The sequence below is a fragment of the Apium graveolens genome, chromosome 9 (assembly GCF_009905375.1).
Source record: "Apium graveolens cultivar Ventura chromosome 9, ASM990537v1, whole genome shotgun sequence".
NCBI classification, from domain to species: Eukaryota; Viridiplantae; Streptophyta; class Magnoliopsida; order Apiales; family Apiaceae; genus Apium; species Apium graveolens.
Genome location: NC_133655.1, coordinates 163464709 through 163536797, shown reverse-complemented (window position 1 = coordinate 163536797; position 72089 = coordinate 163464709). Strand labels below are relative to the sequence as shown.

Genomic DNA, 72089 nt, shown 5'->3' with positions numbered 1-72089 from the left:
GCCGAAGGCATCTCCAAATACATGAATATTCAATCAGAAACTTAAGGTCAAAACATGAAAACAGAATATCGAGATTTAATACCACGAACCAAAATCTCTTACATATAATCCCCCTGTGGCCATGGGGCAGGGTAATAGAAACCATTGTAATTGGGAAAGCCAGCAGTATACCATGAATCAGCTCCCGGTATCCTTGGATATTTCTTTTGCATCCCAGACCGAACATCTCCCCAAAAATATTCTTTTGAAGGAGGCACATAAGCTTCAGGTTTATGATCCTTAAACGTGTCACGTATTTTGTAATGATCTGCACCAATATCTTCTACCTCATCATCGTTCCAAAAAAATTCTTTTTCTTTTTTACCGCGCCTTTCCTTTCTTTTATTGTAATCTTTAAACATGTCACGTTTTTCGCCACAATCTACATCAATATCTTCTGAATCATCGTGGTCAGAACAGTCATCATCTTTTTCGCCACATTCTTCCTCCTTGCATTGATCATGATCTTCCCACCTTTCTTTTTTATAGTAGACGAGATCAGCATTCACATATATTTTCTGAAACAATGTTATGAGTTCCACAATAATTATGTTGCCCTTAATTGTCATGGACTTTTTCTCCAGATCCGCATCAACCTCCACAATACCTAAACACCATCGAAATATTAAACCGCACAAAGGGGCTATCAGTAAAACTAAATCTTTTATCTCATCGTGATCTTTAGATAAAGTGACAAACAATAAAGTATAACAACTTACCGGGGCATTCAAGTAAACGTTTTTTGTTTTTATCAATGCAAGGCACGCAACAGAGTTCATTCACTTGGAAAACAAAAACCTGCAGCAAACATAGAACACAATATGGGGAATATATTATAATCAATGAGGAAGAAGTAAAGGAAGAAAAAATAATCAAGAATTGCACTTAAAGAAATTGATAAATACCGAATCAATAAGATGCTTCGACATAGTTATTCTTGTGATCAAGCACAAAATAATGAGGGGGGAATATATATATTGTGTACGTGTGAATTAAGAATAGGGTTATCTTGTATGGTATTACTTGGAGTAACGGGTTACTGGCAATTAAAACTATTGCACAGTTTTTGTAATTTGATATCTTTTCTTTAAATGTAAATAGAGTATATTTTATTGAAATATAAAAGAAACAAATGGTATTTCAAATCTTTATTACATGTACACATCGGAAGATTATCAATTTTGTTTGCCGGGCAGTAATTTATTACAAAATTTACAGCTATTTGGTCCCAAAATATTTCCAAAATTTTTGTGGGCATCAATGATTGACAGATGTATTGGTATCTGCAGCTGTACCATTTGGTTTAGACTTTAGACAGCTGTTGGCTGTAAATTTAAGCTAATAATAAAAATTTTGAAAGGAGAAAATTAGCGGTAAATTTTGATTTTGATACCAAATTGTCAAACAAAAGGGGTGTTTGGATCATGGTTAACGAGATTGATTAACGAAAATCGAAATTTCAATCTCATATTTTTAGTGTTTGAATTCGGAATTTGATAGTTATTGGTTGAGAATGGAAACGTCATTCCCATTAGATATGGTTAAATTCTTTATCCTTGGATTACCATTTCATATCCATTTCCATTAACCCACATTTCCATATCCCTTCTCATTCCCGAATCTCATTGCCATCACCGATCCAAACGCCCCCATAATTATTTTTCTTCGCCTAACAATAATCAATTCAGCTCATATTGCACTCCTTCATTGAAGATTCCATCATTTGGGACGGCATTTTCTTTGTTCGTATTACTCAATGTAGCAGTTTTACGCCTTCCGGCCCCTTCTCCCTTTCTGCATTTCAACAGGGTGAATACGAGTTGGATCGGTCGTTTTAGAGGTAATAAAACGATCCAACCCACTTAATTCGATTTTTAAAAAACTAACCCGTTAACCGAAAAATATATGTCCAACCTAATTCTACCATTTATATGTCAAGTTGGGTTGGATCGGGTTGAGTTGGTTCAAAACTCGTACAAAATTATTTGTATATTTATTAGCAGCCGAAAATTTAAACAATTTTTTAGTTGAACCAGTACTCTATAAAAGATAGATATTAACGCTCCATTATCAATATCAAACAGTGCAAGCCAAAAATACGATTATAAGGATGCATTTACTGCTCTTCTCCGACTATCATGAACAAAAGTATCATAAGTTACTATACTTTAATATCATAAACTAATTAGAAAACTGAACTCCACAACAATTTCAGCAAAATACATGCAAGTATTGACATAATATTTTTATGGGCTGGGCTGACCTTTCAGGGGACTAAGCTATAATAATACCAAATTTGGACTGAACTTACCATAATCAGGTTGGGTTTAATTTAAAACGAACCCATTAATAGTTCGGTTTCGAATGACTCGGCTTGTTCGGCCTAAATAAGGGGTAGGTTACGATAATGATTGGTGAAGATGTACATGAAGGTTTACGATGATCGGTACGACGGAGGATTACGACGACGGTACCACGACGATCGCTATAGTAGAAGACGACGATGACAGACAAGTATTGATAAGGAGTCTATAAAAGATGATCTTAGGTCAAGGGAGGAGGCATGAAACGATCAAGAAATGAAGAATGACCCGGGTTCCGGGGAAGTGTCCCTGGACCCTCATAGGTCGCCCCGTGCTATATGGCCGCACAGGGTGGCCGCTCCGCATCACAAGTAAGGTGACAAGGAAGTATTAGCGAGGAGGTTGCTCCCACAACTAAACTGGGAAGTGAATAAAATATTAAGAATCATACAAGGAAGGATGAGGAGCCTCCGGAGGACCTCTCCATGCTTAGCGCACGCCCTAGGCATGGAAGATGACTCCAGAGAGCTCCAACCCTTCACAGCGCGTGCCCCGTGAAGGAGAAGGGCCCTCCGGGAGCCCTTCGTCGCGGAAACATGTCGACGGAGTCGTTCTGTAGTCTTGCGGGTTATCCTCGTAGGGGAACGGTCGTAAATATATAGTGTATGTTTGGAAGCCCTGTCTCCGTATTTGACGAGTTGTCCTCGATGGGAGACTTTTGGGTTATCTCGCATTTTGCACTTCTACGCTTGGGATCACTTGTCATGTAGTCTGGTTAGGGCTGTAATTCGGGCCGAGTTTCGAGCCGGGCGTAATTCGAGTCGAGATTAGTCGAGTCAAGCCGAGCTGGCTTGTTTAACTAAACGAGTCTAAAACCCTGCTCGAACTCGACTCGTTTAAATTCACGAGTCGAGTCGAACCGGCTCGTTTAGCTAAACGAGTCAGTTTTAACGAGTCAGGCGAGCCAGCTCGTTTAATTTTACACTTAATCGAGCCTAAACCTCTAGCTGAACTTGGCTCGTTTACTTTAACGAGTCGACCCGAGCTGGCGCGAGTAATTAAACGAGTCGGAACCTCTGCCCGAACTCGACTCGTTTAACTAAAGGAGCCGAGTCGAGCCTTCACCCGAATCGAATTACAGCCTTAACTTTGGTGGGTTATTCTCATCGGGGGCAAGGATACACTTTGGCATTTACGGTAAGTCATGGTTATACCGGTAGTTATGATCGACAGAAGTAGCGGTAGCGGATCGCGATATCCTTCAGCCAGGGAGTTTCCTTGTCCATGAAGTCCCGAAGTCATAACTGGGCCTTGGGCCTTTGTGAATAGGTCACATCGTGGGGCACTCTTAAAGTAAATCAATGTTCGAGTTATAATAGGAATATGGTTCGAAAACTCCTTTTGGGCCACAGAGTGAGAAGCCAAGTTCATCTAGGTTTCTTGTTCCCCAAGAACTATGTCTGACTTGACCCTCTATAAAAGGAGGTACGTAGGAACATTGCGAGTGCATGTGTTTGAGAGCTTTGAGAAGGCAAACATAAACTCTACCAATCTTAGCCGTTTCTTAAGTACAAATCAAAACGTTGGGTGAATTCTCCGATCATCGACCACCATAACTGATCTTGATTCCGTGCGCGAACCTCAAATCTTTGTTTACCAAATTTCTCCGTTAACACGTACGTGCAATGGGTAGAATGAGAGAGATAGAGGGAGAGAAGGAGAAAATTAGAAATAATAGAAGGAAGTAAATTTAACAATTGAAAGAATGATTAGGAGTGTGTTTGGTATTGCTGTTGTTGACAGTAACAACATCTTTTCGGTGTAAACTAGTTAAAAAACTGTTTCGTAAAATTTAAAGTTCCTTTTCGGAAAAGTGCCTTTGACCTAAAAGCTGATGTTAGAGAAAGTAATTACCCTCACACTTTTAGAAAAAACTGCTTTGCAGCTATTGCTGGAAGCAGATTCTGATTTTACCATCAAACCTTACTGAAAACATTATTATTTTAACTTTTTTGGATCAAAACATATACTTATCAAAAAAAGTACCAAATTTTTAGAACAACACTTTTTTCAGCAGCATATTTTCTAACAGTACGACAATTTCTTGACAACAATTCCAAATAGAGCCTAAAGGGGGTGTATTGAACTGGGATTTTAATACATCATATATAATTCATGAATTTTAATGGATTATATCTGATTTTGATTTTACGCGGATTTTAAATAAAATATCGTAGAGTTGATGAAGAGTCTTTAGGATTTAAACACAATCCTTCAAAATCTCATGAATTATGGTGGGATTTCAAAAACCATAAAATACATTGAACAATCCCACAAAATCCATCATTTTATATACGAAATCCAAAAAAATCCGTCGGCATGTGAATACCATCAAAATTTAATGAATTTTAAATAATCTAAGTTGAATATCTTAAATTTTTTAAATATAATTTAAAATCCTGATTGAATACCACCAGATTTTGTAACATAATTTAAAAGCATAGTTGAATATCATAAAATTCTGATACAGTTTTTAAAATCTCAGTTCAATACACCTATATTTCATAAATGAAAAAAAAATCTTTAAAATCACAGTTCAATACACCCCTGGAGGGAAACTATTGATGCCTAATTACAAGAAGGGGATACGTTAGCTACGGAGGCAAGTCCTCTATTCTTCAGCCTCATTCTTTCGATTTCGCTCATTTCTTTCAAGTTTTTATATATCCCTTTGCTTTTGATCAATTTATATTTACTCGAATTTTTCTATATCCTGCTAATTGCTAAATGATTAATTTTGCTTTTACAATTAATTTATCCTATATCCTTCTAATTGCTCAGTGATTTTATAGTCTTGTTTTATCAATGATGTCAAAAGATGGAAAACCCCCTATAATACGTCAAGGAATATATGGATGCATGTCGAAAATCTGATGGAACTAGAGCGTATCACTTTAGTAAAATGAAGGATTTTGTTTAATTAATCTACCATTTGTCACATATGTTGGTTATGTCGTACACTTATTACCTTGACTGATAATATGTCATGTTTGTTACTCTAACTCTATGGACTTGTTGAGCTTGTTGTATACTTGCTTTCCGAGTCTGAACATGGCTTGGCCGCTAGAACAGTTGGGAAACGGAAGGAAACGATCGGTCAGAGAGTCCATCGATAGTTGTTATTTTTATTAGTACTAAAAGTGGGACATGTAGAATGATAAGTTAGCATTAGAGGGTGCTCTTCTGTATAATTTTTTGTGTCATGCAATTAGAAGGAATAAATGATTTTTGCTGGTATAATGACAACTCTAATATTTTGATTAGTTACTTTTATGTAAGAAAAAAACATGGAATTTTGATAAAGACATTAGACATGATATGTGACGGTTTGAAATTTTAGTTTATTTTAGCTTTTATCTAGTATTGTGAAGTGAGGTTGTTACAGTATAGATATAGTACTAGCACATAAAAACCCGTGCAAGGCACGGGTCATGTTCAAGTTTAACTTATAAACTCCTGGGATGTTACATTGTTTGCGATGTTAATAACTTTTCAACTTTTGCCAATTTATTTATGATTTGTGCCAATTTTGTTATATATTTGCTTGGTTATCGATATGAACAATTTATCATGAAGAATATTTTAAGCGAAGTTACCTCAAATATCAAGTGTATGTTAAATGTCCCAATTATTTTGTATTTAACTTTATTGTTGCACGATGTTAGTGTTACTGAATATAATGTTTTATTAAAACTATATACCGAGTTCTCCTATTTTTCATTAGTAGTTGCGAGTTGCCAGTTGCAGCTCTTTAGGTATAACAATATAAATTTACATACCTATTTGAGTACAAATTGGAACTAAATCATAAATCGGGATGTCGATTTAGCATTATAAATTTGGATGTTGATTTAGTATATATTACTAATAATTCTACTGCCTCCATTGTAGAATTAAATATTTAAACTAAGTACATTGGGCTGTAAAAAATATGAAACATATTATTTTTGGTAACTGATTCACCATCCCAAAAAGAATATAGTGTTTAAAGTATTTCCTAACAAAAAGTTCAGGGTAGCTCTCCACCTTCACCTCTACAAAAAAATCATAATATTAGCTCGATGGAGATGCATAAAAGAATTTCAAAAGAGGAAGATATTGTGTTGCATTTAGTACTCTAGCGTGACATTCTAGCATACATTTAGGAGCAAACCAATTCCAAGAAAATGAAAACTAAATGAATAACACAACTTGCAACTTTTGCCTACTTATCACATTTTTTCTTGTATATTTCGCTTTTCAGTTTGGAAGTTTTAGTAAATCAAGTTGATTTCTTTTTCAGTAATTGAACTTGTTTTTTGAATTGAATCTAAACAGTGGGTAGTAAATAAGCGACAAAAGCAATTAATACAAGCTAACATTCTAGCTAGCTTATGTTCATATACTTAAAGGCCTTGAAAATTCTCAACTCTTTATTTTCCAAGTGCAATTAAACTCTCCAACTAATTAAATCATTTAATTAATGCATTTAAATAAACATTATATATGTTAGATATATTTGATAATTTCATGTCTAATATGATTTGTGTTTAGTTTTTAGATCTTACTTATACAGGAAAAATCAGTACTTAACTGGAAATCAGCACTTATACTGAAGACAGAACTTAAGTTATCAGTACTTAAGGTTCAGGAGATATTTATCAGGAGATAATATCAGGACTTAAGGAGACTTTCAGATAAGGAAGGCGACTGATTGAAAGGAAAGAAGATCAAGACAAACGCAAGAAGAGATATGCATGAAGAAGGAATTCTATGAAGAATAGAATACTTGGAAGAAAAGATAACTAATTGATATATTTTAGGAAGCAGAATTATATTCCATATCAATTAGCGATTATCTTGTAACTGTGTAGTATATAAACACAGACATAGGGTTTACACTATAAGTGTTATCATTATCGAGAATAATATTCATTGTAACCCTAGCAGCTCTCGTGATATTTTGTTCATCACTGAGAGAGGACAGTTCCACATTGTAACAGAGTTTAATAAAGTTTGTTTTCTGTTACTTATGTTCTTTGAATTCGATTTGATTGTGCTATACACTGTATTCAACCCCCCTTCTACAGTGTATGTGACCTAATAAGTGGTATCAGAGCTGATCTGTTAACACACAAACAATTTAAGATCCAAAAACAATCATGTCTGAAGCAGAAACTCTAACCAAGCCCACCAAAACCGAAGAACCGCCAAAGACTCAAATCTATAGTCGATATGAGACCATTAGAGTTCCCATACTGAAACCATCTGAATATCCCATATGGAAGGTGAGGATGACTATGTTTCTGGAAGCTACAGATCCAGAATATCTTGACAGAATCAATGAAGGACCTCACAAGCCAACCAAACTCGCTGTTGCAGTTACAGGTGAAGCAGCAAAGTCTGTACCAAAAGAGAAGAGTGATTACACTGCTGAAGATATCACATCAATTGCTAAGGATGCTAAGGTACGACACTTGCTGCATAGTGCCATTGATAATTGAATGTCAAACAGGGTAATTAACTGTAAGACTGCAAAGGAGATATGGGATGCCTTGGAGACAAGATGTCAGGGAACTGATTCGATTAAGAAGAACAGGTAGACTATACTCACTCAAGAGTATGAACACTTTGACTCAAAGCCTAATGAGTCATTGACTGATTTATGTGACAGATTTGTCAAACTCTTGAATGATTTATCACTAGTTGATAAGGAGTATGATCTTGAAGATTCAAACCTTAAATTCCTATTAGCTCTTCCTGAAAGTTAGGATTTGAAGGCCACAATTATAAGAGACAACTATAATCTTAAAGAAACAACTCTTGATGAAATTTATGGGATGCTCAAGACTCATGAACTTGAGATGGAACAAAGAAGCAAGAGGAAAGGAGGAAAGTCAAGGACAGTTGCTCTTAAGGCTGAGGAAATATCCCCCAAAGCAGCTACCTCAAGGAAATGCAAGGGAAAAGCGCTCATCACAAAGTTTTATACTGAGTCATCAAGTTCTGATAGTGATGATGACTCAGAACCTGAAAGCTTGCCTGAGATGGATGCTGATGAAGAGATGATGAAGCTGTGTGCTCTTATGGTGAAAGGAATCATAAGGATTGCATACAGAAAGCTCAGGAAGGGAAAGAATTTTTCCAGGAAAGGTGCAAGTTCTGATAAGAAGAGTTTCAGAAAATCTGAAGGCAAAGGAGAAGTCTGACATAGGAGATTACATAAATGTTAAATGCTACAACTGTGGTGAGAAAGGCCACATATCTCCTGATTGCAAGAAAGTGAAGAGTGACAAAGGCAAGGCTCTTGTCACAAAGAAGAAAAGCGGGACAGACACTTCAGATTCTGAAAGTGAGGAGAACTATGTCTTGATGGAAAATGCTGATAGCAGTTCTGATACTGCTGAGTTAAAGGTACCTCAAACTACTTACGCCTTTCATACTGATGATATTAATGAGTTGAGAAGATATCTTAAAACCATGTTCATTATTTATAGAGATCAAACTTTAACATGTGAAAGATTAACTTCTGAAAATCTTGCTTGTAAAAAGAGGAATGATTATTTAGAAAAGGAGTTAGTCATGTTCCATCAAACTCAGAAAGATAGAGATGATGCTTTCTATGTTAGGGATGAAGTACTTAAAATGAATGAATCTCTAAAAACTGAGTTAGAAAATGAAAGAGAGATTATCAGGACTTGGACTAACTCTGGTAGAATAACTCTGAATTTGTTAAGTAGTGGAAACTGGAAAGAGGGCTTAGGTTATGGAGATGATAAGGATGATAAAGGAACTGTAGAAATTAAGCCTATAGTTGTTAAACAAAAGCCAAAGGTAAAACCTGTTAAGTTTGTAGATGTAAAGTCTGGTACTGAGAAATCAGAAGTTAAAGAGGAATTAACTTCTGATAAACTATAACAGGAAAAGCCAACTGAAGTTAACATAGGCTTAATGACCAAGAAGCAGCTTAAACATAAGCTGAAAGATGTTAAGAATGTAAACAAGGTAAAGTCACCTAGGAAAAATAGGAATGGAAAGGAAGGTGTGAATAAAAGCAATAATTATAAGCCTGTTCCTAATGCTCCTAGAAAAATATGTCATAACTGTGGAAGTTCTAACCATCTGGCTTCTTTCTGCAGGAAGAATAAGAACATAAACTCCTTACCTTCAAAGTCAGGAGTTAAGAGTCAGTCTATTAGATATAGGTCACAAAATCCTTATTTTCATTGTGGTAGTTTATGGCATTCCATTTATACTTGTAAGGAATATCATAGTTTGTACTATGATTATTATCAAATAAAACCTTCTTTAAAGAAAGTTAGCATTGTTCCTTCTAGTGTAAGTACTGATACAAAGTCTAATAGTGTAAATGCTGATAAGAAAAATGTTAACATAAACTCTGATGCTAAATCCACTGCAAAGGTTAACAAACTTAATAAGGCCAAAGGATCCAAGCAAGTCTGGGTCTTTAAAACTAATCATTAGTGGTCTTTGTGATTGCAGGGCAACATGAAAAATATCCTAGTTCTGGATAGTGGATGCTCAGGACATATGATTGGAAATAAAGCCCTGCTATCAGACTTTGTGGAGAAAGCTGGCCCAAGTGTTTCTTATGGAGATGGAAACATTGGAAAAACACTGGGATATGGCAATATCAATCTTGGGAATGTCATCATTAAAGAAGTAGCTCTAGTCTCAGGACTTAAACACAATCTGCTTAGTGTTAGTCAAATCTGTGACAGAGGTTATCATATGGATTTCTTTGAAGAACACTGTGAAGTTGTGAGCAAATCTACAGGCAAAGTTGTTCTTAAAGGATACAGGCATGGTAACATTTATGAAGCCAAGCTTTCAACAAGTACTGATGGTTCTGCAATCTGTCTGGTTAGTAGAGCATCAATTGAAGAAAACTGAAATTGGCACAAGAAACTCTCTCATTTAAATTTCAACAATATAAATGAACTAGTCAAGAAAGATCTTGTGAGAGGACTGCCAAAATTAGTATTTGCTCATGATGGCCTTTGTGATTCATGTCAGAAGGCAAAACAAAGAAAATCTTCATTCAAGAGCAAGACTGAATCATCAATTCTTGAGCCTTATCACCTACTACATGTTGATCTATTTGGTCCAGTGAATGTCATGTCTATTACAAAGAAGAAATATGCTATGTTCATAGTGGATGAGTTCACCAGATACACATGGGTGTATTTCTTGCACACAAAAAGTGAAACTGCATCTATCTTAATTGATCATGACAAGCAACTGGATAAATTGGTCAAAGATTCTGTGAAGATCATAAGAAGTGATAATGACACTGAGTTCAAGAATTTGATCGTGAAAGAGTTCTACAAAAACCATGGAATCAAGCAGGAATTTTCTGCTCCTGGAACTCCACAGCAAAATAGAGTTGTTGAAAGAAAGAATAGAACTCTTATTGAAGCTGCATGAACTATGCTTGATGAAGCAAAGCTACCAACCTATTTTTGGGCTGAAGCTGTGCAGAATGCTTGTTTTACTCAGAATGCAACACTCATTAACAAGCATGGAAAGACACCATATGAGATGGTGTAGAAAAAGAAGCCAAATCTGAAGTATTTTCATGTATTTGGATGCAAGTGTTTTGTTCTTAAGACTCATCCTGAACAACTATCCAAATTTGATTTAAAAGCTGATGAAGGAATTTTTGTTGGATATCCACTTTCCACAAAAGCCTTCAGAGTCTACAATTTAGGAACAAGGGTTGTCATGGAATCTATCAATGTCTCATTTGATGATAAGAAGATTACTGGACTTGAAGATTTCAATGATCATGATCAGCTGAGATTTGAAAATGAAGACTTAAATTATGATACTGTAAATCCTAACAGTCTAAATCCTGATACTGCAAACTCTGATGGATTAAACTCTGATGTTATTGAAACTGTGGTGACTATGCCAAAAGAAGATGCACCTGTGCAGGGGGGCATACTGAAGATACAACCACATCTCAAGAAGCATCAGAACATACAACTGGCTCTTCAAATTCTGATTTATCAAGTTCTGATGAGCAAAGTTCTGATAATTCTGAAAACTCAAATTCTGAAGGATAATTTGAAATTAAGTTATTGGATGATTAAGTGAGACTTAATAATATAATAATTAGAATTTTGAATTTAATAATAATAATAACTCTAAAATTCAGTTTAGGGTTGGAAGCCCATTAGCTCTTGCCTATATAATATCTTTTTCTAATAGAATTAGGGTTACACGTTTTATTTGATAAAACATAAACCCTAGCAGCTTGAAGAGAGATAGAGAGAGCAAGAAGGAGGCCTCAAGAATGTGCTAGTACACACCCATCCTTTGGGCGATTATTCGTGTGGATACCTTCAAGGCGTAGATCATTCCAGCGATGGGCTACGTGGTGATAATTCAAGACCTCCATCTTTCCATTAACGTAAAGCTTCTTAAGGTAAACATACTGAACTATGAATTAAATATTGTTTTTCATATGGATCTTGCGGAGGGTTTCAATTTTAAGATTTAAATTTACATTTTTCATTGCATTTATGTGCTAAAAACCCTTCAATTTTAACCATCTTACTTGCCCTATGTAATCATGATAGATAACTTGCGCATTAAGCCATTATGTTGTCAAATTCTATAGACATATAGGGTCTCAATATAATTGGTGTCTATTTAGCTTCTATCTCTTTTGTGGATATCTAGTAGTATGTTATTCGTGCAATGGAAGTTGGCGTTTAGCAGTTTCGTGTTATCTGATTAGTATCATCACCATTGCATGCTAAGTTTAAGAACAATAAGGCTATTGAATGAAGTATTTAATGAAGTTAGAATCCCATATTTGTGTCATATAATATTCCCATCTCTTTAATCTCTTAGTTTATGTTAGTTACTCGTAGTTATAAACAAACCCAAATTGTTATCGTCTTAGCATTGAATAATAGCCATATCATCGGTGCATAAGTGCATAAATCACAAAGTTAACCTAAACCAGTCCCTGTGGGAACGAACTAGAAATAATTCTATATTACTTGTGATCGCGTATACTTGTGTCAATATTAGCGTGTGTTTAGCCCTAACACTGTGGTTCAATCTCAACAAAGCATGGATTCTAGACTTTCTTCTTTGGAAGATAAGGTATCTTCTATAGATGACAAACTGGATGCTATATTTCTCTTCTTTCAAATACTGATGCCAAAAAGGGGAGAAGATAGTTGCTACAAAATGTACACCAAATTTTATTCAGATAAAGGATAAAGATACCGATGATGATGGTGATAAAAATCCAGTTACAAATGTTCAAATTGCTTCTACTGCTCAACAACCTCAACATTCTAAAAAGTCTGTTTCTTCATGACAAGGGAAGTCTACTGGTGCTCATGAAGCTAAGCACAAGACTACTGATGATGCTCATGAGACTGGTGATGTTACAATCTCTAACTTAGCAGATGCTAAAGGGTTATTCTTTCCCTACAGACACAAGAAAATAGGTGAAGAGATTATTCTGTACTACAAAGAAAAAATATTTGAGCAAAAGAATGCTAGGAGTGCTCTTGGAATGATAACTGAAGAATATCCTGATCTAACAACTAAAGAAGCAGTTATGCAACAGAATGAGTTAATGGCTCAAATTCAAGCTGAAGTCAACACTTCTAAAGGAAGAGGAAGAAGAGGTGGAAGGTCTACAAGAGCTAGAGGAAGAGGAGGAAGAGGAAGGACTTCTGAACCAAGTCAAATTGTTGCAATTGATTCTGCATTTCTGAATGTCCTATCCAGAGAAGGTTATGTTCCTGTAAGAGGACATGAATTAGCAGAAAAAGTTCAGAAGACTGAAGAATTCATTGTTCAAAGGAAGAAAAGATCAGCCATTGACATTGATCAAGCTGATATAACAAATCAGAATGTAACTCTTGAAGCAGACACAAATCCTGAGGATAACGCAGATCCTGATGCTATGAATCTGATAGCTGATTAGACACTGATGAAAAGGTAATCAAAGTATTGAATGAGTCAGTTATTACTATAGTAGTTACTTCTCATAACTCAGAGGTTGATGAACAAGAAAGGATTGACAGAAGGAAAGCTGATCATGCATGCAATGACTATGTGCAGAGAATTCTAAATTCAAAGAGAGAGCTATGGCATAAAGCAAAAGGGAAGATTTGTGATTTACCTACAAGTTATGCTCCTCTCAGAAAGCAGGATAGAAGATGGAAAGATGTTTATTCATTCAGTTATCCTAAAGGGTTCAAGCATATTGAATATGTGTCAGCAGGACTAAGAGATCCTATTTCAGAATAGGAAGATGTTGACAAGTCCATCAAGAAACCTTCTTGGGTGGAACACAATGAAAGGCTAAAGCTTATCAAAACTCGAACCAGAGGAGGTATTGGTCATTCTGGGATGGAGGTTCTGAGGTCTGATTTACTGGATACAAATATTCTGACTGACAATCTTGGTGAAAGAGTTACTCCTTCACATCTTGAAAAAGTTAAAGTTGTGAAGATTGTATAGAGGAAGATAAATGATAATGATGTCATAAAGGAGATTCTGTACTTTTTAAGAGATGGCAAAGTAAAAGGGTTTTACCTTGCAGCAACTCTTGATGAAGACTGTGACAGAGTTGAAAAACATTCACTATCTTCTTAGAGTTGAGTACATTGTCACCAGAAATTGGTCTTCTATGATACTTGAAGTTATCAAAAGAAGAGTCATGACCAAAGATGATAAATACAATGGTGATTATGTTCCTATGTACATAACTTATACTGGTCAAGAAATACAGTTGCAAAAGGGAGATGCAGTTCTAAAAGTTTTTCTCAACAATCCTCAGTTATCCTTCAGTCCTGATCATGAAGATGTTAGTTTAAGCTTTATGCTTATTGGTGATTTTGAAATAAATAAAATCTCAATTTTTAAACTGAGATCATTCGTCTATCAGCTTGGAGAAGATACTGAAAAGAAGAGAGAGTTAAAGAAAAAGCTTGTTAAAATCCTACAAGACAAGGAGGAAGAAAGTTTGAACAACTTTCTAGAAACAACTGTCAGTTATCTTAGGATACTGAAGTAAGGTTTACTCCTTGTACATTTTGTAATTGGTTTTGGCATAACTGAGAATGGAATTTGTGTTTCATTTCATAAAGCATAAATTGGGGAAGATTGTTACATGCTGATTCTCAATGATCAAAAGAAGCTCAGGATCTGACTGCGTTTTAGATGTCATCAGTATTTGATGTGTTGTCAGGATTTGAAACATCATCAGTATTTACATATCATCAGCATCTGGAGGCGGTCAACTAAGAAGATTGATTCCATTCCTTAGTTTGAGGAATAGATATTTATTACATTCTGAGTCATAGGACTTTATCTACTCAGTTAAAGATATATATCATTTTCAGTTAGTATTTGATAATGCATATCTTAGATTGATTTGTAGCAGCTATGTAATATATAAACACAGTTTAGGTCATCACATAGTGAATGAACTTGAGCATTGTACGACCTAGAAGTTCTTAAGAACATCAGTATTTCTTGATAGAGTTTGTAATAGTTTTTATCAGAAATATAAAGAACTGTTATATTTTAATACTTGTTTGAAACATTTTTACAATTATATCCAACCCTCCTTAATCAGTTGTATTATTACTCGGTAACAGGACGCACCTGGGACCTTTAGTTGCGCCTAGGGCGCGCCCTGAGCATTCCTCCGGGAAGGTAGTATGCTTTGAATCTTCCAACTCCATCAAGATATGCTCCGTATCACCCTGAAATTCCCTGTCTTTTGTTGAATTGCTACCAAAACACTCTTCCATTGTGAACACATCATGTCCTACCTCCATATCTTCCGTTTCGATACTTTCCCGATTCACTTCTTCCCGGTTGCGTAGTGCATTGACTCCTTCGCTTTGATCATCATCACTCTTCTTCTGAATCTGATGATGGAATTATCATAGCATTCCTTAGAATCCTCTTGTTGCAACCGTACGCACCCAGTCCCGTAAGGTGTAGAGAACTTTATGCACAAGTGGTGGACAGAGGTGATTACTTGCATCTCTTTTAAGAAGGGCCGTTCATGAAGAATATTATACGAGGACTCCTGATCTATTACCAAAAATTGGATATCTTGAGTAGCTGTTAAAGGCTCTTCTTCGATAATTATCGGAAGGTCGATGGTTCCTTTTACTTTCACTGCCTCTCCGCAAAATCTGTAAATGTAGCTGTTAGGTCTCAATATGTTTGTAGAAGGGGGGTTGAATACAAACAATACTGTTTAATCGAATAAAATGCGGAATAAAAAAGTGAAACAAAATTCAAGTTAAATAAAACTATTATTAAACTTGAAAGGTGTTACAACAACGGTATCATTTACTAGGGATTAATCTCAAAGTAATTATTACAAATCTAGAATAAATTCAACATGAACTTTTTCTATTTTTGCAATAAAAAGATCAAATGCTAAAAGCGATTTGAGATTAAGTTCTAGGGATTTCGATCCGCTAGATAGTTACACAAGAACAAGAAAAGGATTTCTAGTGGATTCGATTTAACAATAAATACTAGAAATAAATGATCTGTGAATTTGCAATAAGTTCTCTGCAGGTTTCTTTTGTTCTGTGTTCTGTTGAATTTGATATTCAATACTCTGCTCTACTTTGAAAAACAGCTGCTCTGCTTTATATTGAATCCTATGATTTTAATTGGCAAGACAATCCATTTAGCTCAGCATGACAATCCTTTGAACTGGTAAGACTTTCGGTAGGACTATCAATTGAACTGATAGGACTTTCGGCAAGACAATCTAAATGCACTAGCATGACTTTCGGTATGACTATTGATTGTCATACCGATTGTCTTGCTAATACAAAAGATAGTCTTGCTGGATTAAAACATATTTTAATCAAATAATAATTCTGAATTAATTAATCAATTAATTCAATTAATCAATAAATTAATCTTTGTAGATTTAATTTATTCTCTTAATTAAATTATATGAATTAATTAATTAATAGAGAATTAATACTAATCTTGAGCAGCAACCATTCTTCTGAAAATCTTCTGAAAATCACTGTCAATTATGAATCAATTCCACCACTTCAATGTTGACACTCGATGTACTGTCTGGTTCATGAGTGACTAACTTCCGTGACGTTTCTTCATGCCTTGACCTTGATACTCTTGATTTTCTTCAGACTAAATCCTTGTAATTAATTGATACCCTGACGAGATCTCTGTCACTTGATTAAATCCACAATCTTGATTTATATCACTGAGGCTTGATCAATTTCTTGAGCTTCTTCCAGTGAATTAAGTCATCAAGTCTGTAGGAGAACAATGTTACTTAATCCTTTGACATATGTTACTCTGAGAGATCTCTCTGACGATAGGACCACTATTTACTTGTTACATCCTTATTTGAGTTGAGTTAAATCCTCGAATAAACAAATAGGCTATGACATATGCCTTTCAATCTCCCCCTATTTGTTTGTTAGACAATAACAACAAATACCTAGAGGATAACTCAACTAACAAATAAGAAAAAGATATAAACAGTAATGCAAAGTAAATAGCAGAAAAGTTCTGGATTATATTTAACATTTTCCAGATTCCAAAAGAAATTTACAAGTGAATACAAGATAGATGTTCCTCTAGTCTGAACATATAACTACATTAGTCTATCTTGATTCATAAAGCTCTAATTATATTACATTGAGTTTTGAGCTAAGTGAATTCAGTTGTCTTCCCTTTCGAATTCACCTTCTTCCAAATCTTCACCTTCTTCCAAATCTTGAAGCAACTCCTTGTCAAAGACACGATCCTTTTCTGAAGTGAAGTTTTCTGGCCTGACTGGTTGAACTCCAACTGTCTTTAGTTTATTCTTGAGTTGATTATACCTTTTAATATTCTTTTCACAATAAGCTTGAATCAGATCAGCTGCTTGAGTTTTCAACATGGATGAATATCCAGCAGTTCTTAAGTGATGTTCCATCCAGACAAGATGCTTAACTGAGTAGTCTTTAAGAGATTGTGAATCGAGCTGGCAGATTTGAAGACAGTCAGACTTAAAGAATCTTACCTGATGAGGATTGTTGACCACTTGAGGACTAGCCCTGCTGGAAAACTCTTTGAGCCTTTCTCGAAGAACTTCATTCAATTCTGAGCTTCTTTTAACTTTGTTGAGAAGAACCCAAATCTCTGACAAAGAACGATTCTCAAACAGATGAAGTGACACCTTGAAAGATCCTTCGGTCTGACAATATACAAATATGCTCATCTCATTTAGGGATCTATCAAATGAAGCTGTGATCCTTGAGACTTCAGTCTTTATAGCATTCATGTACATGTCATTGTTTGGATTAGAGATCTCCAGCTTGTCCAGAAGATGTAGAAACTGCCTATCATTGTTTATGCTCAGCTGAGGCATATCAAGTACTCTCCTAGCTTCATCCCATTTTTCACCAATCTTCAGTCTGACATCTCTTCTCCTTTCTTGAGCCTTAATGTCATGAAGACGTTGCTTTTGAAGAGTTTCTGTTCTTTGGATGTCTTTCCTCATGTCAATGATCTGGGATACCTTTTTGAGTTCAGCTTCTTTTCTTTTCAACTCTGACTGCTGCTGCTGAAACTCTTTCTCAAACAGAGGATCCACTGGAGCTTTCTCTTCCCATTCTCCAAAATCACTTTCCTCCTCAGCTTCAAAGAAACCATCTTTATCTCCCAAGACTGATTCAGTGGGAACGTCATAAATATCAAAGTCATCCTGTTCTCCACTATAGTAGATATCATCAGGCTTCCCTGTGTAATAACCCCAATTTTTGGAATTTTTGAAACCCTTATGAATAGTGATTTTGCTGATTATGCTGAATAAGAAAACTTTTCATACCACACTATGTAGGGGTTCTTTTATTGATCTTCTGAGATATTATTAGTACTCTATGTGGTATATAAGTGTATGTAAAGATCGTCAGAATCCAAATCCGAACACTTTGATTTTTCCCGAAAATCCACCAGATACCGAAAGAATTGAGTATAAGGAAACAGGATAAAAAGGATTTAAATTCAAGGATTATAAGAAAGGATCATAAAAGGAATATATGTATTGAGAAAGGCTAAGGGAACCTAGGTAATAAGATCCCGGGTATGATCCCTCAAACGATAAACGAAAACGAAAGTTAAGCGAACCGTATAACAGATCAGCGGTCATTAGCCAAGTAATTAGGAGCTAATCAAAGAGGTTAGTGAGGATGATGTCATCAAACCAATAAGAAGAGGACAAGCATGGGAAGATGACATAAGAATGATGACCTAAGCATGACCAAAAGGGAAGGAATTGTTGGTTGATTTTAAGCCATTCATTTTTTACCATGGTAAAAGGTAATTAACAAAACAACAAGGGAAAGCAACCAAACAAGAAGCATTTCTTCTCCCCCCTCATTCTTGCTCTCGGCTTTTCCATGGAAAACAAAGGAGAATTTTCAAAACTCAAGCTACACACCTTCTAAAATCAAGAGGTTTATTTCTTTAGCTTCCATAATTCATAACTTAGATGAGCCATAAGTTTCAGCTCAAGATTCCATGTTTAACATAGCTAATCAATTCATCAGAGTTCTTGGTGAATAGTATTTTCAAGAAACTAACTTTGTGTTTTCTTATGTTTTCTTCAAGATCCAAGCTTAGTAGAGATAGTTAGTGGTTATTTAAGGCTTCCTAAGTGATTCTCCACTCTCCAAGGAAGGTATAACCCCTCCAAACCCTAACTTTACTTTGAGTATTAGGTTTGGTTTTGTTTGTTATAGTTCATGAGAGCATGATTCTTGTATGTTTAGAGTTTGGTTGGAATTATAATGATTTTGGGTTATAAATCTTGGTTGTTGGTTGATGAACCTTAAGTATAGTTAGTAGCTCTTGTTTGAGATTGAATAAGATGGATAAAACATGAAGTAATGGACTGATTTAATAGGATTTGGATGAAGTTTGGTTGTATGGTTGATTTGTGGTTGAATGATGGTGGAATTGTGTTGATTGGTGGTGGTTTAATATTGAATTGATTGGGTAAAAATTTGGGAATTGCTAAGTTATAGCGTCGTAATGCCCAATTTTCCTTAGACTGTTTTTGTTCTTAACTTAAGGACCCGTGCACTCACTGTTATATTCTGACCCTTGCCATGTTTAGATAGTTCATGTTACGAGCTTTGTTTTGATATGTGGTTCGCTTGAATCCGATGTACGGTTTAGGAGAAACGACCGTTTTAAGTAACGGCGCTTCACGACCGAACCATTACCCCTCGCCTTACTTTGAAACCTTGGTTAAGGACCTTAAATGAATAATTGGGTTATGAAACAATTATGTAAAGTGGGTTAGACAGTTGGTAGGGTACTCGCAAAAGAATCGCCTTAAAACGCTTAATGGTTAATTTATTAAAAATGGTGGAGCCAAGGGTACTCGAGCGACCTAAGTGAATCGTTCAGCGCGAAAGCGAATGTTAGGGTCTAATTGGTTAAAGTATAGATTCATAAGCGACTTTGGTTTAATTCCAACTTATATGATGTTTATAGTTTACCAGACTCGTCCCAGGCCTTTTATCACCCCCAGTCGCTCAGGCAAGTTTTCTACCCGTTATACTGTTGTTGTGATGTAAATATATGTATATGCATTATCTTGTGATAAGTGCATGATTATTATTAGCAAAGTCTTGCGATATATTGGAGCATGTGATATGATATTTATATTCATGCCTGTCTCGTAATCTTGATATCTAATTGTTGATTCAAATGCTTATAAGTTGCATAATACCTATGCTAGAGATAAACAGTAGTTGCGATACCCTTAGTATAGGGGACCCAAAGGTGAATATTTTCTAAACCGGGAGTCGATGTTCCCGAGTATATTATATATGTATATATTTATATATATATATAGAGATATAATTTTCAAAACTATTAATCGAATAAGGTTTATTCGATAACATTATTTTTATTAATGAATATTACTTGGAATATTCATTCGAGGACTTATGACTCTGTTTATTATGTTTAATGAATATTACTTTGAATATTCATTCGAGGATTTACGACTCTGTTTATTCTATTTAATGAATATTACTTTGAATATTCATTCGAGGACTTATGACTCTGTTTATTCTATTTAATGAATATTATTTTGAATATTTTTTCGAGGACTTATGACTCCGATTATTTACTAAATAATATTCTTTATTTTATTAAAGAATAATATTTCGATAATCAAACTTATTTTCGATTATTCAAATAAAGATAGTACTTTCGTATAAGTATATCTTCGGTTAATTATTATTCATTTCAAGTATGAGTTTTAAAACTTCTACTTCAATTATTTTTATAAAGATTATCCTTTATGGGAATATTATTTAAAAGATATAAGTATATTGGAGTATCTTGTAACTTCATCTTTTAAACTTATATCTAGTAAATGATTATCTTGTGCATGTCAAGGATTTTCAGAAAAACGTTGAGACAAGGTTAGATATATGAGATCACCTTACAACGATATTTTTTATACAGTTATAAACTGGAACTCTGTGTATATTACACATGTAAGAGGATTTCAAAGATTGTGAAAAGTATATATGTATATATATACTGAATATTTTGCGACTTGGTCGCGTTAAGATATCAGCTTGGTTCATTTCTTCTTGACCAGGACTTTCATGAGTACTATGAGGATGCTCATATATTGTTAATTATTATACATATTATTTCGGTGGGCTTGTTGCTCACCCTTACTTTCTTCTTTCATCACACAACAACAGATAGAAAAGATGAACAAGACCAAGCTTCCAATTCGCAAGCGGTTAGGAAACGTTCTGCAGTTTTCTGGAAGCGTTGATGCCGCTGTAGCTGAGGTAGAAATTACCAATAGGCTAGGCTTTCAACTTCTGATGTACCAGACTTATGTATCTATATGAATTGTAATAATGGCAAAGAATTGTAAATTTATTCAGAAACCCTTTTAAGGTGTAACGGTTTATAATTGTGGAATAAAATGACTTGTGTTATTTTTGGTATTCATCTCTGAGACTATAACTTATGGTGTGTGTGTGTATATTGTGGGGTCACAGTACTCAGTAGTTGGTTGACTGTTAAGATTAAGTATTGAAAAGGGAAATGGAACTCATGACAACCCGAATCCCCGACCCCGGATTTGGGGGTGTTACAGAAATGGTATCAGAACCAAGCGTTATAAACCTCAGAGATGATATGACGTTAAAATAATAAGTTCACTAAGATAATAAGAATTCTTGCCAAGTTCATAGTCGGACTACCTAACGTAGTACTGACAGTTAAAACCCTTATGGGAACCCTTATAAATATCATGATAGAATTGTAGTTCGTTATCATATATGGTAGAGGGACTCCGAACCCTGAGGTTGAGGAGCAACAACGCGATGATGTTTTATTACTTATTGGAGATCAGATTATGGATCCGATAGAGCGTCCTAAGGCGGGACCGGATGATGTTCATATTGAGGATGTAGCGGTTGAGGATGTTGTCCTAGAAGGGATTGTTGCTGAGAAGAATCCTATGGAGGATCCTGCCAAGAATGAATAAAGGACCACTGAGAAATTGATGACTATGGTTAGGGCGACTACCGGAGGTAGGATTGGCCGGTCACTACCGGAGGTGCGTTCAAGTTTGTAAAGATAGTAGCCCTTTAACGCGGCTTACTCGTAAGACTGAGAAGTTTGAATGGACAGAGAAATGTGAGAACAGTTTCCAAGAACTGAAGCAAAGATTGGTGATGGCCCCTATGTTGGCATTGCCGGATGGAAAAAGGAGATTTTGTGATTTGTATTGACGCTTCGCATAAGGAATTAGGGTGCTCTTATACAGCACAACAAGGTACTCGCGTACGCGTCAGGAAAATTAAGGGAATATAAAATTCGATATCCCCACCCATGAGCTTGGGCTCGTGGCAATAGTTTTGCCCTAAAGATTGGAGGCACTACTTGTATGGAGAGAAGTGCGAGATTTACCTAAGCCATATGTGCTCTAGTATATTTTCCCGTAGAAAGAGCTCAACATACGCCAGAGGAGGCGGTTAGAGCTAATCAAGAATTATGATTGGGAGATTCTTTATCATTCGGGGAAAGCGAATGTGGTGGCTGATGCCCTTAGTAAAAAGGAGAGACTCAAGATGATAATGTCTTTGGGAGAGTTTATAAGAGATTTTGAGAAAATGGAAATAGAAGTGAAGGTAACCGGAGCCGGTACCGAAAAGCTGTTTGAGATTGCAATACAGTCCGAATTATCGGAAAAGAATATATTGTGCCAGAAAAAGTGATGAATGAAGGCAGAGAGCCAACAATTAGATTAAAGATTAATACCGAGAAAGATGATAAGGGAATAATGAGGTATTCCTACAGAATTTGGGTTCCAAATGTTCAAGAGCTTAAAGATGAGATCTTAGATGAAAGCTAGTTTGAGGAATAAGATTTAGGGCAAACCCTAAACGTGATAGTCAGGGAGGTTGCCATCAAGATAGAAGGAACCCATAACATAATGAAGTGGAAAATGAGGATTTAAAACATGTAGGATGACCCCGATTATGGGGAGGAGGAGGGAACGTTCAGACTAAGGAAACAGAAGTCGAGTAAGGAAAGGAGACCCGAGACGGTACTCCTATACGACAATTTATGGACCTTTCTAGACATAACTTAGACTATTATCACCACCACCCTGAGGAAACAATGCGGTGAGAAATTCTTTCAGGACCATTAAGTCGCTAAGCTCTCAGAGTGCCAAGGAACAAGTTGACCCAGTCGAGGCAAGAGCCTGGCTAAAGGAAATATAGGAATCATTTGAGATTCTAAATGATTGACGAATCACAAAAGACTATTTTTGTCACTTACCCTCCTCAGAGAGAGGCCACCCGTTGGTGAAAGGCCAAGGAAGGCACGGAGCAAGAGATTATAATAAACTGATTTAAGTTCAGTCAATTGTTTTCAGGAAAGTACTTCCCAAGGTTATGGAGATAGTGTAAAAGATTTAGAGCCAGAACAAAGGCAAAAGAGTATGATGAATTATGAATCTAAGTTGTAAAAGTTGTCAAGATTCGTTCTGAGGACACGAATCCAGAATGACGGGATGTTTGAAATCAATGCTTATGTTGTGTTGGTTCATGAAATAATGATAAGAGAAAGGAAAATAAAAAGAAACTGAAGTGGAAAGGAATATAAAGGCAATAGAGTTTGAGGAATGATAAGGGAGTTGGGTATGAGGAAACCCTAAAGACTCGTAGCAATAGAAATAGAAAAGTATATAATCGTCAGGATGGGGGTGATTCACCATGAGTTAAAGTTGATGATTGAAGGAATAAGAGATACATATATTTTATCCCCTGTAAGTTAGGAGGATTCGAGGAAACCTTGAGATAGTTCGAAGGATAAATAATGAGACGCAGATAGACTGAGGAGACAAGGAAGTAAGAATTTAGGAAAATTGGATGAAGGAAGTGACCTTCAAGAATGTGAAGTGTAAGACCGGTGGGTTGATACCCAGAAAGGGAGACGCCAGGTATGAAAGATATCCCAACATTGAGATGACTGTTGAGATAAACAACAAAAGTAAATAAGGAATTATTAAGAAGAAGTTCACGTTGAACACGACCAATATCTTCCAGAACATCCTTGTTATCGTTACCCAATTTAGGCAAGAAAAGCGGATAACCGTTGTTATCTTTTGGAGGCCATATTGATTGACCTCATTTTGAATACAGATGTTATTGTGAAATTCAGCATATACTATCTAGGTGGGAATGATTGAATAAGACACCCTTATCATGGATATATGACTTGATTTATCCATGGAAGGATGCATGTACCTTTTTAAAGGTGGAATTAAGGATAGAACATCGGTAACTTAAAATGAATCCTAGGGGAATGCATAAAGGTTGGCATTTCACCCTTAATAGGGATAGTATGAGTTTTTACAGTATGAATTGGAAAGGATTAAGGTAATAACAACCTTTAAGGATCAATGGAGAAATTTTTCAGAAGTATATAGACAATGATTTTGGTATTAATAAATGGTATCTTGATATGCCCTGTATCTAGGGAATACAGGAGGAACGATTCAAGGATAACCTTAGAGGTTTTACAAGGAGAAAGGTAATATTCAAAATTCTCAAGAATAGAAATGTTGATAAAGGAAATATGATGTAATTATAATGATGCCAAGTGGGGCACGTGTTAAACCACGAGAAAGTATGGATCGAACCAGTAAAGGTCGAAATTGTTCAGGGAAATTAGGACCTAAGATAAAAGATGTTTTAAGTATGATTGAGAGTCAGTCGTGACAGTGATTAACCTCTAAAGACTGAGGCAATAACTTATGGAAAAATGGTGATATTTTTTTTTACTCATCAGATTTTAAGGAAAACATCTTCACATAAGCAATGATTGAAATGAGGTAGAAAATTTATTTGGAGGTGGTTAAAATGACATTGACTGTAAGGAAATTTTACTATCAGGAAAGGCCAAAGAGGTGGCCGACACTTTAAAGGTAAGAGGATAATTATAGGTGCTTGTGCCAAAGGAATACAGTGATGATGGTTAAAGCTGTGAAGGTTGTATTATGGTTTGGAAGATTGACATTCCTTCTGATGACTGTGCAATACCCAACCGTAATAGTAGTTGGTAAAGGTTTAATTTGTGTAATCTCCATGAGCGGGCTATCTATCTTAGAAGGTACTATCTTGAGATAAGCCAAGACCATGTTTCAGAAAGGACTAGACGAACCTTTGAGTTAAGTCTTCTATTTAAGGCATATGATTAAGAATGATATTAACCTGCTATCGTTGCTTTGATTGAAACTCTTCTGCAATTTTATCTGCTTCATGTCATGAAAGTACGTCAGAATTTGGAGTGTTCTTCATGAATTATGAATGGTGATTATGTTAACTCCTTAGAAGAATTCTATATGACATGTATGGACTCCATATGGTTAGATATTAAGATTTCATGGAAAGTGAATGACGATAGTAGGTCAGTGGTGGACCAAAGTAATGCAGCAATGATTCTGCGAGTAATGAGCTGATTATAACCGTGAGAGTTGTATTGGAATGGATGTTGAGATTGAGTACCACTAATCGGGTCGTGTTGACGCATAAGTTATCTTTGATAGAAAAACTAGGTCGATTATTTACCTATTGAATATTTATTCCTTCTTATCAATAGAGAGTCGTATTACTATACGAGGAAGGTTGCGATGCAAGCATAGAATTCTAGTAACGATGATGTCTAGAATGAGATCCCAAATTCGATTTTTGATATCGAGGGAGTTTCAAAGGTGATTGTGTATAAGCTCGAGGAAGAGCATGGGTCCATAGAATGATGGACGGAATAACAAAAATATTTAGGCATGTGAAATACAATGCTATAATACTTGATGTTGATATAAATACATATATGTTTTATTCTCCTATAACAAACCTCTATAGTTCAGAGGTAGATTCCAAGCCAGATATTTTATGGCAATAAATTTTTTTACGTACATACAATTCTCTTAAGTTCGTTCTTTTCTCTTCTTTTCATTTCATGTAAGCTGAGAAGAACAACCCTTCTAGAAGGGGAGGTATTGCCGAATGACTATCTATCTGTGTGATGGAAGCCTAGTAGGATACCACATGTTGTTTAATTGCTTGTCAAGTACTAAAGGCTGGCCACCTTCTATACTAACTATGCGATATAACAAGTGTTCATGATCATAGTGATCTCTCAATAAATTCCTTTACTTCTATACGATGGATCAAGCTTTCAAAGATAGAAGCAGCTAGAAAGGAGTAGTATCAGTGCGGTGGTATTCCGAATCTAACGCGTTTGTGATACTAAGGTTGACGTAATTATTAAAAGGTTATAGAATGCTAACGAGCAAAAGTGTAACCGGTATAGTATTATGTACGGAAGATAGTAATGACTACGAACTGGAAAAGAATGGGTATTGAGAAGCAAAAGCTATAATGTTAGAAGCTATGATGAGAGTCTGTGCAATAGACTTGAAAGAATTTGAAATGGTCACTTAACACGGATTGAGTTTTCTTACGATAATAGATCATATGTCAGTATTGAGATATCGCCTTATGAGATCCTTGAGGGAAGATAATGTCGATCTCCCTTATGAGAGGATGATATTACAGAGCGCAAGATGCTCAGACCATTAGTGGTCCAAAGGACCAAGGATATAATAGATCTAATCAGAGGACGGCTGGTAGTAGCCCAAGGTGGACATAAAAAGTATGTTGATTTGACACAAAAGGACAAGGAATAGGAAATAGGGGACCTAGTAATGTTAAAGGTATCCCTTGGAAAGGATGGATGAGGTTCGGAAAGAAAGGAAAGCTAAGCCCACGAATTGTTGGACCCTTGGATATATTAAGTCGTATTGGGAAGTTAACATATGAGCTAGCCTTACCCCGAACCTTAGCAAGTTCATAACGTGTTCCATGTATCAATGTGAAGGAAGTGTAATCTGGATGCCAGACAAATAGGGGCATATGAGCGCATAGACATGCAACCAGACGTAACCTATATGGAGCAACCAGAAAGGGTTATAGATCGAAAAGGAACAAGTGCTTAGGAGAAGGGTTATCAAACTAGGCAGAGTTTGGTGGTAGAACCACAATGTGAGAAAATTGACTTGAGACTTAGTAAGTGCAATGTTAAGAGAGCATCCCTATTCATTTTCTATCTGATTCCGGGACGGAATCCTTTTAAGGAGGGGAGACTGTAATAACCCCAATTTTTGGAATTTTTGAAACCCTTATGAATAGTGATTTTGCTGATTATGTTGAATAAGAAAATTTTTCATACCACACTATGTAGGGGTTCTTTTATTGATCTTCTGAGATATTATTAGTACTCTATGTGGTATATAAGTGTATGTAAAGATCGTCAGAATCCAAATCCGAACACTTTGATTTTTCCCGAAAATCCACCAGATATCGAAAGAATTGAGTATAAGGGAACATGATAAAAAGGATTTAAATTCAAGTATTATAAGAAAGGATCATAAAAGGAATATAATGTATTGAGAAAGGTTAAGGGAACCCAAGTAATAAGATCCCGGGTATGATCCCTCAAACGATAAACGAAAACGAAAGTTAAGCGAACCGTATAACAGATCAGCGGTCATTAGCCAAGTAATTAGGAGCTAATCAAAGAGGTTAGTGAGGATGATATCATCAAACCAATAAGAAGAGGACAAGCATGGGAAGATGACATAAGAATGATGACCTACGCATGACCAAAAGGGAAGGAATTGTTGGTTGATTTTAAGCCATTCATTTTTTACCATGGTAAAAGGTAATTAACAAAACAAAAAGGGAAAGCAACCAAACAAGAAGCATTTCTTCTCCCCCCTCATTCTTGCTCTCGGCTTTTCCATGAAAAGCAAAGGAGAATTTTCAAAACTCAAGCTACACACCTTCAAAAATCAAAATGTTTGTTTCTTTAGCTTCCATAATTCATAACTTAGATGAGCCATAAGTTTAAGCTCAAGATTCCATGTTTAACATAGCTAATCAATTCATCAAAGTTCTTGGTGAATAGTGTTTTCAAGAAACTAACTTTGTGTTTTCTTATGTTTTCTTCAAGATCCAAGCTTAGTAGAGATAGTTAGTGGTTATTTAAGGCTTCCTAAGTGATTCTCCACTCTCCAAGGAAGGTATAACCCCTCCAAACCCTAACTTTACTTTGAGTATTAGGTTTAGTTTTGTTTGTTATAGTTCATGTGAGCATTATTCTTGTATGTTTAGAGTTTGGTTGGAATTATAATGATTTTGGGTTATAAATCTTGGTTGTTGGTTGATGAACCTTAAGTATAGTTAGTAGCTCTTGTTTGAGATTGAATAAGATGAATAAAACATGAAGTAATGGACTGATTTAATAGGATTTGGATGAAGTTTGGTTGTATGGTTGATTTGTGGTTGAATGATGGTGGAATGGTGTTGATTGGTGGTGGTTTAATATTGAATTGATTGGGTAAAAATTTGGGAATTGCTAAGTTATAGCCGTCGTAATGCCCAATTTTCCTTAGACTGTTTTTGTTCTTAACTTAAGGACCCGTGCACTCACTGTTAGATTCTGACCCTTGCCATTTTTAGATAGTTCATGTTACGAGCTTCGTTTTGATATGTGGTTCGCTTGAATCCGATGTACGGTTTAGGAGAAACGACTGTTTTAAGTAACGGCGCTTCGCGACCGAACCATTACCCCTCGCCTTACTTTGAAACCTTGGTTAAGGACCTTAAATGAATAATTGGGTTATGAAACAATTATGTAAAGTGGGTTAGACAGTTGGTAGGGTACTCGCAAAAGAATCGCCTTAAAACTCTTAATGGTTAATTTATTAAAAATGGTGGAGCCAAGGGTACTCGAGCGACCTAAGTGAATCGTTCAGCGCGAAAGCGAATGTTAGGGTCTAATTGGTTAAAGTATAGATTCATAAGCGACTTAGGTTTAATTCCAACTTATATGATATTTATAGTTTACCAGACTCGTCCCAGGCCTTTTATCACCCCCAGTCGCTCAGGCAAGTTTTCTACCCGTTATACTGTTGTTGTGATGTAAATATATGTATATGCATTATCTTGTGATAAGTGCATGATTATTATTAGCAAAGTCTTGCGATATATTGGAGCATGTGATATGATATTTATATTCATGCCTGTTTCGTAATCTTGATATCTAATTGTTGATTCAAATGCTTATAAGTTGCATAATACCTATGCTAGAGATAAGCAGTAGTTGCGATACCCTTAGTATAGGGGACTCAAAGGTGAACATTTTCTAAACCGGGAGTCGATGTTCCCGAGTATATTATATATGTATATATTTTTATATATATATATAGATATAGTTTTCAAAACTATTAATCGAATAAGGTTTATTCGATAACTTTATTTTTATTAATGAATATTACTTGGAATATTCATTCGAGGACTTATGACTCTGTTTATTCTGTTTAATGAATATTACTTTGAATATTCATTCGAGGATTTACGACTCCGTTTATTCTATTTAATGAATATTACTTTGAATATTCATTCGAGGACTTATGACTCTGTTTATTCTATTTAATGAATATTATTTTGAATATTTATTTGAGGACTTATGACTCCGATTATTTACTAAATAATATTCTTTATTTTATTAAAGAATAATATTTCGATAATCAAACTTATTTTCGATTATTCAAATAAAGATAGTACTTTCGTATAAGTATATTTTTGGTTAATTATTATTCATTTCAAGTATGAGTTTTAAAACTTCTACTTCAATTATTTTTATAAAGATTATCCTTTATGGGAATATTATTTAAATAATAATATTCAGATATTTTCTAATATATCGGGACTGATTTATTTTATTAAATCAGCATTACTCCAAACATTCTTAAAAATGTTTTCGAGTCTTCAAAATGATTTTAAAAGTTAGAGCGGATCCCAAAACTAGTTTTCAGATTTAAGATCTTCCTTTCGAAGGGGATTTAAATACTCGCTCAAAACTTAAAGGATTCGGCTCTGTGGGGTATTTTATATTCGCAACGTGGTTGCTGTTTTGAGAAAAAAATTTGATTACTTGCCCAATGTTCGGGAAGTAAGTCCATCTAATTGAGTCGGCATAAGCGACAGGCCGGGGTACGGTCTATGAAGGTGTAAGAGGCTGGGTGACAGTCCATCCACGCGTGAGTGGCCGGGTAACGATCTAGCGCGAGGTCCTAATGCGGCCAGGGTGATGACCGGCGAGGAATTCATCCATCTACAGTAGAAAATGTTACTTATTGGTATCTTTGCCTGATCAGCAAGATATCCGGTTTATGCCAAGGTTTTCTCGTTTCCAAATTCATTGGATATTACAACTCTGTTTATAATTTTCATAACAAAGGTTTTCAAGGAGTGTATGAAATGTATATATATATAGGTGTATATATATATCGGGACTAAATGAAGTATCTCGTAACTTTATTATTTATAATGATATTTCAAGGATTGAATCTATTCAAATCTTATCTTGTAGTCTCATCTATGTGATGAACTTTTGAAATGGATTATACCTTGAACGGTGGTAGTTCAAGTAGTATTCGGAAAAGATATAAGTATATTGGAGTATCTTGTAACTTCATCTTTTAAACTTATATCTAGTAAATGATTATCTTGTGCATGTGAAGGATTTTCAGAAAAACGTTGAGACAAGGTTAGATATATGAGATCACCTTACAACGATATTTTTTATACAGTTATAAACTGGAACTCTGTGTATATTATACATGTCAGAGGATTTCAAAGATTATGAAAAGTATATATATATATATATACTGAATATTTTGCAACTTGGTCACGTTAAGATATCAACTTGGTTCATTTCTTCTTGACCAAGACTTTCATGAGTAATATGAGGATGCTCATATACTGTTAATTATTATACATATTATTTCGGTGGGCTTGTTGCTCACCCTTGCTTTCTTCTGTCATCACACAACAACAGATAGAAAAGATGAACAGGACCAAGCTTCCAATTCGCAAGCGGTTAGGAAACGTTCCGCAGTTTTCTAGAAGCGTTGATGCCGCTGTAGCTGAGGTAGAAATTACCAATAGGCTAGGCTTTCAACTTCTGATGTACCAGACTTATGTATCTATATGAATTGTAATAATGGCAAAGAAATGTAAATTTATTCAGAAACCCTTTTAAGGTGTAACGGTTTATAATTGTGGAATAAAATGACTTGTGTTATTTTTGGTATTCATCTCTGAGACTATAACTTGTGGTGTGTGTGTGTGTATATTATGGGGTCACAGTACTCAGTAGTTGGTTGACTGTTAAGATTAAGTATTGATAAGGGAAATGAAACTCGTGACAACCCGAATCCCCGACCCCGGATTTGGGGGTGTTACACCGTGTGCCTCCAGCAGATGAATCTTTTTCTTTTCCCTTTTAACTTCTCCCTTTATTCTCCCCCTTAGTTGAGGAATCCTCTACAGACTTTCCCTTAGATCCTCCATGACCTCCATCACCTCCAGAGCCTGAGCCTCCACCAGACGGCCCTTCAAAGAAAGTCCTTTGTTCTTCATTGGGGCAGTGAGAATTTTTTATCATGAAGTACAAGTGCTTCATCCCTTCATTCAGATGTTCCATACCCGTCTCTATCTTCAGAAATCTGGAGGAATCCAGTGAATGATTCATTTCAACCAAGTCTTCAAGAGAAGTCATTCTTGTATGGAGAGAGCAGAAGTTTGAAATGTCTTCAGCTGATAACGTTGGAGATGCCTGGATTGAATTAAGCTTTGGTACAACATATGTCTTCAAATCTGATATTTCAGTCCTGATGAGAGCAAGCTGATTATTGACAGAGGTGGAAGAAGAAGACCGTTCAACCACTTCTGCTTTGAATGATTTAACTTCAGCCTGACTTTTTGCAAGTTGTTCCTTGAGATCAGCAATTTATGCTAACAGATTTTCAGTGTTTGTGTCTGTGTATGCGCTCACCTGAATATCTCTCCTGTTTAATTCACTCAACTCACGTGCTTGTGTATCTCTCAATATAATTACTCGTGAGGAGTCTTCCTGATGGTGATCTTCTGTACCTACATTTAAAATCACCCTAGCCTCTTCAAGAGAGGTCAGTGGTGGTGCAATGGGAATTCGCGAGTCCCGATCCTCAGTCAAACCTATCTTTTCATGTGAAATAGATGTCTGAATTGCTTCAGGGATAGATTGACCGAGTTGCCCTCCACTTTCTCCAGATAAATCTGTGAGTGGAGAATCCCGTGAGGGAGCCAGAGGTGTTGGATCTGGGAGGGGAGAAAATGACTCTATTAAAGGTGGCTGAGAGTCAGATTTTCCCTCAAAAGCATGTGACTGCTCTTCTGCCGTAACTATGGCAGGCACTGTAACCGACTCAATGTGCACTCCTCGCTCCGTGTCCTGAGTATCATCTACTGGTCTGTATGCTTCCATTGTGAGTAATGGAATTGTGCTTGACTCAGTACAGGATACCATGGCCCTATGGCGAATTTTAATAGATTCATCCTGTTGAGAGAATGTTTCTAGAAACTGTTCAGTGGCCATTTCAAAGTCCATGTCATGTTTGGAGGACAAGGATGGGCTTTCAGATGCCTCAGTAAATGTTCTTCTTTTCTTGGGTGGAGGCAGAGCTGAGGGTTCATTCACATCCACTAACATACTACTTCCTACTAACCTTCTAGGCAACATTTTAGACAGTGGGGGAGAGGTTGAGATAGGTTGTGGCTCTGTGTTTGGCTCTATGACCTGGGATTGAAGCTATGGTTCTACAACTTCATGGTCAGTCCTATCAACCACTGGGGGTCTTTCAACAGAAGTAGGAATAGGTTGAGTTTGAGGAATTATTACCTGTAGAGGAAGAACATCTGATGTTTTAGCCTGGGTGGTTTGAACCACTGGAGGTTGAGCTTGTTGTTCATGACCGGGAAGATTGAAGATAGGTAAAGGAATGTAAGTGGCCATAAAAGCAGATACAAGTACTGGAACTTGCATGAATTTGAAGGTTGTGTCTTGGCGAGTGTAAATCTTTTTGCTTACTGGAGGGGGTTCGGTTACTGAAGAGTTAGCAAAAAGAGCTTTATGCTCAGGTGAGAGAAGATGTTCTGCTATGAGCATGAGAAAACGAGCGTAGTAGCACGAGACCCTACGATTTGTAGAATGATCACGTAAAGCAGTAGTGAGACGTCTCAGAAGAATGGGTAAAAGTAGTTTGCCAAAATTAATCCTTTGATTGAAAACAACCGCAAGACCAATATACTGCATAGTGGAAGTGATGTTGTGAAAGTTGGATTTAGTGCAGTTAGCAAACACTTTAGAAAGTGTATCGAAGAAAATATCCCATTCAGAAACCAAATTGGATTTAGATAAATTGGTTAAATTAATCACCCCCTGATAGTGAATAGCATGGAAAAAGTTTGAAATATCATTTCAGAGGGCAAATTACAGAAATTGTCCAATGGAAAATTTAACGCTCGATTGACGACTGTTTCATCAACAACATACTGTGTGTTTGCCACGGTGAATGAAAAAGATTTAAAATCATCGGCCACAGTAGATGTTGTGCAAATCAGTCTGAGCAGATCAACATTTAAAATCACATTTGATTTAATAGCAGAGCTAAAAAATTAATCCACGGCTTAAATTTTTCCACATCACATTTATCTGGATTAAAATAACCAACAAGATTATGTGAAAAAAATTGGAAATTGAGAGCCATTTAAAAAATAATAAAACACACACTTTCAGAATTTTAAGAATTAAATTAAGAGAATTCGAATTAAAAAAAAATTAATAATTCGAATTAAATCAATTATATCCGAAAAATTTAGAAAGTAATGTGTCTCGTTAAAGTTCTTAACTCACGAAAGCAGATATGCAAAATCACAAGACACAAAACCAAATTGAAATACACAAAAAAAACTGATTTTAGGAAAAAATCGAATTAAAATATAAAAACAATAAAATGGGAAGCACTTCTGTATGTATATACGTGTATGTATATAACAGAAATGAAGTTTTTGTTTGCTGAGTAAACACTCGAGCAAGGAAGACAATAGCTGCGATGGTGGTTTGATGGAATAGAGAGAGAGAGAAATAAGAGAGAAAAAGAAACTGATGGAATTTGAAAAAAACAAGAACTGAATGAATAAAAAGTAAGAAAGGAATGAAAAAAACAGCTTAAGTAGATAACTGGTATGTCAATTCGGGATAGTCTTACCGATTGTCATACCGATAGTCATACCAGGCAATTTGAGAAGTCAAAACAAAAAATAGTAATAATATAACTGGTATGACAATCTGATAGTCATACCGATTGTCATACCAGTACAAAATAAAACAAACAAAAAAAAATATCTGATATTAATTTTATTACTGGCATGACAATCAATAGTCATACCGATTGTCTTGCGAGTTATAAAATTAAACTGAATTAAAAATAAACTCTTATATGTACTGGAATGACTTTCAGCAAGACAATTTCAATTGTCTTGTCGATTGTCATTCTAGTATAAAATAAATTAAGTATTTATATAAATATACTGAAATGACTTTCAGCAAGACAATTTCAATTGTCTTGCCCATTGTCATTCAAGTATCAAATTAACACAAACAAATATATATATATATTTTATAAACCAAATATAAACAGTTTTTAACAAAAACAGAAAGATAAGATAATAAAAACTTACATAGAAATAAGCAAGAAATAATGGAAAATGATAAAATAAATTTGCAAATGAATTTTTCATTTATGAAAAATTCATTTGTAAATTCACTCAAGAACAGATTTCAGATATTCACAAGTTTAATCACTAAAGCTATTCAACATACCCAATTTACCAACTAATTTGATAAATGTGGATTCATCAAGAGGTTTAGTGAAAATATCTGCTATTTGTTCTTCTGTTGGAACAAAAAATAGTTCAACAATACCATTCATAACGTGCTCTCTAATAAAATGATACCTGATGTCAATGTGCTTGGTCCTTGTATGCTGCACAGGGTTGTTGGTGATGGCTATTGCACTTGTATTGTCACATAGAATAGGTATTTTGTTCAATACAGAGCCATAGTCCCGTAGCTGATTCCTAATCCACAAGATCTGAGCACAGCAGCTTCCAGCAGCAATATATTCAGCCTCGGCCGTTGAATTTAAAACTGTTTGCTGTTTCTTGCTGTACCATGAGACTAGTCTGCTACCTAGGAATTGACAACTCCCTGAGGTGCTTTTCCTATCAACAACACTTCCTGCGTAATCTGAATCTGTATATCCAACAAGGTTAAAAACAGATTCTTTAGGGTACCAAATACCTAGATTTGGTGTTCCCTTAAGATATCTTAAGATTCGTTTAACAGTAACGAGATGAATATCTCTAGGATCCGCTTGGAACCTTGCACATAAGCATGTAGTATACATAATATCTGGTCTACTTGCAGTAAGATAGAGTAACGAGCCAATCATACCTCTGTAGCTTGTGACATCTACCTTAATGGAGTTTTCACATGGTTCAAGCTTGACAGCTGTAGTTGACGGAGTCCTTGCTGATGCAGAATCCTCTAGATTGTACTTTTTGAGGAGTTCCTTGAGATACTTGGATTGACAAATAAATGTTCCATCTAACCTTTGATTTACTTGTAATCCAAGAAAGAACTTCAGCTCTCCCATCATGCTCATTTCAAATTTGTTGTGCATTAACTTAGCAAATCTCTTACAGAGATTAACATTAGTAGACCCAAATATTATATCATCCACATGGACTTGGACTAATATAGTATCATTCTTATGCTTTTTAGAAAAGAGAGTTTTGTCTATGACACCTCTAATAAAGCTATTTTCAATAAGAAATTCAGAGAGAGTGTCATACCATTTTCTCGGAGACTGTTTGAGTCCATAAATAGCCTTGAAAAGAAAGTAGACAAAATCCAAATGATCTGGATCTTCAAAACCAGGAGGTTGCTCTACATATACCTCTTCATCTAGCTTTCCATTCAGAAAGGCACTCTTGACATCCATTTGATAAACTTTAAAGTTAGAGAATGCTGCAAATGCTAGAAATATCCTGATGGCCTCTAGTCTAGCCACTGGAGCATAGGTTTCATCATAATCAATGCCTTCAGCTTGAGAATACCCTTTAGCTACCAGTCTTGTTTTGTTTCTTGTAACCACACCATCTTCATCTAGTTTATTCCTAAATACCCACCGAGTACCAACAGCTTTCTTGTGTGTAGGTCTAGGTACCAGTTTCCAGACTTGTTGATGTTCAAATTGATTGAGTTCATCTTGCATAGCAATCACCCAATCTGGATCAGTTAGTGCTTCCTCAATCTTCTTAGGTTCCATTTCAGAAAGAAATCCTGAGAACAGACACTCATTTTGAGTAGCACGTCTAGTTCTGACTCCAACATCTGGATCACCAATAATCAACTCAAAAGGATGAGCTTTATTCCAGACAGTCTGTCTTGGAATATTTGATCTTGATGATTCGCCTTGAAATTCATTAGGATGTTGTATCCTACTAGTTGATCCTTCAGCATTTCCCCCTGAGTTGTTGCCATGTTGACTTGAAGATCCTCCGTCAGTAGCAGTGGTATCTCCATTGTTGCCAAAGTTTCCATCACCATTACCTTGAGTATCATCATGATTAACAGGTTCTTCACCAGCAACAACCTCAGGTTCTTGATCATGTTCAGATTCTGAATCTGACATATCATCAAACTTCAGTTTCTCAGAAGGATCTTCAATTTGGATACTAGGGAGTTTAGTGTCATCAAATGTAACATTGACACTTTCAGTTACTGTGTGTTGATCAATGATATACACCCTGTATGATCTTCTTCCATATCCAACAAAAATACCCTCATATGCCTTTGCCTCGAATTTACCACGACGATCATCTTCATCCTTGAGTACGAAGCATCTGGCACCAAATACATGAAAGTATTTGATAGAAGGTTTCTGTTCATTCAAAATCTCATAAGGAGTTTTCATGAAGTATTTGTTGATTAGAGTTCGATTCTGAGTATAACATGCAGTATTGACAGCTTCAGCCCAAAAGTACATTGGAAGACCTGATTCACTTAACATCGTTCTTACAGCTTCAATCAATGTACTATTTTTCCTTTCTACCACTCCATTTTGCTGAGGGGTTCTAGGAGCTGAAAATTATCTGGTAATCCCTTTGTCTGTACAAAATCCATTGAGAAGTGAATTCTTGAATTCTGTTCCATTATCTGACCTTATTGCTCTAACAGGGACATTAGAATCTTACTCGATCAACTTGATATGATCAATCACAACTTGTGGTGTTTCATCCTTAGAGTGAAGGAATAAAACCCACGTATACTTGGAATAGTCATCAACTATCACAAGACAGTAACACTTCTTTGACATCGAAAGGACATTAACTGGTCCAAATAAATCCATGTGCAATAATTGCAGCACACCAGTTATGGAGGATGTGTCAGTACCTCTGTGACTTGCTTTCTTTGACTTTCCTTTCTGGCAAGCCTCACACGGTCCTTCTGGGGAGAATTCCAGCTGAGGCAGACCTCTGACCAATTCTCTTTTGACAAGAGAATTCATTGTTTTGAAATTGAGATGAGAAAGTCTCTTGTGCCATAGCCAACTCTCATCAGACGATGCCTTTGCATAGAAACAATTGACTTCAGGATTGCTTCCAGAGTTCATGTCAGCTACAAACAGATTTCCTTTCCGGATTCCCATCAAGGAGGGTTTTTCATTTTTCTTGTGCAGAATCTGACACTTCAGCTTGTCGAATAAAACATTGTAGCCATTGTCACAGAACTGACTAATGCTAAGCAGATTGTGTTCAAGTCCTTGCACAACATACACATTTTCAATGATAACATTTCCAGCTAGCAAACATCCATATCCCTCAGTTAAACCTTTGCTGTTATCTCCAAAGGTAACCACTGGGCCAGCTTTCTCAACCACATTTGATAGCAGTGCTCTATCTCCGGTCATATGTCTTGACGATCCGCTGTCAAGAATCCACACTACCGGTTGTACCTGTTTAATGCCCTGCAATACAAATGGATTAGACCTTCTTCGAAACCCAAGCTTGGCTGGGTCCGGCATACTTGTAAAATTGGCCTTTATCAGGCAAAACAACATTCTTAATTTTAATGTTTTCAACTTTCTCAATGACTGGACATTTAACCTTGTGAACAGCCTTGACAAATTTCTGTTTAGGTTTAGGCACAAATGTCTCCTTTCTAGCTTTAGGAGGACTAGCAGTCTTAGACCTATCATGCTTCCTATTATTCACATGCTGATGAGGAGTAGTCTTATCATTAGAAACATGTTTACCATTAAAATAAGCATACATCACATTAAAAGCACAGGACATACAATCAGGAACACCACATGCTTTATGAGGGATTAACAATAGGCAACTTATACATGATAGACATGGCATTTGTGTTATCCAACTCATGTGTGTCTGAGTTAGTCTCAGTTGCTTTCACAACTTTGACTGGAACCTTTGACACACTTGACTTGGAAACAGCTTTCTCATCAGCATGATCTTCAGCACAGTTTTCTTCTTGAATAATAAATGAGGTCTCATCAAATGGTTCAGCAATTGATTCTTTATAGAGGGGTTCATCAACACTCTTAAGCACATGTGGTACTTCCCTGCCTTTAGCACAGACATGAGAAGGGGAGTTTATGCCTAATTTTCCAATAGCAACATTGTAATCATAACATATTCCAGATGTTTGATTAACATCTTACTTATTGTAAAACTCTTTAGACTTCGAACAAGAATTAAAGTAAGCTTTAACCTTAGCCTCAAGACCGGTGATCTTGTCTTTGAGAATAGTTTCGAGTTGTCTATAACAGTCAACTCTATTCTCTAGAAAAGATACTTGTTCTTTTAATTTATCTTGATTAATGTGCACAAGTCTTAATTCATTGACCTCTTTCTCAAGGTCTTTGATTTGTTGATTTAACATTTCATTATCACGACGAGCACAATCTAAGGAACCTCCTAGATGATAAACTAATTCAGCATTAGTAAATTTTACCTCTTTTCTTGACGATGAGGTGTTTGCATCACTAGCCATGAGAGCAAGATTCCCAACTTCTTCATCTTCACTGTCAGTATCATCCCAGCTTCTTCCCTTTGCCAGGTAAGCCCTTTTAGATTTACTCTTCTGATTAGAATCGTAAGAGTTCTTCCTTCCTAACTTGTTTTGGCTTCCTGCATTCTGTGGCAAAGTGTCCCAACTCATTGCAGTTGAAGCATCCCTGTTTTGAAAGTTCGATCAACCATCCCTGTTTTGTACCCACCACTGCTGATGTTAGAGGATGAAGATCCACCTTTCTGGAACCTGTTGTAGTTGGAATTGTACTTGAACTTGGGATTCCTCTTGAATCTGACATTGGAGAATCTCTTGACAATCAGGGCCATTGACTCATCCTCCAATTGCTCCAGTTCTTCCAAGGAATAAAAATCATCTCCTGATTGATTTGTAGTAGGAAGATCAAATTTTGCTACTATCACATTTTCTTCAACCTTGGAAGACTGTACCATTCTTTCTGACTGTTGAGATTGTTGTTGATATTGTGGTTGTTGTTGTTGTTCATCAGCTGCTAGAGCAGTAGACGTGCTGACCACTCTTCCTTTCCCGTAAACTTCCTTCTGCTGAATCTGCTCCAACTCATAAGTCTTTAACACACCATAGAGCCTTTCCAAAGAAATCTCACTCAGATCTCTTGCTTCTCTTATGGCAGTGATTCTATGTTCGAGATGAGTTGGCAGTGTTAAAAGGAACTTTTTGTTGACCTCCCTGATGGAATATTATTTACCATTAATGTTCAGGTTGTTGATCAATGCATTGTACCTTTCAAACACTTCAGTGATTCCTTCTCCTGGATTGGATTTAAAGTATTCATACTCAGAGGTTAGGATTTCTAACTTGTTCTCCCTAACTTCCTCTATGTCTTCATTAATAACCTCAATAGTTTCCCAGATGTGTTTGGAATCTTTACAGTTCATCACATGTCTATTCATCAAGGGATCAAGGGAATCTACTAAAATTAATTGAAGGCTAGCATCCAAGGAGGCTTCTTCTTTTTCAGCAGGAGAAAAATCCTCAGGATCTTTCACATAAGTTCTTGCTTTGGTAATCACCACATCATTTTCTATTACCTCTGGTTCAATAACCATCAGAATTTTAGGACCCTTCTTTAACACTTCCAGATATTTGGAATTTGCTACTTGTAAAAACAATAGCATCTTCTTCTTCCACATAACATAATTTTCTTTATCGAATAGTGGAATTTTAACAGTTCCAACTTTTTGTGTAGTCATAATGAATTTTTGAGTAAATAAAAATTCAAGGAGTGAAAGAATTACAAAAGTCTAGGATCTTGATTTATTCGTTAATCAGAAGGCTCTGATACCAATTGTTAGGTCTCAATATGTTTGTAGAAGGGGGGTTGAATACAAATAATACCGTTTAATCGAATAAAATGCGGAATAAAAAAGTGAAACAAAATTCAAGTTAAATAAAACTATTATTAAACTTGAAAGGTGTTACAACAACGGTATCGTTTACAAGGGATTAATCTCAAATCAATTATTACAAATCTAGAATAAATTCGACATGAACTTTTTCTATTTTTGCAATAAAAAGATCAAATGCTAAAAGCGATTTGAGATTAAGTTATAGGGATTTCGATCCGCTAGATAGTTACACAAGAACAAGAAAAGGATTTCTAGTGGATTAGATTTAACAATAAATACTAGAAATAAATGATCTGTGAATTTGCAATAAGTTCTCTGCAGGTTTCTTTTGTTCTGTGTTATGCTGAATTTGATATTCAATACTCTGCTCTACTTTGAAAAATAGCTGCTCTGCTTTATATTGAATCCTGTGATTTTAATTGGCAAGACAATCCATTTAGCTCAGCATGACAATCCTTTGAACTGGTAAGATTTTCGGTAGGACTATCAATTGAACTGATAGGACTTTCGGCAAGACAATCTAAATGCACTAGCATGACTTTCGGTATGACTATTGATTGTCATACCGATTGTCTTGCTAATACAAAAGATAGTCTTACTGGATTAAAACAGATTTTAATCAAATAATAATTCTGAATTAATTAATCAATTAATTCAATTAATCAATAAATTAATCTTTGCAGATTTAATTTATTCTCTTAATTAAATTATATGACTTAATTAATTAATAGAGAATTAATACTAATCTTGAGCAGCAACCATTCTTCTGAAAATCTTCTGAAAATCACTGTCAATTATGAATCAATTCTACCACTTCAATGTTGACACTCGATGTACTGTCTGGTTCATGAGTGACTAACTTCCGTGACGTTTCTTCATGCCTTGACCTTGATACTCTTGATTTTCTTCAGACTAAATCCTTATAATTAATTGATACCCTGACGAGATCTATGTCACTTGATTAAATCCATAATCTTGATTTATATCACTGAGGCTTGATCAATTTCTTGAGCTTCTTCCAGTGAATTAAGTCATCAAGGCTGTAGGAGAACAATGTTACTTAATCCTTTGACATATGTTACTCTGAGAGATCTCTCTGACGAGAGGACCACTATTTACTTGTTACATCCTTATTTGAGTTGAGTTAAATCCTCGAATAAACAAATAGGCTATGACATATGCCTTTCAGTAGCTTTCTTCTTTCTTCATATCTTGATCTCGCAGACCTAGCTTCTTGTATGCGCCATATTAGAGAACATTAACAGAGCTTCCATTATCGATGAACACTCGTCGGACACTTACTGTTCCAATATTGACTCTTATCACTATTGCATCATAATTTGCTTCTCTCCTTATGATGGTAGTACTTTCAACCCTTCTTTGTGTCGATGGGAGAGATTCTCCTGTTTTTTCGCATGGTCATCAGTGAGTTAATGAGTATTTTCCACATGGTGAGGTCCTCCAAAGATAACATTGAGGCACTTTCTCTTGACCTCATTCTTCTTCTTGTTTTGTACGCTTTGACTGCGCCCAAGCTTTTCCGATTCAAGAGAAAGATTAACATTGGTTTCCTTATTCTCTTCATGTTTCCTTAATCGTCGTTGATTTGAAGTTTCTCGGACCTTAATCCTACGCCATTGTACACCCCCAACCTTCTGGTAAGTTGTTCATCCTTTACAACTAATGTATATGTTATTCCCAAACGATGCAACAAGAATTACAGAAGGGGGGTTGAATGTAATTCTGGTTTCTTTTTCTAATTTTAAAAGTGTTCTTACTAAATAATATAACTGTGTAGATTTTTCTGTATTTAGGAATGTAAAAATCAAACATAAAGAAATAAAACACAAGGCTTTATTCTGGTGGATTTGAACTTATCCACCAGATACATATATATATATATATAAAGATGAGAACTCTATGATGCTTGAATAGCACACAACTGCTTACAAGTGAGCTTGCAGAATTACAAAGAGATGCTTAACAAATACAGCTTTTTCTGGCTCTCTGAAAATAATTCTAGCTTTCTTAGTTATTTGTTCTACTTTCTATAATTGGTTTATATACTACCAAGTTACATGATAAAAAGACAAAGAAGTAAACCATAATTATTTCTAGTCTGATTTCATGATGCTCCATTACAATGTCCAGCATCTTTGAATATCTTCATATTTGCATGGTAATGGTAATGCTTCTTTGTTCTCTAAATCCTGCAATTAGGCTGCCACATTCCATTTGCAAACACCCGACTCATGTGACTGTGTTGTCACTGTCAACAACTATTTTGAATTTGATTATCCGCCGGGACTATGTTGGTCATCCGTCGGTTTCCTTGTTGATCATCCGTCGGGAGCCTTTGTAGATCATTTATCGGGAGCCTTTCTACCACTTAACTCTATTTCACTTATACAAAATTACAAGACATCTTATATTTATAATTAGTCACCATATTTTGTATATCAATCTAGTAGTCAACATGATTTAAAGAATCCTACAAAATCTACTCAACTAATACATTGTTATTTGCAGATATGTGCTACAAGACTTATTATTACATAAGCTACACTCTCGATGGATGTTCAGATGTCTTCTGTCAAGACTATAAAGTTCATCCGTCGGGACTATTGTAGAGCATCCATCGAGAGCTACAAAACACTAAGTTAAATCTACTAAGGTGTTTTGTTTAACTTATCATCAAGTTCACAACATATTTCTAACAATCTCCCCTAATTTATGTTTACTGGAATTATAGCCATAAATTAAGAGAAACTTGATGATAACAAAACACCCTAAATGTACAGATTGAATTATGGTAGATAAAACTAGTAAGTGCTACAATTTATTTGAAAATTGAACAAAGTAAAGTGTACAAAGAGTTCTCACAATCATTTTCAAGGTGATCCTCTAGTCTGAGCAGATTTGTTCTATCTCCTTGATTGTCTTGATTTCTTCCCAAGCTTCCTGTTATTTTCTTCTATTTGGTATTGGAGTTATCTTTGAAATTCAAGTTCTTCAGAATTTGATAGATCCAGCTTTTCTTGCATTTATAATAGAGTCTCATTGCTTGAGATGCTCAATTGGTCCTCCAGTCTGAAGAATCTCCTAACACCCTTTTCATCCTTGAATTTCATCAGCCACTAAGGCCTCAAGTGCACTCTGTTTCCTGTGAAGGGAATTGTTAGATTCCTTGGGAGTGTATTTAAGGCTTTACTACTCCTTAGTTCTTTTATCTTCTTTAGAATCATTCTCTTGGCAGTCACATTGAATCCAAAATCTTTCTTGAAGGATGAGAAGATTTTTATCAGAACAGAACAGCTTTCTTGAAGAATCCTGTGAAGGGGCCATATGAACTTTTTACCAGCCTTGTATTTGAACACTAGTCTTTCAGGGAGATTTCTATGAGCATCAATTGCTCTTATTTCTTCTAGCTCATCATTGTGAAGATTTATATATGAAAATTCCTTGATGTTGTTGATATATAGAAGATCTACCTTGTTGACAGTTGATTGAGTTTTGGTTTTGAGTCTCACATGCTTGACCTTCTTGATTGCTCTTGTCTTTGTCTTCTTTAACTTGTTGAAGATTGGTATATTGAGCCCATGAAGAGGCAAACTATCCCAGTCTATTGGTTCATCTTTAGGAACTATTGGCTCACCATGAAAGTTCCTTGTAGGATCCATCTCAAATTCATTGTGCACCACAGATGGCTTAGATGTTTGAGTTGTAGATGTAGACTGGTTGGGAATGTAATCTTCCATTTCCTCATCACTGAAGTCCGGATTTTCTTTTGATTCTTTGTTTGTATCTTGGCTTCTTTGTCTGTTGAGGTTCCTTGAGCATTTTCTGATCCTGAACTTTAGATACCACGGGTCACTTTTCAGAAATCTCATATGCAGTTTTCACAGCTTGGAGTTTGGTTAATATAACAGCTTGCCTTTTCTTTTATTTAAGCTTTTTAGCATCTAAAGCAGCTTGCTTCTTTTCTTGCTTAATTCTCCCATTTTCTTCGTTCTTAGCTTCTGCAAACTGAGAGTTTCCAGCCACCACAAAAATTTCTTTCCCATTCCTGTAGATCTTGGCAATTCTTCTCTTTAGAACAGATCAGTTGGATCTTTGAAGAATGCAATGGACATTGCCAACAGCTTCTTTTCATCTGGCCTTGGAGTCTCAAATATAAGATCCAAGGGATTTTTGTCATATGACTTTGGGTAGTTTCTTTTCGGCTTCAAAACCAAGTTGGCTTTTGGAGACTTTTTGCATGAAGGTTGGCCCTTTTCCATGTTACCCAGACTCATTTCATTCACTAAAATTTGCTTGACTTGATATGAGTGATGAAAGATCTTATCCGGTTTGTCTATTTGTCCAAACTTTTCCTTGATGTTTTCACCAAGCTTCTGCCACTGTGCATCTAGTGCTTGTTCAACAGCTGCTACATCAATTTGTTTGAAATGTTCCTTTGACTTCAACTTGGCAGCTGCTAATTTGATTAGATTAATGCTTTCTAAGGCCGGTGGCTTTGTGAAAGCAATTGTTGGCACAATTACTTTGCTGACTTGAATATTTAGCACTTGCTCCCCCTCACTAGTTGACTTTCCTTGACTAACTGGGATAATGGAATCTTCTTCCTCCCCCTTTTTGTTAGCATCAAGTTGAGTAGAAGTAGGGAGTTGTGTAGCCACCAGTTTCTGCAGGAGTTGAGTCTGTTGAGCCTGATGTAGATGGATTGTAGTTAGAAATGCTTCCAGTGCTTTGAGTCTTGTATCTAAGGAGTCTACCTTGATGGCTAGATCAGTATTTTTCCTAAGTTGTATGTTTATGATAAGCATGGTTGTGTGGGGAAACTTGGCATCCAATCTCTCAGAAACATCATACTTGACTTGATCTATTTCAGTTTTAATGGCAGTGACATCCTGATTGTGTTGAAGAGACTGAATTTTGTGCAGTTGGAGAGAGTTGAGATGTGCTTGAAGAAGCTTCTTGGTGTTGGCATTGGTTGTGACTTGAAGAGCTGTCTGAGTTTATTGAATGATGTGGAAGATGGTAGACTTCAAATGCTGCTCATCAAATTCCTTGGAAAACACCAACGATGGAGTGTTGGAACTGGAGCTAGGGCTTGTTTCCCCCCCTATATCCATAAACCCTTCTTCATCATCATCTTCATCCCCAAATATGTCTTCAAAGCCACCAGATGGATAATCAACATCATCATTAGCTTTGGGTGGCATGGTTGTGATGGCATCCTTAGCCCTTTACATAGAGGAGTAGTATGCACCAAATTTAGGATCCTTTTAGCAGCCACATTTAACTGTTTAGCTAGCACTTGATATGTTAAAATAGGGTGAGTAAATGTCTCAGCTTCATAAGAAACAGAGTCTAAGACAGCTTGATATTCTTGATGAATTAGCTATTTTTTCAGCCTCATTGACATCCATTAACTCACTTACAACGGGCTCTTCCCATTCTTCTGTACCTGTTTTTCTCTTATTTTTTCTCTCTCTTTTTGCATCAAGGGCTCCCCTTGGCTCAGCACCCTCACACCCTCACTTTCACCAACTAAGGTGGAACTCCCCTTACTCACTTTTTCCAGGATGGAAGAAATAACCTGCATAAATTTTCTCGTTTCCTCTCCTTTTGCTTGAGAGCAACTCATCCTCTCACTCTGTTCACTCCCTTCCCTCAATCCTAGAAGTGATTGTACAATAACTAGAGCATCTATACTTGTAAAAATTGTTGAAAATTTAGCTTGTGTAGTGAGTACCGACAGATGAGTATTGAGTGGCATTTATGACACTTTATTATGCTCTAATAAGCTTTGAATTGGTGTATTTGTACTCAAGTTGTTAAGTGTTTTAATGTGTTTTCTAGTATTTTTGCATTTTAGGCATTACTCAGGTAATCAGATGAATTAGCATTATTTTGGTGCTAATTTGGTGTCCAGGTGGTGTTGGAATAAAAGCTCGTGGAAAGCCGGCTCGAAGCAGCAAGATTTAAGAAGAAATCTGAGTTTTTCCCAGAAGGACGGTGCATCCGAGCTGTGATAGCTCGCGGCCGCGCCGGGGTTCCAGAAATGCAGCGCTGTGATAGTGCGCCGAGACCGAATTTCAGAATCCTGTTTCTACTACAATTCTAAAAGGGAAGGCTTCCAGATTGTTTAGGGTTGCTATATATATTCATATTAGGTCGTTTTTCATAATATATGAAGTAAGAGACGGACCAGAGTGGAAGGAGAAGACGACAAGAGACCTTTATCACAATTCAACAAGGCGAAGACGATCTAGTTTATTCTAGGGAATCTTTATTTTAAGTTGTAAATTGGATGCTTGTTTCTTTTTTGTTGAACCTATACTCTTGTGTGTACTTGGTTTATTTATTCGTCCTATATCATGTTTTCATCGAAACCCACGTTGATGATGAGTCCGATTATGGGATAATCGTTATCGTGGGGTTCCATCAGATTTATTTATGGATTTCTTTAGTTAAATTGTTTGATGCCTTAGTTTGTGGTGATTGTATGATATTCTAGTATTGGTTGTGCATATTCGTCTTATGAGCGTCGTGAACTTATAAGATAGTGTGTTAATTCTTAATGAAGCGAAAGTGAATTTAAGGATTTAGAACTTGCCATGCTAGCATAGGTTCATGTATGTGTCATGCATGATTCGTGGGTAATTTTAAGCATCTTACTTGCCCTATGTAATCAAGATAGATAACTTGTGCTTAAACCTTTATGTTGTCAAATTCTATAGACATATAGGGTCTCAATATAATTGGTGCATATTCAGCTTCTATCTCTTTTGTGGATGTCTGGTAGAATGATACTCGTGCAACAAAAGTTGGCATTTATCAGTTTCGTGTTATCTGATTAGTATCATCACCATTGCATGCTAAGGTTAAGAATAATAAGGCTATTGGATGAAGTATTTAATGAAGTTAGAATCCCATGTTTATCATATATATGAATACAGTCAATCTTATTCTCGTATTTATAATTATTAGTTTGATTTTTAGTTATAAACAATCTCAAATTGTTATTCGTCTTAGCATTGGATAATAACCATACATTGTTGCTTAGGTGCGTAAATTAAATAGTTAACCAATACAGTCTCTGTGGGAACGAACTAGAAAAGATTGTATACTACTTGTGAACTCGTATACTTGCGTGTATTATTAGCGTGTGGTTAGCGACTAACAATGACTAACATCCATGGGGTTAGTAGTTAGGATAGCCGACGGATGACTGCTGTTAGGCACATCCATGGGGATACAATCACTAGCCGATGGATGAACAATATTCATCGGAATAGAAGAAATGATAGAGTTTGGAGTAGAAACTATTATGGACTCTGTGCAGATTGATGATAATTTAGGCATAAAAGTCTCAATAGTTACTGAAAGAATTGGAAAGTGAGCCAACAAATCATCTAGAAAATGATGCTCACTTGCACTGAATTTTGGCTTCCCCAACAGAGTTAAAGAAGGGGAATCAGGATTTGATGTGTGAATCATATCCACATCCAGAGAATTTGTGGGAGAGTTTTGTGTGTGAGGTGCTTCAATTATCAAAGATTTTGGTTGTGACTCCACATTTACAGGAGCCACATCAAACTGACTTTGAGAAGGTGCATGTACTGAGTCTTTGACTGTAGTAGGCACTGTATGTGCACCCTGTGTATCCCCAATGTGTTTAGATTTCTTCTTTCTAGTATAGGTTTGGGGTGAGCTTCTGTCCTTTACCCTTTTGGCATGTGCTCTTGGCTGAGATCTTTGTTCAATAGTTACATCCTTTTGGGAGGATGCAACTAGTAATGAGCTAATGTCCTTATTAGTCACTACAATTTGTTGGGAAACTACAGTGTGGCTAAGCTAGGATTCACTCATCTCTCCAACCTTATTCTTAGGGTTTCTTTGATGTTCACCCTGTCCCTCACCAATCTTACCCACCTTCACACTCCCCTATTTGGTTTTCGTATACTTACGTGTATTATTACCACGTGTTTAGCGACTAACAAGTTTTTGGTGCCGCTGCCGGGGACTGCAATATTAATTTATAGTTTATGTGCTTTCCATCAGTGGTCGTTAAAGTTCATTGACTCGGACATTGTTACTTATTTGTTCCTTGTCTTGTTTCAGGTACTCTAGCGAGGGTGTATGCATACGCGTTCGCGTACTCGTAAGAGAACACTGGATAAAGCCAAGAAAGAAGTTTTTGAGGAAGAAAAGAAGGTAGAAGAAGAAGAGAAAGTCGAAGAACCAGTTGTAGTAGCGATGGGAGATCAAGCAGAAAATCTGAAGGCTTTGATGGAATATTCTAAGCCTAAGATTAATGACATTCAGTCAAGTATCATCAGGCCAACCATCAGGGCTAACACTTTTGAGATCAAGTCAAGCACGATCCAGATGATACAGAACTCAGTTCAATTTGGGGGTTCTCCTATTGAAGACCCCAACATGCACATCAGGGATTTCATCGAGATCCGCGACACTTTCAAATTCAACGATGTGACTGAGAATGCTATTAAGCTACGACTCTTCCCATTCTCTCTGAGGGACAAAGCTAAGTGCTGGTTACATTCTCTACCAGCAGGGTCTATCACCACTTGGGAAGATCTTGCTCAAAAGTTTCTCACTAAATTCTTCCCCATGGCGAAGATTGCTGCAATCAGGAATGCTCTTACCCTGTTCGCGTATCAAACTGGAGAATCTCCGTGTGAGGCTTGGGATCGATATAAGGAGACGCTAAGGAAGTGCCCATACCATGGCATGCCTGATTGGATGATTATTAACTGTTTCTATAATGGATTGGGTCCTACTTCTAGGCCCATGCTTGATGCAGCATCAGGAGGAGCCCTGTGGGCTAAAAGCTATGATGAAGCTTATAAATTTATTGAACTGATGGCTGCAATTGAATACCAGAATCCTTCCCAGAGACTGACTCAAGGGAAAGCTGCAGGAATTCTGGAGTTGGACGCAGCAACTGCTATCGCTGCCCAATTGAAGGCTTTAACTATGAAGGTGGACACATTGGCTAATTATGGAGTAAATCAAATCTCTAGTGTCTGCGAGCTTTATGTTGGTGCCCATGAGACTGATCAGTGTGCCATTTCTAGTGAATCGGCTCAATTCGTGAGCAATTTTCAGCGATCATTGTAGCCAGTGCCAGCCACCTATCATCTTAATAACCGCAATCATCCTAATTTCAGCTGGAGCAATGCTCAAAATGCGGTTCAACAGCCTTATTAGTAGTATCCAGCTAAATAGTACAACCCCCCTGGTTTTCAGCAACCGTAGTATGAACCAAGATAACAACTCCAGGTACAACAAGCCAATGAAAAATCGGAATTAGAGGAGTTGAAGCTTATGTGTAAGAGTCAAGCTGTTTCTATCAAGACCTTGGAAAATTACATTGGGCAAATTGCCAATGCCTTGCTAAATCGTCAACCTGGTATATTTCCTAGTGACACTGAAGTGCCAGGAAAGAGGGAAGCTAAGGAGTAGGTAAAAGAAATCACTTTAAGGTCTGGGAAGGTTGCGAATCCCGAACAAACTCAAGAGTTGACTGAAGAAGCTGGGGCTGAGAAAGAAGCAAAGAAGCAGGATGAAGAAGTGGAACCAAGGAAGACTACTGTTGAGCACACTTCGCCTGAGGATAATACAGGGGAGAAACAGATCTATCATCCACCGCCTTTCCCTAAAATGATGTAGAAGAAAAAGCTGGACAAGCAATTTGAGAAGTTTCTGGAGGTGTTCAAGAAACTTCATATCAACATAACTTTCACCGAGGCTCTCGAGCAGATGCCGAGTTAGGCAAAGTTTATGAAAGGTATTCTCTCTCGGAAGGTGAAGCTAGATGATTTAGAGACAGTCGCTCTCACGGAGGAATGCAGTGTTGTGTTGCAACAGAAGTTACCTCCGAAGCTTAAAGATCCAGGAAGCTTCACCATTCCATTTACTATTGGAAAAGTGTCTTTTGACAGATGCTTATGTGACTTGGGAGCTAGCATCAATCTGATACCCTTGTCAATTTTTAAGCAGTTGGATCTACCTGATCCTAAACCGATGTATATGACTTTGCAATTGGCCGACTGTTCTATTACATATCCCCGAGGTATTGTGGAGGATGTCTTGGTCAAGGTTGATAAACTCATCTTTCCTGCTAATTTTGTAATTCTTAATTTTGAGGAGGATAAGAAGATTCCCATAATCTTGGGAAGGCCTTTCTTGGCAACTGGCCGAACCTTGATAGATGTGCGGAAGGGTGAGCTTACAATATGAGTGTTAGATCAGGATGTTACCTTTAATATGTTCAATGCCATGAAATTTCCTACTGATAATGAGGAGTGCTTAAAAGTGGAGTTGGTCGATTCGGTGGTCGCATTGGAACTTGATCAATTGCTAAGGTCCGACACTTTAGAAAAAGCCTTATTGGGGAATTTAGATAGTGAAGATGACGAAGGTGAAGAGCAATTGCAGTATTTGAATGCTTCTCCCTAAAAGAGGAAGATTGATATGCCTTTTGAATCTCTTGGAATGGAAGAATTGAACAAAGCACCTAAACGCCTCAAGCCTTCTATTGAGGAAACCCCCTCTCTTGTGCTTAAGCCTTTACCTGAGCATTTGGGGTATGCGTTTTTAGGTGATGCATCTACTCTGCCTGTTATTATTGCATCTGACTTTTCAGGGTGATGAAGAAAAGCTATTGAGGATTCTAAGAGAGTTCAAATCGGCAATTGGATGGACTATAGCGGATATCAAGGGGATCAGCGCTTCTTACTGTATGCATAAAATTCTTCTAGAGGAAGGTAGCAAGCCTACAATCGAGCAACAAAGTAGACTTAATCCAATCATGAAGGAAGTAGTGAAGAAGGAAATTCTGAAGTGGCTAGATGCAGGGATCATCTATCCTATCTCTGACAGTTCATGGGTAAGCCCGGTTCAATGTGTGCCAAAGAAAGGTGGAATTACTGTGGTAGAAAATGAGAAAAATGAGCTTATTCCTACACGGACAGTCACGGGGTGGAGAGTCTGCGTGGACTATCGGAAGCTGAACAATGCCACTAGGAAGGACCACTTTCCATTTCCCTTCATTGATCAGATGCTTGACAGGTTGGCCGGTCATGAGTATTATTGTCTTATGGATGGCTATTTGGGTTACAATCAGATTTGTATCACTCCAGAAGATCAGGAGAAGACTACCTTCACTTGTCCATTTGGTACTTTTGCCTTCAGACGAGTTTCTTTTGATCTGTGTGGTGCGCCAGCCACATTTCAGAGATGTATGATGGCCATCTTTTCTGACATGATTGGCCAGAATGTGGAGGTGTTCATGGACGAATTCTCAGTCTTTGGCGATTCTTTTGATGAATGCTTGCAGAATTTGGGACATGTTCTCAAGAGGTGTGTTGAGACCAATCTGGTTCTCAATTAGGATAAATGTCATTTTATGGTGCCACAGGCCATCATTCTCGGGTACAAGGTCTCTAGTAAAGGTCTAGAGGTGGATAAGGCCAAGGTGGGGGTCATTGAGAATCTTCCTCCACCAATCTCTGTTTAGGAAATTCATAGTTTTCTTGGTCATGCGAGTTTCTACAGGCATTTCATCAAAGATTTCTCGAAAATTTCAAAGCCTTTGTGCAGTCTGTTAGAGAAATATGTTCCTTTTAAATTTGATGACAAGTGTCTTGCAGCTTTTGAGACATTGAAGAAAATTTTAATCACGACACCTATCATAACTGCACCTGATTGGAATGAGCCTTTTAAGATGATGTGCGATGCAAGTGACTATGCAGTTGGAGCAGTTCTTAGGCAGAGGAAGAATAACATATTTCATATGGTCTACTATGCTAGTAAGACTCTAAATGGAGACCAACTAAATTATACTACTACGGAGAAAAAATTGTTGGCTATTGTCTATAGTTTTGAGAAATTTCGATCTTATCTACTTGGGACTAAGGTGACAGTTTTCACTGATCAAGCCGCAATTCGATATCTCGTCTCAAAGAAGGACTTGAAGCCTATATTGATTAGATGGGTTCTTTTGCTCCAAGAATTTGAATTAGAGATCAAGGACATAAAAGGAACTGAAAATCAAGTTGTTGATCATCTCTCACGTTTAGAGAATCCTAATGCTACTTCATTGGGTAAGACATTGTTAATTGAGTCTTTTCCCTACAAGCAGCTGTTTGGAGTGCAAGAAGAAGAGCTGTTGTTTGCAGACATTGTGAACTGCCTTGTGAATAATTTCATGCCTCCCGACTTATCTTATGCTCAAAGGAAGAAGTTTCTACATGAGGTGAAGTGGTATATGTGGGATGAGCCGTTTCTTTTTCGCCAAGGAGCTGATCAAATCATCAGGATATGTATTCCTTATAGAGAAACGGGGGGGGGGGGGATCTTGTGAGATTGCCACTCAACGGATTATGCAGGACATTATGGTGGAGAAAAGACAGCAGCTCGTGTTCTTCAAGCAGGTTTCTTTTAGCCAACATTATTTAAAGATGCTCATAAGTTCGTTTTGAAATGTGATCGATGTCAACGTGTGGGTAATATATTTAAGAAGGATGAGATGCCTCTTAATATGCTTCTCGAGGTTGAGGTCTTCGATGTTTGGGGAATTGACTTAATGGGGCCATTTGTCTCATCTTGTAACAATCAGTATATCTTGTTGGCAGTTGATATGTGTCAAAATGGGTTGAAGTTAAGGCGTTGCCAATGAACGATGCAAAAGTGGTGCTGAATTTTCTTCACAAGCAGATATTCACAAGGTTTGGAACTCCTAGAGTCATAATCAGTGATGAGGGTCGCATTTTTGTAACCGCAAGTTCACTATCATGATAAAAAGGTATAATATGAATCATCACATCGCTACGGCTTATCATCCTCAGACGAATGGCCAAGCGGAGGTATATAACAGAGAAATTAAGCACATTTTGGAGAAAATGGTATGTCCATCAAGGAAGGATTGGTCTTTGAAGTTTGATAAAGCTGTTTGGCCAAGCATTCAAGGTAAATGGTCAACGGTTGAAGTATTATTATGGTGACACGACAACCCGTGAGGTGGTTAGTGCCGTTTTATTGTCCACTTGATCTCAAGATTCTACGTCGAGCTAGCGACGTAAAAGAAGCGCTTATTGGGAGGCAACCCAAGTTTGTTGTACATTAGTAAGTAAAGGAAGCAAGAAAAAAAGAGAAAATCACAAAAAAATCAAAAAATGGAAAAAAATCAGGTTTGACTACAGAACCTTGGCACGCCCGCACTGTCCCAGCGCGCGGCCGCGCCATTTACACGAGAACACGGCGCGCCCGCGCTGTTATAGCGCGTGACCGCGCTAGTTTGACAGAAGTAGCGCGCACCCGCGCCGTCCCAGCGCGCACCCGCGCCGTCCCAGCATGCGGTCGCGCCGTGTCCTGACTCTGAAAAAAAATAAAAGGCAGTTTAATGGGGGAAAATGGAAAATTTGTCCCAAAATCAATTCCCAACCGGATTTTACTCCCCCATATCCCATAATTCCCTCTCCAAATCAAACCATTACTCCTATTATTCCCTTAATCAAATCCCACTTCTATTCCATATTTAATTCTCTTTTCACCACCTATATATATACACCCCATACACAAACTTCTTCACCAATTCACAAACTCTCAAACATAAAATTCTCTCTCAAACATAACTCTTATTCTCTCTAATCGATTTCCATGGCACCCAAGAGACAAAGAACACAAGTTGATAGCAGCACCACCGATTCTTCAACTGCGAGTGGTGTGAGCCCCAGGTTTTCTACTTCTGAAGCTGAGGAGGAGTACACGAGGCTTCTTTCAAAGCCAATCGTCAAGGAGCGAGGTTTTCTAGCCATCAGGGAACGATGGTAAGCTTTTGGAGATGATTCTTGAGATGGGCTGGGTTCCTTTTTGCGAGGCACCAGCCGTTGTGCCTATGAGTGTGGTTTACGAGTTCTATGCGAATGCCAAGGCCGAGAAGAATGGATTCACTGTGGTGTGAGGGAGGACGGTGGAGTATAGTGCAGAGGCTATCAGGACTGTGATTGAGCAGCCCACGAGGAAGCCTGGGCAGGATACCTGGAATGATAAGACTCTAGAGGACTTTAATTTGGATCTCATTATTGCTATTCTGTGCCGGCCTGACACACACTGGAAGATCAGAGGGGCACAATAGCCGAGTATTCTACGTTCCCGGCATCTGGCATGAACAGGTTTGCCCGTGCATGGAACACTTTTATATGTGTTAATATCATGTCATCTTCGCATGTGCATGAGGTTACTGTGGAGAGTGTACGGCTGTTATGGGGCATTCTGCAGGGTGATTATATAGATTTGGGGATAGTTATCTTTCAGGGGATTCTGAATTTCTTGAGGGGGAGCACTACGGGATTTATTTAGTATGCGTCCGTGGTGACGAAGCTGTGCGTGGCAATTGGTGTGTATTGGCCCGCACATGATCAGTTACAGATTCCGAGTGCTCCGATCGATAGCACTACTTTGGCTATGATGCAGGAATGGGATGGAGGCAAGCTCGATCTGAAGGGGCTTGGGTATTCTTTTGAGCACCTACCTAGTGGGAGGCCAGCTGCTGGTCAGGCGAGCAAGACTGCATGGAGATCTCAGTTAGGAGATGAAGGAGGACCATCGCAGCAGCGGTAGGAGGCAGCAGGAGCAGAGATGGGAGCTGGTTTGAGCATGACGCAGTATAAACGTCTTGCGAGGAGGATGGATGTGATGTACGATATTCATAGTCGTTTTGCACAGGATCTCACCCAGGCACTTGGGATAACATTTAGAGCCACCAGAGTTGACATTCAGTGGCCAGTATTTGGTGAGGATTCCATGTATTCGCCTCCGGACACGTCTGACACTCCACCCCTTGAGGATGAGGATTCTGATTCAGAGTAGGTATGCCTGATTCCTTACTATTACCTTCACTGAGGACAGTGAATATTTTAAGTTTGTGGTTAGTAGTTGAAGGAATATATTTGTGTGAGTCTCATATAGTTTGCATGTTCATGATAGTTTAGTTTATATAGTTTGCATAATTTTTCATGTAGTTTTTTTATTTTGGTAGTTTTATGATATTTTGTTCATGTAGTTTCATGCATTTGCATTATAACATGATCCCTTAGATAATTTTTCTGATTGACTTGTGATATTGATGCTAGTGTAGTGATGTCGTGTTTAGTGATGTTGAGTCTTATAGGATTGATTTGCATGCTAGAGACACTTGTATTTTACTAAGTCTTATAGGTTGCTAGAGTGCTAGATCATGATCATAGTTTGTTGGTTTGTCGAGGTTTAATCTGTTGTTTATATTTAGAATTTAGGGTATTCTCTTAATAATAAAAAACATGGATATTTGAAAATTGGAGAAATTAGATTTCATTGCTAGTTGTGTGGCTAGGTGTCAAATGGCTATTAGCCGACTCATATTTTTATGAGTATTCTAGGGTTGAATGAGATGGAGCGAAACGCACTCATTCAGAAATTGTGAAAAAGGAGAAAAAGAAAAAGAAAAAAAAGAATAAGTGATATGTATAATTGATCATGAGTAGGCTCTTTAGTACTCGAGTTATTAAGTTCTTAGGGGACTTTGTGCCTAGTGACCTCAGGCTTTTATAGTCTGGGATCCGCTAACCTAACACTCGCTACATGGGTGCTATTGTATAAGTCTTTTGGGGACCTCACTTATTGCACGATCAATTAAGCATACTTGTGTTGTTTTGTTGTGAATACAAGCATGAATCCGTATAAAACTCTAATATAAGAATTGAAGTGTTATAAGTTATTTTGAGTCTATCTTTTTACTTTATTTATAACCTTGTGATTACCTTGATAAGTAGTGAGTCATGATTACTGATCTAGTTGCGATAGTATATCTGTAAGCATCTTCACACACGCACGTCTCTAGTTTGTAAGTTAATTTGTATGATTTGATTGATCTTCATGCGAGTAACTGCATTTATTGATATGTTGCTTGTTGGTTGGTTGAGTTATTCTATTGGGATCATTGCATTCATATAGTTGCATTCATGTATTTTTGTTCTTGTTCTTTGAGTCTGTTTATGCTTGAGGACAAGCATCGATTCAAGTTTGGGGGTATGTTGAGTGGAATTTATGACACTTTATTATGCTCTAATAAGCTTTGAATTGGTGTACTTGTACTCAAGTTGTTAAGTGTTTAATGTGTTTTCTAGTGTTTTTGCATTTCAGGCATTACTCAGGTAATCGGGTGAATTAGCATTATTTTGGTGCTAATTTGGTGTCCAGGTGGTGTTGGAATAAAAGCTCATGGAAAGCCGGCTCGAAACAGCAAGATTTAAGAAGAAATCTGAGTTTTTCCCAGAAGGACGGCCACGCCGGGGTTCCAGAAATGCAGCACGCCCGTGCTGTGATAGCGCGCGGCCGCGCCGAGGCCAAAATCCAGAATCCTATTTCTACTATAATTCTAAAAGGGAAGGCTTCCAGATTGTTTAAGGCTGCTATATATATTTATATTAGGTCGTTTTTCATAATATATGAAGTAAGAGACGGACCAGAGCGGAAGGAGAAGACGACAAGAGACCTTTAGCACAATTCAACAAGGCGAAACGATCTAGTTTATTCTTGTGAATCTTTATTTTGAGTTGTAAATTTGATGCTTGTTTCTTGTTTGTTGAACCTATACTCTTGTTTGTACTTGGTTTATATATTCGTATAAAGACTACGTTTGCTATATCATGTTTTCATCGGAACCCACATTGATGATGAGTCCGATTATGGGCTAATCGTTATCGTGGGGTTCTAGCGGATTTATTTATGGATTTCTTTAGTTAAATTTTTTGATGCCTTAGTTTGTGGTGATTGTATGATATCCTAGTATTGGTTGTGCGTATTCGTCTTATGAGCATCGCGAACTTATAAGATAGTGTGTTAATTCTTAATGAAGTGAAAGTGAATTTAAGGATTTAGAACTTGCCATGCTAGCATAAGTTCATGTATGTGTCATGCACGATTCGTGGGTAATTTTAACCATATTACTGGCCCTATGTAATTAAGATAGATAACTTGTGCTTAAACCGTTATGTTGTCAAATTCTATAGATATATAGGGTCTCAATATAATTGGTGTCTATTCAGCTTCTATCTCTTTTGTGGATGTCTGGTAGAATGATACTCGTGCAACGAAAGTTGGCGTTTATCAGTTTCATGTTATCTGATTAGTATCATCTCCAGTGCATGCTAAAGTTAAGAATAATAAGGCTATTGGATGAAGTATTTAATGAAGTTAGAATCCCATGTTTGTCATATATATCAATACAGTCAATCTTATTCTCATAGTTATAATTATTAGTTTAATTCTTAGTTATAAACAACCTCAAATTGTTATTCATCTTAGCATTGGATAATAACCATACATTGTTGCTTAGGTGCATAAATTAAATAGTTAACCAATACAGTCTCTATGGGAACGAACTAGAAAAGATTTTATACTACTTGCGAACTCGTATACTTGCATGTATTATTAGCACGTGTTTAGCGACTAATAATGAGTAACATCCATCGGGGTAGTAGTTAGGATAGCCGACGGATGACTGCTGTTAGGCACATCCATGGGGATACAATCACTAGCTGATGGATTAACAATATTCATCGGAATAGAAGAAATGATAGAGTTTGGAGTAGAAACTATTATAGACTCTGTGCAGATTGATGATAATTTAGGCACAGAAGTCTCAATAGTTCCTGAAAGAATTGGAAAGTGAGCCAACAAATCATCTAGAAGATGATGCTCACTTGCACTGAATTTTGGCTTCCACAACAGAGTTAAAGAAGGGGAATCAGGAGTTGATGTGTGAATCATATCCACATCCAGAGAATTTGTAGGAGAGTTTTGTGTGTGAGGTGCTTCAATTATCAAAGATTTTGGCTGTGACTCCACTTTTACAGGAGCCACATCAAACTGACTTTGAGAAGGTGCATGTACTGAGTCTTTGACTGCAGTAAGCACTATATGTGCACCCTACGTATCCCCAATGTGTTTAGATTTCTTCTTACCGGTATAGGTTTGGGGTGAGCTTGTGTCCCTTACCATTTTTGCCTGTGCTCTTGGCTAAGAGCTTTGCTCAATAGTTACATCCTTTTGGGATGATGCAACTAGTAATGAGCTAATGTTCTTATTAATCACTACAGTTTGTTGGGAAACTGCAGTGTGGCTAAGCTGGGATTCACTCATCTCTCCAACCTTATTCTTAGGGTTTTTTGATGTTCACCCTTTCCCTCACCAATCTTACCCACCTTCACACTCCCCTCTTTGGTTTTGGTAGATTTTGAAAATGGCATCTTTTGAGAGACACCAGAGTGTGGTTTCTTTGACTTGGATTTTCAAGGTTTGGATTTTGTGGCTTGGGTAGGCATATGTTGGGTCATTGACACAGATAACATAACCACAGTCAATGGCAAAAAAAATTGAGATGTAGAAGGAGTAGGGACATATGCATTTACCACACTTACCTGAGGGCCCTCCATGATAGGAAAATAAACCAGGGGCACCTCCTTGTGGTGATCAGCTCTGTTTAAATCTGCAATTATTCTTCTTTCTTGAACCCAACAATCAAGTTTGTTGGTTGGATTCTCAATCACAAGATCCTCACAAACATGGTTAGCAATAATCATAAGGAATCTAGCATAATAAGCATGCCTAGATCTCTTTTTAATTTCCCCGAACTTGTATCCTAACTCAAACATTATGGCATCACTAAATTATAGTACTTATCAATAAGTAGCATGTAAAGCATGTTAATCATTGTAGTATTGATAGGATCAAAGTTACTTATTTCACCAGAAAACGCCTTGGTAACTACATCACACACTTTTTCCTAAGACCTAGCCTCCTAATTTCACTTAACTTAGTGGTAGGAACTGCATAACCCATAGAATTAAGCAAGTTAACTATATCAGCATCTCTGTGTGGTTTAGTAGTAGTATTATCAGGAATTTTAATGCATTCTTTGATAATATCACTATTATGCAATGTTGCTTACCTTTAATGGAGAGATTAATAGTTTTGTCATTAGCCTGATACACAGCAGTAGTCCAAATCTCCTCCACAACTTCACAGTAGATTGTGGGTGATTCCAGCATGGCATAGCTAAACTTGCATCCCTTCACAAAATCCATCATTTTGTGATAATCTTCAGAGGTTGGAATCTTCTTGTTCACAAGACCCACGAAATTGTTCTTTTCATAAATGAATCCTGACTGAGACATGATCTTGACTACTGGTGCCATTGTTGAAGCGAGGAAAGTTGCAAAAAGAAAGAGGGTTTCTCTTTGAGGAAGAAGAGAGCAGTTAATTGTAGTAGAGAAATATAAAAGCTAAAATGAACTTGAAATCAGACTTTTATATTTTCTTAGATAAAATGGGATAAAAATTAAAGGTAAAAATTAAAGACCCAATGAGAATTGCCCAAAATATCCATTTAGAAATAAAATAAACTATCAAACTTCTATCAATTATCCGTCGTGATATACTTACAGACTGTAAGTAAATCCGATGGATAATGTTCAGAACTTTAACGGCTAGGATGTAGACAATTTGACGGATGAGAATAAAGCAATTATCCGTCAGGTTTAAAATAATCCAGAAAAGTAATTAATTTTTACCAAGCTATTCTATTTCGACGGATGATCAAACTCGATGGATAATGGACATCCGTCGAGATGTAGAATTTTACTTAGCCAAATTTCATCCAAAATATAAGAATCAATTAAGTTTCTGGATGCATTTTGTTAGGGCTAAACATGCGCTAATATTCACGCAAGTATACGCGATCGCAAGTAATATAAAATTATTTCTAGTTCATTCCCACAGAGATTGGTTTCAGTTAACTATGTAATTTATGCACTTATGCACCGATGATATGGTTATTATTATAATGCTAAGACGATAAAAATTTGGGGTTTTAATTATACTACAATTAAACTAACAATTATATCTAATGGAGTAAACGAGAGTTGGATATTATATGACACAAACATGGGATTCTAACTTCATTAAATACTTCATTCAATAGCCTTATTGTTCTTAACCTTAGCATGCAATGGTGAGGACACTAATCAGATAACACGAAACTGATAAACGCCAACTTTCGTTGCACAAATAACATACTACCAGACATCCACAAAAGAGATAGAAGCTGAATAGACACCAATTATATTGAGATCCTATATGTCTATAGAATTTGACAACATAATGGCTTAAAGCACAAGTTATCTATCATGATTACATAGGGAAAGTAAGATGGTTAAAATTACATATGAATCATGCATAACAATAACACATGAACCTAAGCTAGCATGGCGGGTTCTAAATCCTTAAATTCATTGTCGCTTCATTAAAGATTAACACGCTATCTTATAAGTTCGCAGCGCTCATAAGACGAATAAGCACAACCAATACTAGGTTATCATACAATCACCATACACTAAGGAATCGAAATAATTTAACTAAAGAAATTCATAAATAAATCCGCTAGAAGCCCACGATAACGATTAGCCCATAATCGGACTCATCATCAACGTGGGTTCGGATGAAAGCATGGATGGTATAATAAACGTAGTCTTTATACTAAATAAATAATAAAACCAAGTATGAAATAAGAGTATAGATTCACGAATAAGAAAACTAGCATCCAAGTTACAACTTAGAACAAAGAATCACAAGTAAAAATAAGATCTTCTTCGCCTTCGTTGAATCGTGCTAAAACGGTCTTCTTACACCTTCTCCTTGTGCTCTGGTACATCTCTCTCTGGAAAATGTCCTTTATTTAGGTATATATAGCAGCCCATGCAAAGCAGAAGTCCTCCCATTAGAAATCAAATAAAATCAAGATTCTGGAATCCCGACCCGGTGCGGTCGCGCGCTTTATTAGCGCGGGCGTGCTGCATCTCTACTGTTTGGGCGCGGGGGCGCACTATGACAGCGCGGGCGCGCCGTGCTCCTGGAGAAATTTCTTCTTTTCTTCAATTCTTGCTGCAATGTGTTGGCTTCCCGAGCTTGATTCCTGGGACACCATCCTAGCACCATATTAGCACCAAAATAATGCCAATTCACCTAATTCCCGGATTAATGCCTGAAATGCAAAAACACTAGAAAACACATTAAAACACCAACAACTTGAGTACCAATGCATCAATTCAAAGCTTAATAGAGCGTTATAAAGTGTCATAAATTCCACTCAACACATGTCAACTTGCAAAAATATCAAAAATGATTTAAGAATAATTAAGCATAATAAACTCACTTACCAACCTAGAGAAGGTGGATTTATCAAGTGGCTTGGTAAATATATCTGCAAGCTATTTCTCACTTGGAACAAAATGAAGTTCCACAGTACCATTCATTATATGTTCCCTAATGAAGTGGTACTTGATGTCTATGTGCTTTGTTCTTGAATGATGTACTGGATTTTCAGTAATGGCAATTACACTTGTGTTATCATAGAAAATAGGAATTTTATCCACTTGTAGACCATAGTCCACCAATTGGTTTTTCATCCATAGAATTTGTGCAAAGCAACTGCCAGCAACAATATATTCAGCTTCAGCTGTAGAGGTAGAAACTGAATTTTGCTTTTTACTGAACCAGGATACCAGCTTGTTTCCTAGAAATTGACAGGTTCCTGTTGTGCTTTTTCTATCAATTTTGCAACCTGCATAATCTGCATCTGAATAACCAGTTAGATCAAAACCAGAATCTCTAGGGTACCAAATGCCAAGTTTTGGTGTACCCTTGAGATATCTGAAAATTCTCTTAATAGCTATTAAGTGAAATTCTCTAGGACCACCCTGAAATCTAGCATAGAGATAAGTAGCAAACATTATATCTGGCCTACTAGCTGTTAAGTACAGAAGTGAGCCAACCATGCCTCTATAACTTGAAATATCCACAGACTTTTCAGTAGTATTTAATTCAAGTTTAGTTGCAGTGGCCATGGGAGTTTTTGTAGATGTGCAATCCATTAGTTCAAACTTCTTTAAGAGATCATAAATATATTTGGTATGACTAATGAATATTTCATCCTTAACTTGCTTAACTTGTAAACCAAGAAAGTAAGTTAGTTTTCCCATCATGCTCATTTCATATTTACTTTGCATTAATTTGGCAAACTTTTTACAAAGTTTTTTATCTGTAGAGCCAAATATAATATCATCTACATAAATTTGAACAAGTATGCTAGAGCCATTAACATTTCTAAAGAATAAAGTTTTGTCAATGGTACCTCTTGTGAAGTGATTTTCTAAGAGAAATTTTGACTATATCATACCAGGCTCTAGATGCTTGCTTTAATCCATAAAGTGCTTTTAGAAGAAAGTAGACATATTCTGGAAAATTTGGATCTTCAAAACTAGGAGGCTGACTGACATAGACTTCCTCCTCCAAATCTCCATTCAGAAAGGCATTTTTGACATCCATTTGATAGACTTTGAAATTGGCATGGGCTGCATAGGCTAGGAAAATTCTGATGGCCTCAAGTCTTACAACAGGAGCAAAAGTTTCATCAAAATCTATTCCTTCTTGTTGACAATAGCCCTTAGCAACCAATCTAGCTTTGTTCCTGACAACTATGCCATTTTTATCCATCTTGTTTCCTTTAGGCTTGGGTACCAGCTTCCATACCTTGTTCCTCTCAAATTGTTTTAGCTCCTCTTGCATAGCTAAAACCCAATCAGGATCCAACAGAGCTTTTTCTACCGTTTTAGGCTCTCCTTAGATAGAAAGTTGTTATACAGACATTCCTCTTGAGTTTCTTTCCTTGTTTGCACTCTTGAGGATACATAACCAATGATCAGTTCAAATGGGTGATCTCTAGTCCATTTTCTCTGTTGGGGTAGATTAGCTCTAGATAAAGAGGCCTCATTTTTGTCTTGATGTGTGACTGAGTTTTGATTAGAAGAAACTCCCCCTGAGTTTGTGGATCTTTGATTTAAAAAGGGAGTTCTTTATGTAAGTGTTCTGTTTTGACTCGCAGCTTCTCTCATTGTTCTCACGGATGATGCACTTTGTATCCCGATAGATGAAGCTAATTGTCTTCCGACAGATGATGCATTTTGTATCTCGACTCATGCTGAATTTTGTGCATCATTGGAGATAGCCTTTTCTGCATTATCCTTAGTCACTATTTCTTGATCACTATCATCATCACTGTCATCACAAACTATCTCAACATTGTCAAATTTGAGGCCATTATTGAAACCTTCATCTTTTAGTCCTTCAATCTTCTTATCATCAAACACAACATGTACAGATTCCATGATAATGTTTGTTCTAAGATTGTAGACTCTGAATGTTTTTCCAACAGCATATCCAACAAAAATTCCTTCATCTGCTTTATCATCAAACTTTTCATGCTGTTCAGTTTGATTCCTTAGAATGTAGCATTTGCATCCAAAGACATGAAGAAAATTTAGAGTTGGATTCCTATTCTTGAACAATTGGTAGGGAGTCATGCATTTTGCTTGATTGACCAAGGAAATATTCTGAGTGTAGCATGCAGTATTTACAGCTTCTGCCCAAAAATATGTTGGTAGCTTTGACTCTTCCAGCATTGTCCTTGCAGCTTCAATAAGAGATCTGTTTTTCCTTTCCACCACTCCATTTTGTTGTGGAGTTCTAATTGCAGAAAACTCATGCATGATCTCATTCTCTTCATAAAATGATCTCATCACAAAATTCTTAAACTCAGTTCCATTGTCACTCCTGATTCTTCTAACTTTGAAATTTATGATGATTGTTGACTTGCCATATATGATTGATGATGATTTCACTAGCTTCATCTTTGGATTTTAGAAAATATGTCCAAGAGAACTTTGAGAAATCATCTACAATTACTAGGCAATATCTTTTCCTTGAGATGGACAATACATTGACTGGTCCAAACAAATCCATGTGCAACAGTTGTAAAGGTTTTCAATTGTTGATTCAAGCTTCCTTTTGAATGATGCTTTAATCTGGTTTCCTTTCTGGCAGGCATCACACAATCCATCCTTTGAAAACTCCACTTGAGGAATACCTCTGACCAATTCTTTCTTGACTAGCTCATTCATGGTCTTGAAGTTTAGATGGGACAGTTTCCTGTACCATAGCCAACTTTCATCTTGACTTGCTTTTCTGAGAAAACAAGTTACAGATTCTGCATTTGTTGAGTTGAAGTCAGCTAGATAAACATTGCCTTTTCCCACTCCAGTGAGAACCACTTTGTTGTTTTTCTTGTTAGTCACAACACAGGCTTCTACATTAAAAGTAACTAAGTTGCCCCCATCACAAAGCTGGCTGATACTCAATAGATTGTGCTTGAGACCATCCACTAGGGCAACTTCCTCAATGATGACATTATCCTTTGAAATCAAGACATATCCCATAGTATAACCCTTGATGTCATCTCCAAAAATAATACTTGGGCCAACTCTTTCCTTGAACTCAGTGAGCAGGGTAGAATCTCCAGTCATGTTCCTTGAGCAACCACTATCCAAATCCCAAAGATTCTTTATGTTTCCCTGCACACGTCAAAATCAAATCAAGTTCATTTTGGTACCCAAGTTTCCTTGGGTCCTGCCTTGTTAGCCTTTTTCTTCGGTTTCTTAGGTTTGACCTCATTTGACTTGGGTATTTCAGATTCATCCTTTGTCATTTGAGTTGGACCTTTGAAATCATTCATAATGCAACAAGAATTATAGACGGCGGGGTTTGAATGTAATTATGGTTTCTTTTTCTGATTTTAAAAGTGTTCTTTCTAAGTAATATAACTGTGTAGATTTTTCTGTATTGCGGAATGTAAAAATCAAACACAAAGAAATAAAACACAAGGTTTTAAAACTTTCTGATGGATTTGAAATTATCCACTACACATATATATATATATATATATGAGAACCCTGTGATGCATGAATAGGACACAGCTGCTTACAAGTGAACTTGCAGAATTACAAAGAGATACTTAACAAATACAGCTTTTTTCTGTCTCTCTGAAAATATTTCTAGCTCTCTTAGTTATTTGTTCTACTTGCTACACTTGGTTTATATACTACCAAGTTACATGATAAAAAGACAAAGAAGTAAACTAAAATTGTTTCTAGTCTGACTTCATGCTGCTCTATTACACTGTCCAGCATCTTTGAATATCTTCATATTTGCATGGAAATGGTAATGCTTCTTTGTTCTCTAAATCCTGCAATTAGGCTTCCACATTCCATTTGCAAACAACCGACGCATGTGACTGTGTTGTCACTATCAACAGCTATTTTGAATTTGATCAACCGTCGGGACTATGTTGGTCATCCGTCGGTTTACTTGTTGATCATCCGTCGGGAGCCTTTGTAGATCATCCGTCGGGAGCCTTTCTACCACTTGACTCAATTTCACTTATACAGAATTACAAGACATCTTATATTTATAATTAGTCACCATATTCTGTATATCAATATCAATCTAGTAGTCAATATGACTTAAAGAATCCTATAGAATTTACTCAACTAATACATTGTTGTTTGTAGATATGTGCTGCAAGACTTATTATTACATAAGCTACACTCTCGATGGATGTTTAGATGTCATCCGTCGGGACTATAAAGTTCATCCGTCAGGACTATTATAGAACATCCATCGAGAGCTACAAAACACAAAGTTAAATCTACTAAGGTGTTTTGTTTAACTTATCATCAAGTTCACAACATATTCCTAACAACATATATCGTCGAGTAATCTCTTTCTCTTTTCAAGAAGCATGCAAGTGTACACACTAGTTCTCTCGCCGAGTGTGTGATCATCCTTCATTTTGGCATCATCAGTTCTTTGTTCAGCTTGTCATCCTTGGCCATGTCTACGTCATCTCTGAGTCTTTTTGAATCCCTCGTTGTGACTAATTTTCTTCGGAAGATCTTCTTGAGTATCTTCAATTCTCCGATAGTCATTTCCTTGCTCGTAATCGGAGCTTCTTTGATATTTTCGCAAAAAAGCACGCTTGTCATTACAGAGTATCTCTCTCTTCTTGGGAAGCATGATGGTGTGTAGAGGGGGGTCTTCCTTGACTTGATCTTTATCCATCTGTGTTTTCACAATCAATATCCTTAGATCTTCGTCGTCCAATTGCTTACCCAAAGGGCTTTTATACGAGAAGATGAAGATTCTTCTTGGTTCCTTCCAATTTTTAAGTCGCTGAATTGAACCGTCTTGGGTTCATCGCCAATTGATTTCTCTTTCGAGTGACATCTTCGAGGGGGTGATAACTTTCATTGCCCATACTCAGGCCTAAGATTTCCTTAAAGTGCTTTAAGCAATCTTCCATTCGATGAAGTTGCTCCATTAAACCATCATTGCTGAAGCATAACGGTGGTTGTTCATCCTCATATCGCTTAAATTGATCGTTAGTTTTCCGCTCAAGGCATCCTCAATCATGTCGCTTAAATTGGTTGTCAATTTGTCGATCAAGGCGTTCTCCATCATATCGCTTAAAGTGATCGTCAGTTTTCGTTAAAGGCGCTCTTCATCATGTCACTTAAAGCGATCGTCAGTTTGTCGTTCAAGGCGTTCTTCATCATGTTTCTTAAAGCGATTGTCAGTTTTCCGTTCAAGGCGTTCTTCATCATGTCGATTGAAGCATCCATATTCATGTTGATCTTGCGTGTAACGTCCATCTCCATATTGCTTGAAACATCCATCTCCATGTTTCTTGAAACATTCATCTCCATGCTACTTGAAGTATCCATCTCCATATTGATCTTGCGTGTAGCATCCATCTCCATGTAGCTTGAAAAATCCATCTCCATGTTGCTTGAAGGCTCCATCTCTATGTTGCTTTAAGCGTCAATTTCCATATTGCTTGAAGCGTCCATCTCCATGCTGCTTAAAGCGTCCATCTCCATGCTACTTGAAGCGTCCATCTCCATGTTCCTTAAAGCATCCATCTCCAGAGTTGTAGTCGTTGTGGTGAGAGTTTCCACCAATGTTAGACATCTTTTCCTCCTATGATTTGATTTGATTCAATCCCCTCCTTCTAGCACCAATTTGTTAACGGAGGAATTCGGTTAACAAAGATTTGAGGTTCGCGGCCGAAATCAAGATCTGTTGCGGTGGTCTGTGATAAGAGAAATCACTAGGATGCGTTGATTTGTGCTTAAGAAGCGGCTGAGATTGCTAGGGTTTATGTTTGCCTTCTCAGAGCTCTCAAACACGTGCCCTCATAATGTACTTACGTACCTCATTTTATAGAGGATCAAGCCAGACGTAGTTCTTGAGGAACAAGAAACCTAGATGGACTTGGCTTCTCATTCCGTGGCCCAATAGAAGTTGTCAATCCAACTTCCTATTATGACTCAAATATTTATTTGCTTTAAGAGTGCCCGAAGATGCGGCCTAGTCACAAAGGCCCAAGGCTTGTATACAACTTCGGGACTTCACGGACAAGGAAACTCCTCGGCCGAAGTATATCCCCATCCACTACCGCTACTTCTTTCCATTGTAAACACAAGTATAGCCATTACTTAACGCAAATGCTAAAGTGCATCCTTGCCCCCTGATGAGGATAATCCACCAGACTACGAAACCAGTGATCCCAAACGTAAAAGTGCAAAGTGCGAGATAACCCCAGAGTCTCCCGTTGAGGACAACCCGCAAAATACGGAGACATGAATCCCAAAGCACACTAGATGTTTACGACCATTCTCCTACGAGGATAACCCGCAAGACTACAAAGAATTCATTTATCTTCTATTAAATAATTTCCATATATTATTTTTAAATGAAAGTGATGTAAATGTATTTTTGTATGAAACAAAGAATATTAAAAAAAATTATTTAAAATTACTTTTTTAAAATCCATGAAATTGACAATTTATCAAAAATATCACACTCAGTCCTCGAAACTTTTTGGAGCTGCGAAAATCATATATGTTTAATTTGTTAATTAAAATAAAAAGTAGGTGATTCAAATAGATTACAATACTTGTCAATTAAAAAATTATAAAAAAATATTTTAAATTAAAATAAAAATGTTTAAAAACTACACTTAAAATGTTAAAAACAAAAACCGTTAATTAGTGGTTTTTATTTTTTTATTAAAAAATTAAAAATTATATTTTTCTTCACTATTTATTTAGATGATAATTATCGTAAAGCATATATTTTTTATTTTTAAAATATAATTATGCATATATGATTTTATATTGATAAGTTCAAATACTGCACCTTGACACTATTTTAAAACTAAAAAACATACATACACTAACTCACCAACGGAAGGAGGAATTTTTTTTTAAAAAAATGCACTTTTCAATCTTTTAATAAACTTCAAAAAACACTTAAAAATTATAAACTATTATTCAAAACACACTTAAAAAATTCTTACAAAGTACATTAAATTTTAAAATGATTGCAAAATTATCAAATATTATGAACACACTAAAAAAATAGTAACATGCAAACCCGAAAAATCACGATTCAAATATAAGTATTTAGTACTTTTTCTCGGAGATGTTTAGACCATTTTTCCATAATTATTAAAAATATATATTAACTATAATCTTCAATATTATTTGAAGCGACTAAATAAATTTAATATTAATGTCATTCTTTCTTAAACGTCTATTTATCTTCTAATAAATTACCATTATGGGAGGTCAAAATTATTTTATCTTCTATTAAATAATTTCCATATATTCTTTTTAAATAAAAGTGATGTAAATGTATTTTTGTATGAAACAAAGAATATTAAAAAAAATATTATTTAAAACTACTTTTTTAAAATCCATGAAATTGACAATTTATCAAAAATATCACACTCAGTCCTTTAGAAACTTTTTGGAGCTACGAAAATCATACATGTGTAATTTGTTAATTAAAATAAAAAGTAGGTGATTCAAATAGATTACAATACTTGTCAATTAAAAAAATTATAAAAAAAATATTTTAAATTAAAATAAAAATGTTTAAAAACTATATTTAAAATGTTAAACAAAAAAACCGTTCATTAGTGGTTTTTATTTTTATATTAAAATTTTAAAAATTATATTTTTCTTCACTATTTATTTGGTTGATAATTATCGTAAATCATATATTTTTTATTTTTAAAATATAATTATGCATATATGATTTATATCGATAAGTTCAAATACTGCACCTTGACAGTATTTTAAAACTAAAACACATACATACACTAACTCACCAACAGAAGGAGGAATTTTTTTTAAAAAAATGAACTTTTCAATCTTTTTATAAACTTCAAAAAACACTTAAAAATTTTAAACTATAATTCAAAACACACTTCAAAAATTCTTACAAAGTATATTAAATTTGAAAATGATTGCAAAATTATCAAATATTATGAACACACTAAAAAAATAGTAACATGCAAAACCGAAATATCAGGATTCAAATATAAATATTTAGTACTTTTCCTCGCTAGACCATTTTTTCATAATTATTAAAAATATATATTAACTATAATCTTCAATATTATTTGAAGCGACTATATAAATTTAATATTAATTTAAATCACATTTTCACGGTCATTCTTTCTTAAAGGTCTATTTATCTTTGATAAATTACAATTATGGGAGGTCAAAATTCTTTTATCCTCTATTAAATAATTTCCATATATTGTTTTTAAATAAAAGTAATGTAAATGTATTTTTGTATGAAATAAAGAATATTAAAAAATATTATTTAAAACTACTTTTTTAAAATTCATGAAATTGATAATTTATCAAAAATATCACACTTGGTCCTATGGAAATTTTTTGGAGCTGCGAAAATCATATATGTTTAATTTGTTAATTAAAATAAAAAGTAGGTGATTCAAATAGATTACAATACTGGTAAATTAAAAAAATTATAAATAATTTAATTTTAAATTAAAATAAAAATGTTTAAAAACTACACTTAAAATGTTAAACAAAAAAACCATTAATTAGTGGTTTTTATTTTTAATTTAAAAATTTAAAAATTATATTTTTCTTAACTATTTATTTAGTTGATAATTATCGTAAAGCATATATTTTTTATTTTTAAAATATAATCATGCATATATGATTTTATATCGATAAGTTCAATCACTATTTTAAAACTGAAAAACATACATACACTAACTCACCAACGGAAGGAGGAATTTTTTTTTAAAAAATGCACTTTTCAATCTTTTAATAAACTTCAAAAAATACTTAAAAATTATAAACTATTATTCAAAACACACTTAAAAAATTCTTACAAAGTACATTAAATTTTAAAATTATTGCAAAATTATCAAATATTATGAACACACTAAAAAAATAGTAACATGCAAACCCGAAAAATCACTATTCAAATATAAGTATTTAGTACTTTTTCTCGGAGATGTTTAGACCATTTTTCCATAATTATTAAAAATATATATTAACTATAATCTTCAATATTATTTCAATCGACTAAATAAATTTAATATTAATTTGAATCACATTTTCAGTTCGCGTCATTCTTTCTTAAACGTCTATTTATCTTCTATTTATCTTCTGATAAATTACTATTATGGGAGGTCAAAATTCTTTTATCTTCTATTAAATAATTTCCATATATTGTTTTTAAATAAAAGTGATGTAAATGTATTTTTGTATGAAACAAAGAATATTAAAAAAATATTATTTAAAACTACTTTTTTAAAATCCATGAAATTGACAATTTATCAAAAATATCACACTTAGTCCTTTGGAAACTTTTTGGAGCTGCGAAAATCATAAATGTTTAATTTGTTAATTAAAATAAAAAGTAGGTGATTCAAATAGATTACAATACTTGTCAATTAAAAAAATTATAAAAAAATATTTTAAATTAAAATAAAAATGTTTAAAAACTACACTTAAAATGTTAAACAAAAAAATCGTTAATCAGTGGTTTTTATTTTTTTATTAAAATTTTTAAAATTATATTTTTCTTCACTATTTATTTAGTTGATAATTATCATAAAGCATATATTTTTTATTTTTAAAATATAATTATGCATATATGATTTATATCGATAAGTTCAAATATTGACACTATTTTAAAACTAAAAAACATACATACACTAACTCACCAACGGAAGGAGGAATTTTTTTTTAAAAAAAAATGCACTTTTCAATCTTTTTATAAACTGCAAAAAAACACTTAAAATTATAAACTATTATTCAAAACACACTTAAAAAATTCTTACAAAGTACATTAAATTTGAAAATAATTGCAAAATTATCAAATATTATGAACACGCTAAAAAAATAGTAACATGCAAAATCGAAAAATTAGGATTCAAATATAAATATTTAGTACTTTTTCTCGGAGATGTTAGACCATTTTTCCATTATTATTAAAAAATACATATTAACTATAATCTTCAATATTATTTGAAGCGACTATATAAATTTAATATTAATTTGAATCACATTTTCAGGGTCATTCTTTCTTAAATATCTATTTATCTTCTAATAAATTACAATTATGGGAGGTCAAAATTCTTTTATCCTCTATTAAATAATTTCCATATATTGTTTTTAAATAAAAGTGATGTAAATTTATTTTTGTATGAAATAAAGAATATTAAAAACATATTATTTAAAACTACTTTTTTAAAATTCATGAAATTGATAATTTATCAAAAATATCACACTCAGTCCTA

The 72089-nt window shown here is 35.9% G+C and overlaps 1 protein-coding gene and 1 non-coding gene across 2 annotated transcripts in view; both read right to left on the bottom strand.

Annotated features, from left to right (window-relative positions):
* Window positions 1-1089, bottom strand: part of LOC141686583 (uncharacterized) — a 1233-nt gene extending 144 nt beyond the window's left edge. The window contains exons 1-3 of the mRNA XM_074491607.1: window positions 945-1089; window positions 759-837; window positions 1-646 (exon numbers count right to left, since the gene is read on the bottom strand). The exon at window positions 1-646 is cut by the window's left edge and continues 144 nt beyond it. Of these exons, the coding sequence (XP_074347708.1) occupies window positions 99-646; window positions 759-837; window positions 945-968 (651 nt within the window). The 5' untranslated portion in view covers window positions 969-1089 and the 3' untranslated portion in view covers window positions 1-98. The remainder of the gene's footprint in view (window positions 647-758; window positions 838-944) is intronic.
* Window positions 1090-49087: 47998 nt separating this feature from the next.
* On the bottom strand, window positions 49088-49194 carry LOC141688124 (small nucleolar RNA R71). The gene has a single exon (XR_012561587.1). It is a non-coding gene; the product is annotated as a small nucleolar RNA R71 (small nucleolar RNA).
* Window positions 49195-72089: the final 22895 nt, after the last annotated feature.